The 60,948-nt window shown below is 47.2% G+C and overlaps 4 protein-coding genes across 4 annotated transcripts; all 4 read left to right on the top strand.

The window, feature by feature from the left end:
- Positions 1-949: 949 nt before the first annotated feature.
- HOXA4 (homeobox A4) lies at positions 950-3,688 on the top strand. The gene is made up of 2 exons (XM_009908708.2): positions 950-1,954; positions 2,492-3,688. The coding sequence occupies exons 1-2, from the start codon at positions 1,372-1,374 to the stop codon at positions 2,818-2,820; spliced, it is 912 nt and encodes a 303-aa protein (XP_009907010.2). The 5' UTR covers positions 950-1,371; the 3' UTR covers positions 2,821-3,688.
- A 1,544-nt stretch (positions 3,689-5,232) lies between these two features.
- On the top strand, positions 5,233-23,330 carry HOXA3 (homeobox A3). Its single transcript, XM_009908707.2, has 4 exons — positions 5,233-5,362; positions 8,962-9,039; positions 20,461-21,049; positions 22,482-23,330. Exons 3-4 carry the CDS (start codon positions 20,578-20,580, stop codon positions 23,249-23,251), a joined length of 1,242 nt encoding a protein of 413 aa, XP_009907009.1. The 5' UTR covers positions 5,233-5,362; positions 8,962-9,039; positions 20,461-20,577; the 3' UTR covers positions 23,252-23,330.
- Positions 23,331-27,952: 4,622 nt separating this feature from the next.
- HOXA2 (homeobox A2) lies at positions 27,953-30,823 on the top strand. Its single transcript, XM_009908706.2, has 2 exons — positions 27,953-29,068; positions 29,780-30,823. The coding sequence occupies exons 1-2, from the start codon at positions 28,687-28,689 to the stop codon at positions 30,523-30,525; spliced, it is 1,128 nt and encodes a 375-aa protein (XP_009907008.1). The 5' UTR covers positions 27,953-28,686; the 3' UTR covers positions 30,526-30,823.
- Positions 30,824-35,126: 4,303 nt separating this feature from the next.
- Positions 35,127-36,554, top strand: HOXA1 (homeobox A1). The gene is made up of 2 exons (XM_009908727.2): positions 35,127-35,781; positions 36,199-36,554. Exons 1-2 carry the CDS (start codon positions 35,169-35,171, stop codon positions 36,552-36,554), a joined length of 969 nt encoding a protein of 322 aa, XP_009907029.2. The 5' UTR covers positions 35,127-35,168.
- The last annotated feature ends 24,394 nt before the right edge of the window (positions 36,555-60,948 follow it).

The raw sequence follows: 60,948 nt of genomic DNA, 5'->3' as shown, positions 1-60,948 counted from the left end.
AAGAGTGTAATTAGTTTAGCCATCAAATTTCAATTACCTAAGGTCAGGGCGGTTGCCTCTTTTCCCTCTGAGCTGCAAATTATCGTTAACAGTCCCAGCTTTAGCAAGACAGAAGTGCCCGAGTGCCCTCTCCCTCCTACGCCAGGGTTTGCCAGTGACTTCTGCGAAGACTCTAATAATTTATCGTGGAACAGAAACATTAAGAAATAAGCCCAAGGCAAGGCACACCAATACCACGGACTTAAATTCGTAGTTTGGAAACCGTTCCCCACAGGGGAAGGATGCTCGCAGCGAGTCGGGCGAACGTCGATAGGAAGTATTTGATGCGGCTGTGTCCGCCTTTCCCTGGTTCCCTGTCTCCGCTCCTCCCCGTTATTCTCAGGCTCGCTAGAGCCTGAGCACCCCGCGCGCCACTCGAGGACCCTCCTCGGCCTCCCCACCACCTCCATACTAACTTTTCATCTATTCCTCCGGTCAGGACGGTTTCAAACGTGCCAAGGGCTAAGCCCAGAGCTGCCGGCCGCGGTCCGCAGCGGCGGGGCGCTGGGGGCCAGACCCCGAGGGCTGCCGGTGGCCTGTGCCCAGCAGCAGCCGCCGCCGCCCTCTGCCTGCGCGCAGCCCCGGCTCCAGGCACTTGGAGATGGACTTGTTTAACAGGATTGTGCAACGCCTTGTGCAATGCCTGCCTCCCTCTGGATCACGCAGCCAGGCTGCGCTCCGCTTCCTCGCCCCGCTTTCCGCTTCACCCCCTCCCCCGCGCTCAGCGGAGGAACGTAGGAACAAAAAGTGCTGGAGGTGGGGGCGGGGGGAGAAAGACTGTCAGAGCTGGATCACTTTTATCTCGCTTGACACCGCGACCGCCGGACGCGGCTCGGAGGAGCCGGGGATGCTGGTGAGAAGCGGACGTGGGCGTCCGGCATCTCCAGACAGGGCACGCCGTGGTCGAGAAGCCGCGTTTCGGGCAGGAGGCGCGGCGGCAGTTGTCCCTAGGAGCGGGCCCCACGGTGGGTCATCGGGCGCGGAGCTGCCCCGCGGCCGCTCGCCCGCCTTCCATTTCCTGATCCGGGGTCCGCGGCCCCGCGCGGTAATTGGCGCTGGCGGTCAGGTGGTGGCGGGGTGGCGGGGGGCGCGGGGGGGTGCGGGTGTGTGTTGTGTGTGTTGTAGGCGCTCCAGGGGTGGGAAGAGAGGAAGGGAGGGGAGTGCGGCGGGGAGGGGGAAGCTAGAGGCCCAAACTTTGGCAGCGGCGAGCACTTGACAGCAGCGGGAGGGGGAGAGGGAGGGAGGAGAGGGAGGGGGGAAGGGGAGGGGCCTCGCCGAGCCCAGAAAAACGACAACGCGAGAAAAATTAGTATTTTTGCACTTCACAAATTAATGACCATGAGTTCGTTTTTGATAAACTCCAACTACATCGAGCCCAAATTCCCTCCCTGCGAGGAGTACACGCAGCACAGCGGCAGCACCGGCAGCTCCGCCAGCTACCACCCGCACCACCCGCACCCGCACCCGCACGCCCCACCGCCGCCGCCGCACCTGCACGCCGCGCACCCGGGCCCGGCGCTGCCCGAGTACTTCCCGCGGCCGCGCCGGGAACCGGGCTACCAGGCTCCCGCGGCGCCCCCGGGGCCGCCGGGACCTCCTCCCGAGACGCTTTACCAGGCGCAGGCACCCTCCTACCCCCAGGCGCCCTACAGCTACAGCAGCGCCGGCAGCGCCGCCCCGGGCCCCGAGCAGCCGCCCCCGGGCGCCTCGCCGCCGCCGCCCGCCAAGGGCCACCCCGGCCCGCCCCAGCCCCTGCTACCAGGCCATGCCCTGCAGCGCCGCTGCGAAGCGGCCCCCGCCGCCGGGGCCGGCACCGGGCCCGGCTGCCCGCTGCTGCCTGACAAGACCCTGCCCGGGATGAAGGGGAAGGAGCCGGTGGTCTACCCCTGGATGAAGAAGATCCATGTGAGCACGGGTGAGTTGCCCTTGCCAGGGGGAGGTGGGGATGTGCCTGCAGAGGACGGAAGTGGGGAGGGTGCTCTCGGGGCCGGGATGTGTCTTTGCATGTGTGGCTTTTTTATTTTTTTTCCCCTCTCCTTCTTGCTCCACGTTTCCTAATAAATAAATATTTATTTATTTTAAAGGGAAAAAAATTAAAAAGAGAAAAAGTGAGAAACCTTTTGTATCCGGGGTCCTTTATCAAAAGATTTACGAGACGCCAAACTGTTAGGGCAGTAATTATAGCCCCCATAAATTTAATTGCCCTGCAGTGGCTCTGGGCCATGTGTCTTTGAAGCTTTTCTTCTAACCCAAATGCCCATCACCATTTTTTATTGCTCCTCGATTGTCCCCACTTTCGATAGGCTGTTAAACAATTTTTCTTGCCGTCTAAGTATCTTATGTGAACCTGGTGTCAAGTTATTATATAATGATTATGTTCCATCGCTTCCCCCCACTCCCTCCCTTTCTTTCCCCTCCGCGTGTGTTTGTGTGCCTGTGTGTGCACGTTCAGTCAATCCCAATTACAACGGAGGGGAGCCCAAGAGGTCTCGCACTGCCTACACCAGACAGCAGGTCCTGGAGCTGGAGAAAGAGTTCCACTTCAACCGCTACCTGACCAGAAGGCGACGCATCGAGATCGCACACACCCTCTGCCTCTCCGAGCGCCAGGTCAAGATCTGGTTCCAGAACAGGCGCATGAAGTGGAAGAAAGACCATAAACTGCCTAACACAAAGATGCGCTCCTCAAACCAGTCCACATTGAGCCAGCAGTCCAAAGCACAGACACAGGGCCACCCCCATCCTCTCGATGGGGCTACACCCAACGCGGCCGCTCTATAAATACGGGTTTGTTGTTTGTTTCTTTGTTTATATATATATATATATATATATTTACCTATCTATTGGGGTTTTCCAGCTGCCCCGTGGTGGAGGCTGGCCGTTTGGACCAAACAACTGTGTAAAACAAAACAGGAGCAGAAGACGAAGACGAGACGTGCCCAAGAACGGGCACATGTTTAAACCAAAAGCCGGACGATTGTCTACATTGTATATAGATAATGGTGTCATACCCATCATTTTTTTTCTATTTATGGAAACGCTTTCTTGCCCTCGATGTAAGAGAGAGCTGGATGTTGTTATGGACGAATTCTCTGTACCTAAGACGGACTTCTTTTTTTTTTTTTTTAATTATTTTTATTAGAACACTTTAAAAATAAAGGACGGTTAAAAACAAAGACCTCGTAAGACGCTTGTGTAAGGCATTGACTTGAACAGCGCTGTTGCGTGTTGCGTTCGTGGATTCCCGTGTGTGTATGTGAGGGTGCACATGCACATATGCACACACACCAACACGGGAGAGAGAACGTTCACGTCCAGGGGAGGTTAAAGACTTAGGAAAAATGTCCCCCTTTACGCCGTCTAAAGGAAAACATTTTATGTATCAAAGGTAACTTAACTGGTTTTAAGTGTAGACCCTGCGGTAGCTGTGTTCTTTTAGTTTTTCTCCACGTTCGCTATTGCATTTATTTAAAGAAATATTGCTATAAAGGCTGTTGCTGTCTTCATATTTGGCACCGTCTAAATCGTTTGGGACCATGTACAATTTGTGGATTTTTGGTGTAATGTATAACAGTGCCAAATGTTGGTAATAAAGGTTATTCTGTACAAAAGAATTAAATGTTTGAAACACAAGTCTACTTAGTGCTGTTTCATCCACCTTGTGCTTGGCTGGTGCTTGCACCAAGATTGGAAAACAATGGTTTAACGTATTGTTTTAACTTGGATTCGTTTCTTCAGTAAGGTAATGATTGCTTTAAGTATCTTGAAAAAGATCCTGATTCCTAATTGCCTGACTGGGGAAGGAAAAAAAAACACAAAACACCACCGCCACCAACAAAACAACCAAAAAAACCCCACCACTGTAGGACGAGGAAAGGTCTTGCTTCATTGTATAGGTGAATGGCATTCGCTTCAGTGGACTTATGGCAGAATCAGTCCAGCTCTCCATCGATGTCTGCAAGACTGTTTTCAGATACGTTACAGAGAAACTGTGCTTCTACTAGGAACCAATAAGCTCCCATGACGGGTTTTGCTGGAGGAGAAGTCACACATGCTTTGCGTGATAACACTTTAAATCTTTAGCCACTTGTGATTTATTTACTCATTTTCGCCATATTATGATTTCTCAATTGGCTAGCACTTCTGAAAGGGAATGCATGGGCGGTAACCTAAAGTTTCTTCAAGCTCCCTTTTCTGTTTCTGTTTTTCTCTTTAAGACTGTTTCGAAATGTGTTGAGAAAGCTTCTGCAGAAATACGAATTTGGGTACATGTCAAGAGGTTTATTTGACACAGATTGTCGAAAGGACTATAGCAAAATGGGGTTCAAGTGGTGCCAGCTCAAGGCTGCGAATCTTACTGCTTCGAGGCAGATAAGAAGCTCAGGCAAAATGGAGTTTCTAACTGGGAGCCTACACGAAAGAGTGGCACCGGGCAGGGTAGGGGAAGCCTTCGAAAGAAATTCGAGTGCCAGTAAATATTCCAGGGATAGCCTTAAGGCCAAATACATGCAGGAGTGATTTTTGGAATCAGTGCTTCTCTTTTCGAGAGTGAGGCCATCACGACCGGGCGCATCGTCAGCCCCTGAGTGAGGTAGTACCAGGCCCCAGCTGTCTTGTTGCCAGCATCCCTGCTTGCCCATGGAACATGGATTGTACTGGAGAAAAATGCAGAGTACATTCAGCATCAGAGAGGCGGCGGCCGTAAATGCCCTCAGCAAACGCTGCTGTGTCCAAGCCTGGTCAAGCAGCAGGCTTAAAAAAACCGCCTTCCACTCACATATTCCTGCTTACTAAATCCTGAATTACCAGCAGCCTCCCTACAGAGGGAGAAAAAATACAGCTAGAAGTGAGGCAACTACTCTCCACAAGGGTGCAACTCTTCGGTTTATTGCTTGAGATGCCCGCAATACATTTAGATCCAAAATTAGTACAACCGAGCAAAATTCCAGCTGAAACATATTAACTGGCGATGCAAGGTTTCTTTATGTGCAGCCTATGTGTATAAACCTGGTTTTCTCCCATTGTAAAGAGAAATGAAATCACGCTGCAAATAGCAATTTTAGGGAGAATCATTAATCACTTCTTACAATAAATACTTCTTTGTAATTCAACAGCGGTTCTGAAAGGCATTCTCTTGGAAAAGTCTGTGAAGACGCAAAGGATTTTCCTGGTTGGAAAAAAAAAATTAAAAAAGGAAAAAAAAAAAGGTGATCATGGGTAAAGACACAACATCTTGGCTGTCTGCTAAAAAAATGTACATTCTCTCGCTGGAGATTGAACGGCGGACTGCAAAATACCCCATGGCAGATTATCGTCATTTAAGGTAAATTTTCTTCCCCCCCCCTCCTTCCCCCTCTGCTTGTGCTGGGAGCTGGATGCTGCTCCCGGGTTGGGAGCCTTCTGCTCCCCGTCCAATACTGCCAGTCTTTACAATAACTTCAAAAATTACACCGTCCAGTTTAAATTCTCGCATTGTGCTCCCTTTGCTAAGGCAACCGGGAGTTCACCGAGAGGACAAATTTTCTATCCCATTAATTGTTTTTTTTAGAGGAGCAGACTGACCCTTCAAACCCTTGACCTTTAAAGACAGTATTCTTTTTAATCCGGCACTTGGACCTAAATGTTTCTTTCTCCCCTTCCCTCTCTCTCCCTCTCCTGGTGTCTCTCACACACGAATTTATCTGCTCCGGCCACAAAGGCGAGCGCGGCCCAAAACGCTGGATGTGGAAGTTTGTCAATATTTCAAAGAAAGGCTAAATCACCTCAGAGTCAATTTGCTGGCCGCAGGGAACGCCAAGGCGTTAACCCCGTTACCCACCACCGCCCCTCCACCCACCAAGAAAGATGCCCCTTTTCCAACACCCCCCCCCCCGCTCCTCTTTTCGCCTGTAAGCTTTTGCTATACCTGGTGTTTTATTACACGACGAATTGAGCTGTGACAAGCGTCTTGTGGTACTTAATAACCAAAGCCACCCTGCGTTGGAAGATTACCCAGTGCTGGGACTTTTTTTTTTCCCTTGAGGGCTCTTGCCATCCCGTGGCCTTCTCACCCAGTGTTTGTAAACTAGGAAGGGATGGGGGGAGCCCTCACACAGGCAGAGATCATGACAGGCTTGCCGTGAAACTCCAGCCCTTCCAGTTCTTCTCCAATTCCCCTCCCCGCCCCGCGATGAGGTCCGTACCCACACCTCCACGGTCCCGGGGGCCCCCGCACGTCGCGGCCCCAGAGAGGCGGAGGCTCTTTCTGTGACGGGAGCCTCACGGCCTGACCGGGACGCGACGTGCAGGGTAGGACCCCCGGGGGTCGCCCTGGGGCCGTCCCTTCTATCTCGCGGGGGCCCAAGCGGGTCCCGGTGGGGCCGGGGCTCCCCGCGTGGGCAGAGGAAGCTCTGTGGCCGCCTCCCCCAGGCTCCGGGCAGCCCTCCTAGCTCCGCCCGGGCCCGCAGGCAAGCAGTACTGACCCTTGGAGGGCAGCCCGGAGGATGCCGCCCCTGATGCTCCCCTATTCCCCTGCCAGAAGCGCCCAGAGCTGCAGACAATGGGGATCTGGATTCAACTGTCTACTTTGGGGGGGATGAGTGGTGGGTGTAAGCTGCCCCATCTCGCCGTAAAGAGCAAGTCACATAATTAATGCCCAAACGCTCTCTGCAGAAACTGAGGAGCTGTCAAAGCCAGCAAAGATTAGGCGACACAAGCACGAGGATCCCTGTTCTCGCAGATAAAGGTGTTGCGTCTGTTCTGGGGAGATATTGAAATTTTAATCTTTAGGGTCACGTGACTCATTAAATAATTAATGCAGATAGTCAGGAATGGATCTGTGGCCGTCAGTCCTCACTAGGAGTGATTCCCTCAGAAGTGAAACTCAACTCCTTATTACTGGAGTTTGGTTTTATTTTCATTTCATTTTTTTTTCCCTTTGAAAAAAAAAAGCCCACCTGACTTATCTTGAAAGATTCTAAACTCCTTAAGCAAGCAGTAGGGTCTGTGTTGGTAAGTAGGTAGTGTGTGTTTCTAGCTTGATGACTTTAATTGTTTGTGCTTGCTTTGTCTGATGAGCGTTTCCTTAACAAGTTTAATATTTAGAAATATTAAATCTTTGTTTTAGCTGCCTTGTGGTCACATTACTGCTTTTGGTGATTAAGTGTTACCGAGGCAAACACAGTTGATAATGTTCTAATTCACGCTGTGGAAGGCTGGGTGCCACAGTGCAGGAGGACCTGCTTTGTTCAATTTTCGTGGCGTTAATAAATCACCAGCTCCTAAAGCAGGGCCAAAAAAGCAATGGAAAGGCAGTGAGCATTGTAAAGGAAAAGTCATGGGCGAATTTCTCCATGACTCATTAGTCTGAACGATTTATGTACGAACTTAAAGTGCCGCAATGAATATTAGAGTTTGGGATAACAACAAATAATAATAATAATAATAACAATAATAAAAAGTCATAGCGTTTGTAAAGTGCTTTACTGCTACTTAGCAACTCTTTCAAGAAGCAGCATAGTTTAAAGGACTGTGTCAGTGTAAAATATGGTGACGTGACTTAATAGCTCCAAAATAAATAACTAAAAGTAGCTGGCACCGTTTTCAGATACACGCTCCATATTTAACACGAGTGGGGCAGTCCAGTCACCACGCGCTTGATCAATTATTATTGCCGTTTGTAACACGACTATTGATTAGGGATCAAAACGGCTGAGATACGACTTGAGCCTAAAATGCCAAGGGTTTCCCTCTGTGCTGAAGCCGAATGGAAGGAAAGGTAGAGTTAAGAATAACTCCAGGCAGCAGCTCTGAGACTGCAGATTGAACTTACATTTCTTTTGTGTTTGCCAGTCAGCGCTCTCAAATTTATGAGACGGCAATAAACAGCTTAGTGGGCTATTATTGCACGATTTTATGTAGAATGGAGTTCAACACCAAATTTAAAATTATTAGCGTAATTATAGAACTACTAAATTACCAAAGCAAAGTCTCTGCTAGAAAAGTTCTCCCAAGACAGACTTAATATTTCCAAGGCTCAGATGACACCCTTATGCAAGAACTGTGTTATTTAATTATTAGCATTTACATTTACTGACAAATTTAAGACGCGTTAGAAGGCTTTTATTAGCAAGAATGAATACGGGAGTTACATTATTATATCTGACAAATGCCTATAGTAAACGTGATTCAGTAAGTGGCATGCGAATAATCTATTGTCTTTTCGGATTGTGTAATATTGTTTATTTTAGGGGAATAGAAGTCGTCCATTTCTCCCTTCCCCCCCCCACCCCTTTCAACGGGCTACAGTGTAGAGGTTGATTGGATTTTTTTTTTGTTTGCTTGTTCATTTGTGTTTTAAAAGGGTTAAAAAAAAAAAAAAGGCTGCTTTGGGCCCGATCTCACATTAGTGAGGTCAGTTGTTAGTCTCTTATTGCGCTCGTGGTGGCAGGATCGGGCCCCGGCTAACCGTTTGAATAAAAGCCCAACCACAATACTCCCTGCTTTTAAACTGGAACCCTATCCGCGTTTTATTCAGCAGAGATGAACACCACGACTTGTGTTTAATGCCTGTTCTTGATTAAATGATCCTAAACAAAGGTTTCCCAGAGGAAAATAAAGCAGACATTCATGTAACAAGAGTTTGGAATGACAATATTTCCAAACACTTGGAGACAGAAGGCATAGCTGTCTAAGAGAGGGGGGAACAAAAAAAAGAAAGAAAGAAAAACACCGGCCCAACCACACACTTATTTCTCAGCTCCCCGTGCTCTTTACCCGAGTGGGAGCCCACGATCTGCGCCGGGAGTCCGCTCCCGCTCCATCCCCTCCCGCCCCGCTCAGGGGCTCTCCCAGAGCACCCGGCAAACCATGTGTTGCCTATGAAGAAGCAAAATACCTCCCCCTTCACTCCCCGGTAAGGCACTGTTTGTTGCTTGTTTACAGGGAGCCCCGAAAAAAAGCCGCTGGGCTGGGGCGGTGGAAGCTGGGAGCACTCAGCCCAACTCTGCGCTGCTGGAGGAGGTAAGATCCGGGAAGCTGCTTTTGTGCCGATCGCAGCTGTAGGAAAGCCATTTGTCTAGTACCTGCATGCAGAACAAGACTTCTGAAATGGTATTTTTGTTGTTGTGATAAATATTTAACCTAGCTGGATTTTTTTTTTCCCCCCGCTGAAGTGGCTCTATTCATCTTCCGTGGGTAGTGAATGCGCGTGTCTGGGCAGACAAAGAGTGTACGGGACCTAAGTGATCGCCATCTCTATAAAGGCATTGGGGACAGGAAGGATGCAAAGTCATCTGAAGAGCGAGAGAGGTTGAGAATTTCTTTGTCCATTCTTAGCTCCTTCCCAAACCAAAGGAGTCAGGCGAGGGAGAGCGGCTTGGAGCCATGTCGGTGTTGAATGGCTTATCGGGCTTGTTTGTTTGCCTCTTCATTTAGGAGTCCCCCAGCCAGTCCTGCAAACATGGAGTGCGTGTGGGGATGCTGCAAAACCTGATTTTTGTCCGGGTGCATGCACCAGAATGATTCGCGAATAAGTTTCGGGTATTTGTCTGTCCTGGTTTGCTTTCCACTGGGCGGAGGTCTGTGTTTGGTGGGTCAGAGTTGTTGGAGTTCCTTCATGCTCTTGGTTCTTTGGCAGCAGAAATGTAGTGCTTTTCATAGTGACCGTTTTCTTATGCTGACCATCGAGAGGGAAGGATTACAGAGAATTGTCTTAAGTTCCTACTAGATTTACCTGCTTATTTTTGGACGCTGATGTACAATTAGTGTATTTTACTACCTTTTAAAAGCGGCCATAAATTACTGGACTACAAGGGCTCTTTGTGTTGGCTTAATGAGCTGCTTAAATCTTAACTACAAAAAGGCGCTGCAAATGTCTATTCAAGCTTGTGTTAGGAAATTAAAAGCGAAAATACGGTACGAGTGAGCCTTCCTCCGGCGGCATGTACCCACACCACTGCGTGCGGAGATATTTGGGATTCCTAAACAGACCTAATACTGGAAACCTCAGCTGACTCTGAGCAGAACTTCTCCCACAAGGGCACAGCCTCTATTCTTTTATCTGTTTGGAAATTATCAAAACCAAACTTTATCTTAATCAATTGCACAGATGTAGGTAAACTGTTCTGTGTCCCAGCAGAATTCAGATCTTTTGAGGAAGCGAGGAAAGAGGAAGTAAATACTTATATCGTACAGTGATTTCCCATTTCGTCTCCACATGGGAGTGATAGGTTTACCTCTTAGTAACTGGCATAAAAGTAAGCTTGAAAGACAGTAAAAAATCTATATCTAGTTATATTGAAGGTAACTTTTAATAACATTAATTCTAAGAGTGGCTATTAGTGCCAGGCACAAAGGGTCTCTCTCTTAATGAAGGCACGTTATGAATTCAGATCTGTTTGTTGTTACTGATCCTGGAATTTCAGCTCAGCTCGAAGACACATGTATAAAACACAGGAAAATCAGTAGCAGACCTGCTGATAAATTCCACATTTTTCTGCTAGAAATCGTGTTTCAGGTCTCCAAATCATGGAGGTAATAAAACACAATGTTGAATATCCAGGAACAGGAACAAAGCAAGATATGGAGTGGTGGTGGAAATCTAGCTTCTGTGATTCCTAAGATCATTTGCATCTGTATTCGAAAACTCGTAATCACGATACTAAACCAAAGTAAGTTTTATTCAAAATCGGTGGAAGAGAATAATTTACAGCTGCGATCCCAGACAGCATAAAGTTAGGCGGACTCCCCCATCTGCCCTCCCAAAGCACACCCTGTGGAAGGTATTTACACGTCAAGAAGTTACTTTTCTTAAGAATTAATTAGTTTCCCCACTACATACATGAAGTTAATTGTTAAACAGTAGTTTTAGCATTAACTTGACCATTAATACTAATAAAGATGTTCATAGAAACACAGTTTTGAAGCCAATAGCCATAGCTAGCGTTAAGGCATTTAAGTTGACTTATGATTGTGATTTATTGCTTTTGTAGTTTCTATTTGCTCAGGACTGTAACTTCTAAAGCCATCTTTCTGCTTTTGACACAAAGCAGTCGATAACTTTTTACAACAGCCCCTAGAAGTCTTGCTCTGCTTTTTTCAGTATCTGCTTCATTCCCCATTAATTTCGGTTTCATTGTTGCAGAAGAACTTCTCTATGTGTTTCTTTCATGGGGTCTGTTTAAGAGTCGTGAATCCATCTCGAGTAAATATCAGTCTCAGTTTACGTTGAGTGCGAGGGCTGTGGAGCTACCAGTTGTGATGGTGGTTACAGACTTGGGCACGTTGCGTGTGGCTAATGCACTCTCTTTTTCAAAGCTTTATGGGGTTTATTCCAGTTCTTAGTGAGAGGGATAATTTATGTATGTCCCGCTACTAGCTTAGTGACTTCTACGTGAAATATTGCATAATCCTCCTCTTTTGTAATGTAATGCTGGCTTTGTTGCAATGTCCACCACTGTACATTGTTTCTGATGGGTTTAAATTCCACTGGCCTACTTCTGCAGTCCAAATGAGAGTATATAAGGTTTGTTCCTGACACTAAAGATCATCTTTAAAAAGAAATATCCTTCCATTCTGATCAATGAATTGCAGGTGAAACAGTAAATGGGCTATGCAGTTAGCTGAAAATTTTATTTGAGCTCATGAGGGGTGGTGAAAAATTTTAGGCAAAGCTGCGTATATATATTGCCCTGCAAAATGCTGGAGTCACAAAACTGGACCGTGAACACATTAGAAGCATGAACTACCTGATTTTCTTTGACTCCTTCCAGAAAAAGTTATGTGAGTTGAGGTTTTCTTTTGTTTGCTTAGCTTATTGTGTCAATAGGACAAGTTAAACAATCTTGAAGGGAAGATGTGGTCTGTTCGCACATAGCGAAGCTGCCTGGCTTGGGGGCCACATACAACTTTGCTCCTTTTTTTTTTTTTTTTTTCCTTCCCTCCATATTTTTTTTTTTCTTCTTAGGCAAAGAGCTCCCCCTCCTCATTTTTTTTTTTTTTTCCCCCTCTCATAGTTAGAAACCTATAATTTTGTGCATCACTCAAACTATCCGTATAGGAAATGCGTAAGCACAGGTTTAACAGCAAGGTCCCAGAAGATTTTGCGAAATTCAGAGACACGCCAGTGAAGGAAGGTGTATTCTTCAAAGTGTGTTACAAGGATAAAAATCAACTAGCTTCTTAGAAGAGACTCTTTTTTTGCCTTTGTCAGGTAATTATGGGTCTTTTTAGTTTCTACAGGAGCCCTGATGTAGCGTGTGGGAGTTGAGCAAGCCCTGTACAATGGTAGGGTAGAGGCATCTGGGGGTGGGGGGAAGGCTGGTAATTGTCCCATTTACAAGGGGACTGGAAATAATAGTATTAAGGTTTGGGCTTTCTTCGGGGGTTGCAGAGGACATGCGACGTGGAGCAGAGTGGCGGGCCTGGGGAGCAAATGCTGGTTAATTAGGCTAAGTATCAAAGTGCAGCGTAATCCCATATTATAAAAATTCCTCTTACCTTCTAATGGGCTTTGTCTAAAGAAATATTGGTGTGGGAGGAAAAAGAATCAAACCAATCTCCCCTCCTAGTCATCTGCATCTTTTGGATCCCCACCCCCCCCTTCACCTCTTCTTTAACGTATTGGGTTAAGGCTTTAAAAAGCAAAGGCTCGCACTAAGAAACCCTGTTTCTTCAGTGATTCCCTATTTCAAATAAAAGGATTTAAGTTGACGTATGACCACGTGAGCACATAATACAGCGCATTATTGTGGCATTTGGAGTGGAGACCCGGTCTGGCTCCGTCTGCGATTACGCTTTTCCAGTTTCTGTTCAGAGCAAGCACTGCTTTCTATTATTTATTTTTTTTTTCCTCCTACCCCCATCACCATCCCCTCAAGAGCTGGCCATTTCGCTGACAGCTTTCGTTCCTTATGGAAAGGTTATTGTCGAGCCGAGAGGACGAGATGCTTCGTTAGAAAGGATGGATTTTATTTTAAGGTATTTCCGTTGATTGTTCATTTCTGTGGTGAGTTATTGCTGTTCGAGGCAAAGGTCAGTAGCAGAGGCTGGAGTAAGTGCGTGTGTGTGTGTGTGCGGGTGTGTGCGCACCCGGAGCCAGGCTGCTTCCCCCTTTGTTTCAATTTGCTGCGGTAAATAGTCAACTCTCCCCTCTCAGCGAGCAGAGCAGGGAGAGTTTGCTTCTTTATTTATTTTTCTCCATAGAGATCCCATACCGCTGTTGATGGCCGGCTGCCTCCACCCCGGCCCCTCGATTACCATCTATATCATTATTTATGATCGGCTAGAGATGGGAAGCATCTTTTGTTGTCGTGTTTGGATTTCCCCCCACGATGTTATTGTTTTATTATATTTTATTTGTGTGTTTATTTATGTACGGCTTTGGGGAAGACGGAGAAAATTATGCGGGGGGCGGTGGGGGGAAGCTCTTTGGTCGGGGTCGTGCTCGAATGTGCGGTGGCGGCCGCGGTAGTTGTTTTATGGGTGTTTGCTCGGCCTCTGCTGCTCCGTAAATCGATGAGTGTGCGATTGTGCTGCCATTTTATTTATGAAGCTTTAGTGGTACTTTGTTTTCTGTTCGCTGAGGGCTTCATGAGCACTCAGCAATGTGGCAAAGCTTCCCCTTCCCAAATGAGCCAAGACCCTCCTCTATTTCTCCGAGATGAGAAGGAGCTCAACCAAGAGCCGGGTATGGCTTCTAACAATAAACCAGCCTTGGAATTGTGTGTTGTTTGGGGGTTTTTGTTTTTGTTTCTCTCTCTTTCTCTCTTTGAATGGGGATCTGGAAAGCGAGAGTGAAAAGGGGAGGAGTGGAAATTATCTGCTAGCAGAACATATACTATTCCAAAATCCATATCTATACCGTCGTTTACATAAATACAGATATATATAGGTACGTATACATATGTAAGTATTTGCATATACTTACAAATATGTGTGCATAGCTATATATAAAGAGAGCCCTTTACATGACAAAAATAAGTGATTATTTGGCCATCCAAGGACGGCAAAAGGCTGTGTAAAACGACATTTCTCTGGTGTGTCTCGGCTTTGGGAAAGGTCGTGTTGGTGTGGCTCTTTCCTCCTGTTCGCTCCGCGTCTCTCGCCTGTTCCTTCGATACCATTCTGTGTCCAGTTAGCGGGTGCTTGTAATGACTCGTCTTCTGAGTGGTCAGAAAGAGAGGGAGAGAGGAAGAAAAGCGAACGACGATCAAAAACTCCTCTGAAACCAACCACCAAAAAAAAAAATTCTTTTCACTCGGAGCTATTTGCGGCCGTTCTGCAGAGACCTACAGGGAGGAGATGTTGGATGTGGTTTCTCGCTTTCCTGCTCTTTAAGCTGCTCTCAGAGCAGAACTGACCCAAAGAAATGGTATTTCCCCTTCTCTCCATACTGAAGCACGTTGTCCTTTCCTAGACTCTCTCTTGGGCGAGGGGAGGAGAGCTGTTTCGCTCCTAGCTGTGTGTCTATAAGCCAAGACTGGCTTTGTTGTACTTCGAAATGGGCCAAAACACACCTCGAAAATAAAGTGCAAGCTTTAATTGCAGCTCAATTACTTGGCAGCGTTTTCTCTGATTTATGACCCAGTTCGGATGCATATTGACCCAGTTAAAAGACTCATAAATAATATAGTCCTGTTCCAGAGCAGAAGAAAGCAAGAAGAGTTTTGGAGGAGAGAGATAGATTTTGGTGAGTTGTGTTAAATAATCTCAGTCTTCTGAGCAAATAGCAAAGACTCCGTTGCCATTTTTCAGTGTTAGAGAACATAAACAGTGATTCACATTTACCACGGTTCTCTTCGATAGTCCAGCCCTTCTCTAAGGCAGCTATTATTGCCTCCTAACTCTCTAACGACTTGGACAGGCATCACTTTCAGAATTGGTCCCTTTCTCCAGCACTCCCCGCCTTGTTATATCGTCCCTAAGAGATTCCCCCAAATCAGCCTTGAATTATGGTGCTGCCTGCTTTAATTTCGGAGCATCCAAGGACAATGCACTTTACAGATATTATTTTATTCGAAAACTAATAATATTTCCAGGAAAGTGGAGGAGTCCGCAGGGCGGAACCCTTCGGGCAGAAAAGGCAGCTCAATTTTGACCTAGGTATCAGCCCCAAACGCTGACGGTCTCTCCCCGAGCTAAGTTCTATCACTCTCTGTGGAATGGAGCAGAAAGAAAATATTCGGCCTCTGGGAGGAAAAGACAGATAAAAGCAGCGGGGTTCTGTGTGTTGGGACACTTACCCCAATATCATAGGAGACATTAAAAAAAAAATCATCTCCTGTTTAAAATGACCTCTTTGGGGAGAGAGGGGGTGTGGGGAGACGGGACTAGCAGGCAAAAATTCGCAAAATCTCTTTGCAGGAGGTAAGACGAATAGAGGAAACACTTCAGTATTCCTATGTACCACTTCGGTTCTCATAATTAAAGTCCTTTGCAAATTTCTTCAGTTTTTAAAAGATCCTTTCCCCCCGACCCAATCCCTGCTCAGAAATACTGACATGTAGTCAGAATATCCCGCTGGACACTGCTTCAAAATTTAAAAGGCACTCATAGGAAAAGATTGCCCAGGATTTCGGCAGGGCTTCCCAAACCAGCAAGCTCCTCGGCGTCCGCAGGCTCCTGCAGTATCCATCTCTCTCTCTCTTGCCAAATCCTCTTCTCCGGTCCGGGGGGCTCCGTCGGGGCGCAGCGCTGCCTCTCGCTATTTGGTCGAACAAGAGGGGGAATTGGCAGATCAGCGGTTTCAGAAAAAAGTGTGGGGTTGATTATTGACTAAAAAGACTTTTTTTTTTTTTTTTTTTTTTTTCCCCCTTCCGATGCAACATTCAAGGGATTGTTTGAAGCAAAACGCATACGCGGGATTTTTGCCTCTCCTCTCCTCCTACGCTGCCCGCTTCCCCTTTCATGTGGTGCCTTCTCACTTATGCCATAAGGAGCAAGTGTTTTCTGTTTTAGTGCTCTGTTTACAGCTTTGGTGCATGAAGTCATAAATCTTGCATAGCCATAAATGACAAAAACCATTGGTATGCGTAAGAGGCCACCTCAGCCTTAGAGTGCTTTTTTATTTCTCTCTTTCGCCTTGCTTTGTTTGTGCTTTGAGATGACGCCGGGTTCCCTCATGCTTTAAACGGACTGGTTATATTTTTAATGCCTTAATTAACGAAGTAACGTCAAATTTACACCTAGGCATTATTCAGAGCCTCCACTTAATGCGCGGAACCCACAGTCCAGCTACTGTCTGCCACAGGGGCAGGAGATGCAACTTTATTTAAGTTCTTGTTTGCACGGTCGCAGATATGTTTCTGTTATAGGAAAAAGGGGAGACACCCCCCTCACCCCAGGAAAAAAAAAACTGGGGGGGGGGGGGGGGAGAAATGCCCGGGCCCCTGCAGAAAGAGGCGAGTGCTTTCGTCAGCGTTGCCGAGGAGCAAGAAGCGAAGGAGAGCTGTGGGAGCAGCGGGCCCGCGTCCACGCGGGGCTGTCGCCCACGGACCCCGGTCCCCGCGAGGGACTGCGGGTATCCCGACCCTCCTATGCAGCACACACATGTGTGTGAGAGCCCCTGTGCCCGACCCGGGCGCTGGGAATATCTGGGGGGTGGAGGGGTGCCTGTGTGTACATCTGTGTGTGTGTGTGCGCTCACGCATGCATGAGTTAATAATTAGTAACTCTAATGATTTCCAGCGTGTCTCTGAAAGCATTGCCCAGAGCGGGGATCCTGGTGGGCTTCGGTTGGCTCTCAGGACCCAGCCCCGGCTCTCAGGGCTTTGCTTCCCTTCCCGGGACTCAGCCGGGACTTTGAGGGGCTCCCGGCAGCGGGGAGCAGCAGAGGGGCTATTCCGCAGCTGCCCCCCAAGGCCACCGGTAAGAGGGACAAATCCAAGCCCCCCTCCAGCAGCACCCCCGGAGGCTGGTGAGAGCGACCCTTTGTGAGCGCCGTTTGTCTTCATTAGCATAATTTTCCTGGACTTTGGTGACGCCCGGGTGCGGGAGGGGGGGAGGAGGGAGGCTCACTCCTTCACTGCCACACTCCTCTGCTCCCTCCCCAGCCCCCACTCTGCCCCAGGCTTCCTCAGGAGGCCCCCTTTCTTTCTTTCTTTTTTTTTTTTTCCCTTTTTTTTTTCATCTTACTTTTTTTTTTTTTTTTTTTAATTCCCCTCCACCCCACCCCCACATCCCCCTTTCTCCTGTCGTTTCTTTCCTTTCCTTCCCAGAGCAGCCCTGGGAAACATCCCTGTCCTCCGTGCCCCGCGCAGGGGGAGCCAGGCACGCCGGGGACTGTTTCGGGGCAGGGTGGGTAGCCTGAAGCCGCGGGGGGAGCCAGGGAATTGAGTGTCCGGAGAACCCGTCTCCATCCCGCGCGGGACAGGGCTTGCCCCTCCCGGACGAGGGGTGCTGGGTGCGGAGGAGTTGAGCCAGTGCCCCCCCCGCGGGCACAGGGACTGGGCTGAGACAGACAGCCCCTGCGCCCTGGGTTGTGTCGCTTCAAAAAAAAAAAAAAAAAAAAAGAAAAGAAAAAAAAGAGAGAAAAAAAAAAAAAGGGGGAAAAAAAGAGAGAGAGAGCGCGAGAGCATGCTGGCTTCCGCCTCAGTCGTCAGAAGTTAAGGTAAGCAGGCCACAAATACGCTGCTATCAGTCGTGAATGGTGGAGTTTATGTCCCAGTGATTTATGACCGTAGACTTAAATGTCGGTTCAAGAAGAGTTCACAAGCTGGGGCTTCCTTCCAGGCAGTGAATGATACCCTTACACTTCGTGTTCAGGCAGCTCTCTCTCCTCTCTTTCCCCCCCCCTCCCCGCCTTCCCCCCTCCCCCCCTTTTATCTCAGCTTTGTCTTTATCTTTCAGGAAATCTTTCGGGGGGGTTGCCTGGATTTTCTTCCTAGAGTCAGAGTTTGGGGTTCGGGTGGGAGTTACAGGGCAAAGATCTGGTGTGCTTGGGAAAGGGTGCAGGGGGAAGGACAGGGTAGGGGAGAGCTGATGTGGAGTTGGGGTAAGCGGAGAGGAGGGGACTTGCCTCCTCAAGTACCTTTCATCTGCTGTCTCCGGGCTGTCTGGATTGGGGGAGAGAAATTGGTAAAGGGCATAGAGGTGTAGTGCACAAGTGGAAATGGAGTCGATTAAACGGGCACTGGGAAAATTGAGGGCTGATCCGTGTTTATGAGGCTTGGCTTTTTGTCTTCGAGGGGGAGAGGAAAGCTCTCCCCATCCCAGGCATCGGTTGAGGTGGGAAACTTTCTTCTTCGCCTCTCTCGTTAGGACACTGTTATTATCCTGATTGTGGTCCCTCTTAATCCCGCTATTCCTGCTTCCACCAGGAATGGACAGGCGCTCCTGAGGTTGTCCCTGCTTCTGCATAACTTTGTAGGAAGTGATTAACTTGGCGAAGCTAAAAGCGGGACTCGTTTGTTGTTTTTTTTCACTTGCTGGCAGTCGGCCGAAGCTTCAATGATATTTTGCCTTCCGAGCAAAGTTGCCTATTGTCTGCGGGCAGCCGGCTGCGTGTGCATCCCAGCTCCGCATCCCTGCACAACTCTGCCCATCCTAGCAAACTTCCAAGTGGCCAGGGGAAGGCAAAAATATTTGATGTCGCGATCATGAAAGGCGGATGCCTTTGTGAAATCACCATTGCCTCATTATCTCTTCTTTCTCCTCTGGTAGTGGTGTCTATGTTCTCTCTTTCAAAGGAATTGAGAAAAATCACACCAGGCCTCGACAGCTTCAGGAAGGGCAGGCGAGGAGCTGGAAATTGTGTGCGTGCCTCAGATCTCCATTGCCTTATTAGCTTAATAACATCCAAGCAGCTTGATTAGTGCAATAACAGGGCGGCCGCCTTGCTGTAGGTGTGTTACCTTCATTTTGTTACGATCTAACAAAAGTGATAGTGTTTTCTAAGAACTTGTGTAACTTGAAAGGCAATGAACGAGCTCGTTTGGTGCCTATGTTGTGTAAGGCTTTCCGCCCCTAAACATTTGTCCTCCTTAAACGTTTTGGAGGGAATACACAATTGCTTAAGTACAAGGAAAGTGGCAAAAGACACGGATGTTTGTCAGTAAGGGGGTAGGAAGATGTTGAGGAACATACTTTAATTTCCGAGGACAATGTGAGTGCGTGTGGAAATAGCTTCTAGATCGGAGATTGCACACGGGTCTCATTTGTCATTAATGCGGGCGATTCTTTAACTGCTTGTTTTTAGGCAAGTGATTAGTAGCTTTGGTCGGAAAACCAACCAACCAACCAACCAACCAAAACAACAACACAACAAATCCCAAACTCGGAAAGAAGTAAGGACGTTGGACAAAAAAGGAGGGGGAGGAAAAGGATTTGCCCTAGCAGGAGAAGCATTCTCTGGGTTTGTGTCCACCCTCTCCCCAGCCAAGTGACCCTCATACATCAAATTACATAGCAGTTTCCAAGACAGAACCTATTATCGCTAAGTTGGAAGGAAAGTTCAAGCCGTGGTCATGGAGATGAACGCTGGTTTTTCAGGTTCCTGGTGTGTTGGTTTTTTTTTTTTTTTTTCCCCAATCCATCATGTTTTAACAGGTAGGATCTGGCTGATTCCACGAAAAGTTAGTGTCTTGAAAAGAACTCCTGATAAAAACAAACGAACAACCGCCAAAGCACCTAGCTTGCCCCTGCTGGCCTCGCTGAAGGGGCTTTGGGGTCGCGGATGGGAAGCGGGTGCGAGGGTTGCGTGGCGTGGCCCCGGCCGCGCTGCGGGGCCGAGTGGGAGACTCTGAGGGCAGCGGCAGGGACTTGCAAGGGCAGAAACCGCTGCTTCAGGGGTGCGTGACCTGGGCGGCTCGGGGTGGTGTGAGAGTGCAGAGGGAAGAAGGCACTGGCTTTGCTTATTTTCCTATCGAGAATTTAGTAAACAAGCTAAAATCCATCACTTGAATGGATCGGGGAGTGTGAGCATCTATGGCTAGGAAATCTTTCCACCCTGCTCCTGCCCCTGCCACACGTAGACAGGAACAATCTCATGTATTCCTTTGAAGTTGTATGGAGAGCTGTAACCCGGAGAGAAAGGCTAAAAATAAAATGATGCCACTTACAGGAAAGGGTTTGATCCGAAGGAACAGCCCAATCCCTTCACATTCCCTGTCCCTCTATCAACCTTATTGCAGAGACTGGTATTAAAACAGCCTCTCAGTGATAAGCCATCAACCCCCTTGCTATGTGGTGCCCTGCTCTATTTCTTAAGAATAAATAAAGAAAAAAACCTGGAAAGCTCCTATCCCAGTGCAGCAAACTGTGTATTTGTAGCTGCCAGTAAGCCAGGGCAGCTCTTATATCGAAATGCTCTGTGCCTGAGGCCAAGTCATGCTGCTAAATATTGCTGACCACTTTTTCTTTTATGGCTTTCATGTCACTTAGCTATTGAAAGTAAGATGGATTTGTACCATTTCTTCACCCTGCTCTGCTCTCCCCACACCCCAGGTCTGCCCGGAGAGGCCATTGGAGGAAGAGTGCCACGTGACAGAGGGGTGCCAATGTTATTCTCCAAGGGTGTCAAGACCCTGTCAGTTTGCGAAATAAATATTGGGAAACAACGAAATGCAAAAAACGACCTACTACGACAGCTCTGCAATCTATGGTGCCTACCCCTACCAAGGAGCAAATGGTTTCACTTATAATGCAAGTCAGCAGCAATATCCTCCATCTTCATCACTTGTGGAAACTGAGTACCACCGCCCTGCGTGCTCCCTCCAGTCCCCTGGCAGCTCTGTGTCCCACCACAAGGCCAATGACATCAGTGAGAGTTGCATGAGGACCCTTCCCAGCCAGCCTCTCCAGACCCCTGGCCTCACTGACACACAGGCCCCACCGCAGCCACCTCCAGCCCAGCAGGCACAACCTCCACCTCCATCCTCTGCCTCACCATCTCAAAATGCCAGCAGCAACCCTGCCCCAGCCAACCCCACCAAGAGCCCGGCTCTTAACTCGCCCACTATGTCCAAACAGATATTCCCATGGATGAAAGAGTCTCGGCAAAACACAAAGCAGAAAAACAGCAGTTCCAGTTCAGGTATGAAACACAGTCCCCCTCTCCCTGGGTACCCCTGAGCTAGCCACACGTCTTGTGTGGACAAAGGCAACCCTACCCACCTTCACTTTGGGGAGGGAGGGGGCTTTTTCTCTTGAGCTTTCGGAAAGGGGTTGTCACCACTCACAAGGGGAACTCCATGAATGAATCAATCCCTACAGAACATTCCTGGTCTTGCAGGGCGGGTCCAAAGTGATTTTGTTTCCTCGTGGCTAAAGCACTTGGGCCCTCCTGCATCTATCACATTTCATAAGTAATTCCCCTTCCAGTGTATCATGACACTGCGGAGCAGCCCAGGCCTTAACCCAGAGGCCTGTCCCAAGTACTTTGTTGGTGCTGTTAGACTAATAAGACAGTGACCTATCTCTGCTGAAGTGTAACAGGAATAAAATAGCTCATAATCATGTGCAGGCAGGATCAATGACCTGCATTCAGTCAAAAGCTCTTCCTATTTTAACAATCTGATTGGCAAAGTTACAAGCCTAGTAAACAAAAATCATTCTGGAATACCATAAACTTTGGCCCATAAAACAGTATTTGAGAGATGGAAGTATTTATTAATGCTTTTATTACTCGAAGAAACCCAAATCAATAAGACCAGTGATAGCTCCAATGCCCAGGAGCTGGGCTTGTATTAAGTTTTTACTTTTTTTTCTCCTTAATGTGCCTTGGAAACAGAGTCCAAAATTTTAGCAAATGTTTTTGTCAGGCTGCTTTTTAAAGACCTGGTAACACTGCTGTTTACAACCTTCCATACCGTGTATTTGTTTTATTAAAAAGCAGTAACATTTAAATACATCTGTATGCTTATACACAAACCTAGGCACTGCATGTTCTTCTTATGTATACTACACTTCCCAATCACTACCATATGTTTGTATTATATGCTAAATGTGATAGAAGCGCAGTACTGCCAATTCTCCGCTTATGAGTTATGACGTTATATTGTAGATACCTAACTTTCAGGCATCTTGAACCGATGTGTATATATAAGGGTTTTCAGAAAAGGAGGGTTGCTGATCTTTACAACAATGGAAAACTGCTTGTTCTTTAAGACCCTGGTCTCAGTATGTTAGCAGAGCCATAGACAGATCTTCAGAATTTCGAAACTCCAGGGCGTTTCTCTGAACCTTGCTTATTGCTTTATGCAAAGTTCAGGATATGGTGCGCATTGTCATTCTTAAAGGAAGTAAGTATAGTCTTATAGTGACACTCATGATGTGAAATAAGTCTGTCGAGGCTCATATCTTAGCATGACTGAGTTTGGGCCAAGGGGGAGTACTCATTGCTTACATGAGCATCTATCTCACATTTGAGAGCTGAACTCTCCAGGTGCTGGTGTTGCTGGCTGTTGATTCTGGTTGCTGTGTCTGGGTTTGCCATGCTGATTGTGTTCTTTGTGTGATTTACATAGGTGAGAGTTGTGCTGGTGATAAAAGCCCTCCGGGGCAAGCCTCCTCTAAGCGAGCTCGTACAGCTTACACAAGTGCCCAGCTGGTAGAACTGGAAAAGGAGTTCCACTTCAATAGGTACCTTTGCAGACCACGAAGGGTAGAGATGGCTAATTTGCTCAATCTCACAGAAAGACAGATCAAAATCTGGTTTCAGAACCGCAGAATGAAATACAAAAAGGATCAAAAGGGCAAGGGCATGATGACCTCTTCAGGAGGACAGTCCCCAAGCAGAAGCCCTGTCCCACCAGCTGCTGGGGGATATCTAAACTCTATGCATTCTTTAGTAAACAGCGTTCCCTATGAGCCCCAGTCACCTCCACCGTTTAACAAGCCTCATCAAAACACCTATGGCATCCCTGCGTCGTATACCGCTCCTCTTAATAATTGCCCACCTCCTCAAAAAAGATACACGGGGACAGCAACTGTGACATCTGAATATGATACTCATCCTCTTCAAGGCAACGGTTATGGGAATCCACATATACAGGGAAGCCCCGTCTATGTAGGGGGCAACTACGTGGAGACCATGACCAATTCTGGGCCTTCCATCTTTGGTCTAACTCATCTCCCTCATCCTCCCTCTGCCAACATGGACTACAGTGGGGCTGGGCCAATGGCCAACAATCACCACCATGGACCTTGTGATCCACACCCAACATACACAGACCTTACCACTCACCATCCTTCTCAGGGAAGAATTCAGGAAGCACCCAAACTCACCCATCTGTAAAAGACAGTAGTCACTAAGTGGAACACCAAGCCCCCCCAACTTTTGGAAAGTACTCTCTCCTTCCCTTCTTTCTCTCCTTCTCCCTCTATGTGACACCCCCACCCCCCCTTCTTGTTTCTTTTGTTCGTTTTGGTTTGTTTTCTTTCCTTTGGTAAAAGCGTTTTCTAGTTTATGTGACGTAGCAATATTTGTTGCTTGAATTGCTCTATAGTTTCACTAGTGGATATTTATCTTCTCGAACTGCAGCCTTGTGTCTCACTTTGAGAGTATGCAGAGGCTTTATACTTTACCTTCTACGCTTTTAACAAAACAGGGTATATGAACAAATTTTCTATAAAGGGAATTCTTAAATGTGAATTTGTTCGTACATGATTGATCCCATGGGGAAGCAATTTTTTTTATTGCACTTCTTTTAAATAGCGAGAAAGACATCAAGAGCTCTTGGACAGGGACTCCCTGGACAACTATTAATACGTGTAAGTCTTTCAATGTGTGTATGCTGGTGAACATTCAGATTTATTTATATTTGTTGTTTGGTTTTTTGTTTGTTTTTTTTTTTTTGGCAAACATTGAATAATCTAAGTGTTTAAAATTTTATTTATCCCCATTTGTTCATATTTATATATATATATAAAATAAACCCTGTACCCTGAATATTCAGGAGGTATTTACCTGGCCATGTGTTAGATGGCATATCGGCACGCATAGGAAATCTCATTTGAAAGGAAGCTATAACTCCTTTTATTAAAAATGGTGATGATGATGATGATGATGATGATGCAATAAAATCTGGGAAAAAAGGTAATGGTTTGAATACTTTATGCTTGTAAGATCCAGCTTAGGTGGAAAGCGTGTGAAGCTGAAAAGGCTAGATTTGTTTTGAAAGTTATACATTCCTTGCTGCTCACATTCTGAAAAAAAAAAACAAACAAAAAAATAAAGTTTTTATTCTGAATAATAAGGAGTTAAGAACATGTTTTTTGCAGCTGAAGGGAAGGCAAGAGCCCCTCATGGTGTGAGGAGATAGGAAACTCACATGAGGATCCACTCACCCACCCGAGGGCCCCAGAACACCTTTTCAGCATTTTATAGGCAGGGAGAGGGATTTATTTATTTATTTATTTATTTATTTATTTATTTATTTATGTTATTTATTTATTTACCATCGGGGTTTCATGGTCCCCGCATCCTGCCTGCCCATCGAGGGGGTCATGCGCGCTCGAATCGCCCCCGCCTAAAGGCCCGGTGTGGCATCGGTCGCGAAGCAGCGCAGGGAGTGTTCCCTGGCTCCCGGTCAGGCCTCCCGGTCGGTATGTGAAGCACATGGGAGCAGCACATGGGATCTCAGGATCAAGCCCCGCGTGGGCGCAGAGGGACTGCCTCGTCCCAGGGCTGGAGGGCGGGCGACAGCCAGGCCGGCAGTAGGGAGCAAAGAGGGTAGAGAAGGCCCCCGACCAAAGCCCATATGCGGCTGGATTGAGGGGATGCCGAGCAGTGCTGCCTGTGAACACGGCTCTTTCCACACACCGCGCCCCCGCTGCACTTTTTTTCCTTTAAGAGGTAGATTTTACGTGGTTTGGTTTTTTTTTGCTTTGGTTTTGGTTTGCCTTCGTGTTGTCCCCTCCACTTTTTTTTTTTTTTTTTTTTTTAATTTGATTTTGGTTTTAATATAATTTTGTATTTTGTTTTGGGTCAGCTTTATTTTTCCTGATCCGCCTTCCCTCCGCACGACATCCTGAAGCTGTGGGGGAGGGGAGCCTTGTGTTCCTTCTCCTGCGGGGGTGTGGATGTATGTGCGTGTGTGGTGGTGGTGGGGAGAAAGACGACTGTTCCGACCCCAAATGGGCACCCGCGGGGGTCTTCGTTCTGAACCAGCTAGGGGTGGAAGGCAGAAACCCGCATGCGTGTGCTTAAATCCGATTTTTCTTACTTTCAGGCAAAATGTCCGTAATTTTTAGATTGAAACTTGAAAGATAAATCAAAATGGACCTTAATAGACTAGGTAAAATATACCCCTGCACGTTTATAAAGACATATTCCTATGCTGTGTAGATAATAACGCACGCTGTTCACCATCTGTATCTTTTAGAACACAGGGGAAAAAAAATGTCGCCATTTTGGTCTCATGCTGAAATATTATTAATCTCTGGTCTTTATCTTGTTCCCAGAACCATCCTTGCCTGATGCTGAAACATTGCCATGCATCCATGAATCTATATAGAGCTTTTCTGCATAAATAGATAAAGCATGCTCAAAGAAAGGGATTGCAAATATGTTTATACCGTGCTGTTTATTGTATATATAGATATGTAACTGTGGAAGGAATGTTATGTAGTCTGATATTTTACATTGAAACCTGATTATTCCTCAATACAGACCAAAACCGACTGATTATTATTTTGTAGGTGAAGGAAGCATTTTTTCAACATTGGAAGACATTGCTCGATTCAAATAATCCACCCTATAAAACTCAAGCCGCCCCCCCCCCCCCTTGCATCAGCTAGGTTAGATACAACAAAAGGTAACGGTACAGTCGGTGATTCTTACTGTGTGGCTCCTTTAGCACTACGAATTACATTCAGGAAATGTTCAAAGAGAAGGAATTTGGCGTTTCACACCCCTCCCACCCTTAATAAAGAAAAATACATGCGGTTTTCCCCAACTTTTTCCCGGAAACCGTATTCAACCCCTTATTTGGAGCCTGTATGTTGAAAATAAGAATTCGTATTTGTACATTTAACATTCACCCGATTAAAAGATCCCACTGAAAGCAGAAGTGATTGATTTGCCCAAGAATTTTGCCTCCTCTCTCCAAAGGTTTTGTTCCAGGTGGTTTTTGTATTAGACTGACCACAAGAAACAAATGTGCAGAATAGAGACACCCACACAGGTTTTACTCACAAAGCCTGGTTAAAGTCCAAAGCTCTCATTTTATTATTTGCCAGCCTGCTGTTAATCCCAATATTTTCCAGAGGGGAAAAGAAAAAAAAACAAGAAAAAATAAAAGAAAAAGGAGAAAAAAAAGGCAGCCCGACCCTAAGGTAGTCACTGAGAAACAAAATAAAACCGGACTTTTCCCACAGGCAGCCTAGTCCTCTGCCAGCATATTTTAAAAGCAGCTTTTTTCCTTGTTTACTTGCGTTTCTTGCTCTGCCTCTTTTCTCAGCCACATTTGATCTTGGAAAGAGCAAGAAGCTTTAAATGTGTTCTTAAGGGCCAGTAGCTGTCAAACCTTTTGGCGGCCAAGATTGATCGCGCCCAGACACCACCAGAGCTTTGTTTGGACTAAAAGCAAGAAAATTAAACCCCTCGCATTTTCCAGCAGCATCGATATTTGTAAGGCATCCCTTTTGAGGGATTAAATGACAACTCTCGTTCTATATTTTATTTAAACAAGCGACCACCAAAAAGCTCATTTAAAGCCTCCCGGCCCCTCCCCCTCTCTCCAATGCTTTCGCAGATATGTTACATCTTGTGGGTGCATTAAGTTAAACCCGATTTTAAAAATGCACTTCCTCCGGTCTGGAAGCAGAATGGTCTGCTCAGTGCTTGGGGTCTTGTTCTGTCCTTCTTTCCTTTCTCTCTCTTTCTTTCCCTCTCCCCCCCCCCCCCTTCCCCTCCCCCCCCCTTTTTTTTTTTTTCTTTTTCTTCTTCTTTTTTTTTTTTTTAATTACGGAGAAGCCTTTTTGGCAACTGGGAAAATAAAGAGAGACGGCATGGCATCACGCTGGAAATAGATGGTCCCGGACTCCTTGAGGACGCGGAGAGCAGCTCGAAGCGCCTTCCCACCCCGGCCCCAGGCGCAGCCCACCCCACCGGGCACCCCGGGCTCTGCGGGAAGGCAAGCCTCGTCCGGGCTGCTCTGGGCGGCTGTGACCATAGGATTTACCAGGCTGCTGATTGCGGCCACCATTGTCATCGCTCTCCCTCTCGTCTCAGTCTGTTTGGAAAATTGTGCTCAAAGCATCCAAATTCGGGACTTGCCTCGACCTATCCGGGGCGACTGGAGACGACGGCGGCGGCATGAGCCAAGCGTCGGAGGCGAGTGTCGTCTCTCAAGTCGTAGCCCCGCACCATTTTCGCTCTGCCTGGCCCCGTGAAAACAAACCCGCTACGAGCCCATATATTTCCTGGTAATCGAAAATACTCACCAGACCCAGTCTACTACGGTTATTAAGCAAATTATGCCAGCAGACAGGAGTATCGTTTGCAAGCTAAGGCACGGGATTTTTGGTGGTGGTGGTGGTGTGTTTGGGGTTTGTTGGTTTATTTAAAAAAAAAAAAAAAGAAAAAGGAAAAAGGAAAGAAAAAGGAAAAAAAAAAGGCAACAGCTAGACGCTTTTGCAGCTTCGCTGTTTGGCTCGGCCAGAGAGGTACTCCTAGGGTTATGTTTTATGGTCCAATCCCGGGAAGCCAACTGGAGAGGGAAGTCATGAAGCACAAGGGCTGCTGCCTATGTGACTCTTCCCCTAGAAGAAAGGTTGCTGAGGAAGATCCTGTTAAACAATGCCTCGGCACCGGCGGCCAATTGTTCTCCTTACTGTACACTCGATAGCCAGAAAAAAAAAATTTAAAAAAAAAAAGGGAAAAAAAAAAAAAAAAAGGAAAACAGCGGAAATAAAAGGGAAGGAAAGAAACCCACGAGGCTGAGTCGGGAAGGAGAAACTAGTTTTGGAGGAAGTGCTATTCCTAGGGAAAAAATCAAGACTCTGCTTCAGAATCCTGCCTGGGTGCAACTTCTTATGCGAGGGCCTGGCGATGTCAAAACTTTGAAGATTAATGGATTACTTTGTTAATGACTCAAGGCGTCAGATTGAGGTGCTTAAATGATTTGTGAGGTGCAAAGCGTTTTCCTGACAGTCCCAAACAATGAGAGAAGAGTGTGCGGGTGGAGGAGAGGGAGGCAGCAGCCTGCAGGACAAGCAGCCACACACACACTCACACACACACTCGCACACACACACTCGCAGCCTCTTTCACAAACATATCCACGCACACGCACCCTCCCCCCCCTAGCCCAGATCATTTCAGATTAGGACGCCGAGGGGATAGATACTCGAGATATCATTTCCCTCTTTAAAAAAGTGTAAATAAAGCCTTTCTGGCCCCCAATGAGGCGTTCCTTCCCGACTTTTTTGGATCAATCAAACAGACAGTGGCTTCTTTTGATTAAAGCCCAAATTGTCATTGGGCAGAGGCAATCATGTGACAGGCAATTCGGTCCAATTTCAACCTTGTCTCCATGAATTCAATAGTTTAATAGTAGCACGGTCCCCATACGGCTGTAATCAGTGAATTAGAAAAAAAACACCCCACCAGCGATCTTCTATGCTATATTTTTTTCTCCTCTCTCTCCTTTTTCCTGGGCCTTCCCCCCCCCGAGCCCCCTGAATCCGAGGGAACTTTTTCTCCGCGGGGGCTGCCAGTTGAAGGCCATGAATTTCGCATTTGAGCGAGAGATCGGTTTTATCAATAGCCAGCCATCGCTTGCTGAGTGCCTGACATCTTTTCCCCCTGTCGGTGATACATTTCAAAGTTCATCAATCAAGAACTCGACGCTTTCACACTCGACACTGATTCCACCTCCTTTCGAGCAGACCATCCCCAGCCTGAACCCCGGCAGCCACCCTCGCCACAGCGGCGGCGGTCGCCCCAAGGCGAGCCCCCGCGGTCGCAGCGGCAGCCCGGGCCCCGCCGGCGCCCCGCCGCCCCCGGAGTACCCCTGGATGAAAGAGAAAAAGGCGTCCAAGCGATCCGCGCTGCCGCCCGCTTCGGCCTCCGCCTCAGCCGCTGGACCTGCCTGCCTCAGCCACAAAGGTCAGTCCAAAGACTTGCCGACGGCCCCGCCGGGCCGCTTTTTTGGCTGCCCACATTCCCCCGGCTTCGCGGAGAGACGAGGCGGAGGGGCGGGCGGGCAGGGAGGACGGAGCTGGCGGGGCTCTCTGGAAACCCAAACTTTCCCCAAACTTGCTTAATGCGGGATGATTTATTTGAGTTGGAGCTGACCTCTCTTGTCTCGCCGTCCTAGAGTTGGGATATTTGACAGTAATGAAGAGTGATAGATTGCTCCCGCTCAGCTAAGCAGCTGATGCATTAATTATAAATTGCGGTATGGCTAATATAAAGTTTGCTCTGGTGTGGGGAGGTTGGGGAGCTGGAGGCGGTAATTTTGCGAGGGTGGCCGAGGGGCACGCAGCACCGGGCACTCAGCAGTGCAACACAATGGGTTTACTGCATCCAAAGGCGGCCATTTTGTTGCAGTTGCTATTTTATGCTATATGGACATATAGATATAGACACATACGCGCACAGAGAGCACTCCCCCCTACACCCACACCCCCACCCTCCCCACCCCGCGGGATGCGATGTGCTCGGTGCTGAAATTCAATCCGTGCATTTATCTGTTTTGTGTGTGCGTGTGTGTGTTTTTGCCTTTGCTGTTCTGGTGGTGGTGCTTTGGGGTATGTATGGTGGTGGTGTTTTTTCTTTTTCTTTTTCTTTTTTTTTTTTTTTTTTTCTTTTTAACAGATCCCCTTGAAATCCCTGATAGCAGTAGCGGTGGATCTAGGCGGCTGAGGACGGCTTACACCAACACCCAGCTTTTGGAGCTAGAGAAAGAATTTCATTTCAACAAGTATCTCTGTAGACCAAGAAGGGTTGAGATTGCAGCCTTGCTGGATCTGACTGAGAGACAAGTCAAAGTCTGGTTCCAAAACAGAAGGATGAAGCACAAGAGACAAACCCAGTGCAAGGAGAACCAAAACAGCGAGGGGAAATTTAAGAGCCTAGAGGACACCGAGAAATCGGTGGAGGAGGAAGAGGAGGAGAAATCCCTCTTCGAGCAAGCCCTCAACAACGTCTCCGGCGCTCTCTTGGAGCGGGAAGGCTACGCTTTCCAGCAGAATGCCCTCTCCCAGCAGCAGGCACAGAATACGCACAATGGCGAGTCTCAAACTTTCCCCGTTTCGCCTTTAACGAGCAATGAGAAAAATCTGAAACATTTTCAACACCAGTCACCCACTGTTCAAAACTGCCTCTCAACAATGGCCCAGAACTGTGCAGCTGGCCTGAACAATGACAGTCCTGAGGCCCTAGATGTCCCTTCTTTACAGGACTTTAGCGTCTTCTCTACAGATTCTTGCCTACAGCTTTCGGATGCAGTTTCCCCCAGTTTGCCAGGATCTCTGGACAGTCCCGTAGATATTTCTGCTGACAGTTTTGACTTTTTTACAGACACACTCACTACAATTGACTTGCAGCATCTGAATTACTGAGAAAGTAAAGACGTCCTCATCAAGGGTCCTGCTTTCTTCTCCTTATTCTTCTTTAATTTTCCTGTGAATTAATTTCCCCCCTCCCTTTTCCTGGTCAGTATTTTCTGTTTATTACCTCCCTCTGCTGTGCCATTTTGTCATTTCTTACGAAATTTTAGTTGTGTTCAATTTTAACCTAGCCACATCCTAGGTTCTTCTATGAAAGCAATATATGAGGTCTGTAAGAAAGTGATCATATAGGAATTGTATCTTCACTTTCTTTTTATTTTTGTATTGCATTAGGATGCGTTGTCATAAGTATTTTTGGTAGAATAAATTCTTGTTTGCTACAAGGAGCTTTCTCTTTTTTTCTGTTTCTCTCTCTCTTTTCCTCTCCTTCCAAGACTGATAACATGATGGGTATTTCTCCTCCTCTATTCTACTCTTAATGTACTAATAATCAAAATCCAGCATTCTGACTACGGGCTCTCCCCTTTTGGCATTTTAGGGCATTTATTACAGAGGAAAGCCACATTCCAGTGCTTTATTTTACGGGTTTTCACAAGTTAAAAACAAAACAAAACAAACCCCAAACCAACAACAAACCACAGAAACCAAAACCATTCACAGCTTTGATGGAGATCTCTTCCTTTAATGTATAAACGTAGCTTCTTTTCTCCGTGAGGATACAAAGCTTGGTAATGCTGAGCTGTAACAAAAGCACTTTCTCTGTTATAGGACAAACGAGAGAGAGTCAGTAGGATAAGGGTCTCCTGCAGAAGCTAGTCTGTTACGTACACGAAAGGCGCTTGATTTTTATTTTTTTTTGGTGGAGAAGGAAGACCAATCCTGTTTTTCTAGAAAGTAGTGCTTAGCAGCCAGCAAGCTGTCTCACAAAGCACATCTTAAAAATTACAAGAGCTCAGAGAGAATGCGTCTGGGTGACTTCTCACGTGCTGAGAGGTCCAAGAAATCAGCCCTAGAAGGAGAAGAAATGAAGAAGTTAGTGCCCGTAAAATCAAAAGGGTAGCAGAAACGCAGAGGGGGGAAAAGCATTTAGGAAGGAATCAGCCCTTCCACTCGGTCCTTCTGAGGGGTGGTGCGGGGGCACAGAGATATTTTTCTCTTTAAATCTTTTTACGGGGTGAAGGAACGATAATGAAAAGCAAAAACTATATTTAAAGTTATTATTTCCCCCCGGCTCGCTACTCTGCTGGTGGTAGCAAAGATGGGCTTCCAGAAATCTTCATCAAATTGCCTGTAACCCGGCTAGCAGGATTCCAGACCCCAAAGCGGAGGGCGAGCCCCGTTCTTCGGGTTAAAACCCAGCAACAGATGCCAGCGGGGCTCTGCCGCTTCGGGCCCGAGGAGTGCCGGGCCGGTGCGATCGCGGCTCCCAGTGAGCGTTAGTGCGTGTGAGCCTGTGGTTACACCGGGGAAGCGAGCGGAGCTTGTGCGAAGGTTTTGTGGATTGGGCTCTGCTGTCCGTCCGTGTGAGAATTGTGGTCTCTCAGCCTTGCAACACGTTGTGGATCTGGGATGCGTGGGTTATAGCTGGAAGGGCTGAACGCAATTCTTCCGAAAGCCATAAATCAAACTCTTTCTATGAATGAGAATGTCATCAAAGAGATCAATTGCAGGAACACATGCACAAATAAAAATCCTCTTACGTATTTGCCAGGGCTGGGGATCCCCGTCTAAAACCATTAAGTGAGAAGGCGTTTAGTCATAATTCATTTTTATTGCTCTTTTAAAACAACAGCTTGGCTGAGCTGCGGACGCGGGGAAATCTCGGCCCTGCTTCTTCTCTCCGCCCCAGCCTTGTCCCTGTGGAAAGTGAGCCGCCTTACTGGCATTTTAACTCCTCGGCCACCGGGTTAAATTGGACAGCAACGTGCACGTACGGGTTGAGATTTTGTTTGTTTGTTTTGTTTTGTGTGCCCAGATTTTTGGATGATGACAACGCGTAAAAAAAGGGGGAGAAAAAAAAAAGGGGGGGGGAGTTAGATTTAAACTTATCTTAAATTCCATTTAAATAAATGGGGGAATTTAGAGAACAGGAGCCGCTTCCAAGTCTCCCGGAGAGCCCTGGGGCCACAGCAGGGGCGCACTCCCATGGAAAAGTCCCGGAATCGCCATTAGGGCCAGGAAACGCGGAGCGGAGCCGCGGATGAGCGCGGAGGGGCCAGACCGGCCTGTGGACAGAAGGAAGGGGCGGTGTGTTCTCTTCTGCTCCGGCCCTTCTCATGGTGTTGCCCCCATGCACAGTACGGGAGGCAAACCCCAACGCCTCGCCAGAAAGACAATGCAACAAAGGAGACAATGGCACGAAAAAGGGAGAGAAAAAAGGTTTCCACGATGCTGCAGACTCTGTGAGAGGCGCTGTGATTCGGCGGATTTTACGGGTAAACTGGACCTATTTATAGGAAAAGATACATTATTTTCTTGGCTGGCTGACAAACCCAAAAACGTACGAGCCCTTTTATTATTAAACAGTCCCAGCGACCTGCCATTTTTTCCCTCTGCCTTTTGCAGTATTTATCACAACTGTGTTACAATAATGAAATAGATGTGTTTACAGCTGTATCCATGGCCAAAATTGGTGCAGCATAATGCCATAAATGCCTCTGGAGTGTTGCTCTTGTCCTCCACCCTGCCTCCCTGGAGTTTAAGAAACAACCTTTCAGGAGGGCTCATAACCAGCTGTGTCTATCTAGTAAATCAGAACAAATGAAAACACAGAGGACGTATGGACAGATGCGTGGTGGAGAGAGCAGCACTTCAGTTTTGGTTGGCAGTAGAAATGCTGTGGAGGTGACATGGAATGAGAGATGAATTAGCAGTAGGAGAGCTTTGCCCCAGGAGAGGATGTTGTAGTTCATGTGGGAGGGAGGAGCTTGAGAATTTGTGTGTGTTTGTTTGCTCGTGAGCAAGAAGAGGTGGTGGGGTAGAAGAACCTTTTGGATTTCAAAGCAAGCGAGAACCGAGTGTGAGAAGAGAATGACTTAGGCGAGCCTGGAATGCACCTGCAGAAATGGAGAAGGCAGCTCCTCCCGGGACTGGTGGCAGGGGATGTGCCTTTCCATCCACGTATCCCCGAGGTTAATGTTTTGCAGGAAGCCTCTTGGAAGTATGTTGGTGCTGTCCTCTCTCCCCGCAGACGGCTCGGTGGCCCGGGATGGACGGATACCGTCTTTACCCTCCCTTTGCTTTTCCACAGACGCAAACCTGCCATGAGCTCGCCGCCCACATCCCACTGCTCTCCCATCTTCACTGTCCACGGACTCTTTTTTTTTTCCGTTGGGGTAGGGAGGGGTAGGTTTGAGTCGATGCTCAGTTCTGCTCCCAAGGGTCCTGGGCCTCCTCTGTCACTGGCCATCTGCCACCTTCCGCCACTGCCAGCCCGGGTGGAGGAGTGCACGGACAAAGGGACTGTGGCAGCGGGCCCTTGTGCCTCCCGCTGCGCCCCTGCCCCGGGCCGCGTCGTCGGGCCGCTGGGCTGCAACCCGCGGCACCCTGGGCAGCCTTTCCCCCGTCTGGTCCCAGGACGGGCGGTTGGCCGCGACACGGCAGGGACCCAGCAGATGGGCTGCGAAGCTCGCGGGTCTCCGCCCAGTCATCCTTCCCCTTGTCTCCGGCTCCTCCCCCCCTACCCCAGCCCTGGTCTGGAGGGGGTGAGCCCGGTAGAGGTGCGGGGGGAGTAGGGATGCGGTCCAGGGCGAGGCCAGTGGACCTGGGAGAGCACAATGGCAGTCAGTCCCCAAAGCGACTCATTTCCATGTTAATGCCCGTGGCCGCCTGGTCATGCGCCTGGAAGAGCCCCTTTAACTCTTGGCGTCGCGCTGAGACTGTGGCTGGGTAGGAGCAACGGGATCCCTCGGCCCTATCCCAATCGCAATCCCAATCGCAGCTCCATCCGTTTCCCATCCCCAGCGCCATCCATGTCTTTTGTCCCATCCCTATTATCCGCCTTATCCTCATCCCTGTTCTTGTCTCCATCGCCGACTCTATAGCAGCCTGCAGCTGCAAACACGGTCCCACCCTCATCCCCGACCCCCAGGGCTGATGCTTTCAGCGCTGCTCCTGTCGTCCTCCCCCACACCCCCCATCCGTAACGCGGATCCAGCCGCCCCTTCGCTACCATGGCATGAGGATGAGGGGAGGGGACGGCGGAGATGCCCAGCACCGGCCTGGCAGTGCCGACAGCAGGGGAGGCGCCGGGGCACCCTGTCTGCAGCAGCACTCACCCTGAAGGGGAGGGCCAGCGGGCTCCGCAGGCCGGGAGCAGCCTCCGCGCGTCTCCTGCCTTTCCCTCTCAGCCGCCGGGCGGGACCTCGGCTGCAGCGCGACAGCCTGGCCCGTCCCCCCTCGCCCCCACGGGGGGCCGCCGCTGCCCTGCCCCACGGTACAGCGCCTTGCCGTGCCACGCCGTCGGAGCGCTCGGCGTTTAAATGCCCCCGACGCGACGATCTATCTATCATCGGCAGGAGCCGGGAAAGTCCCGCAGGCGCCACAGCCATTGGCTGCCGCCCCCCACGTGCCTGCCCGCTGCCTGCACCTTCGTGTCATTTTCCTGCCGGCCCCATGGAGGAAGTGGGAAAGTTGGCGCGGCCCCGCCGGACGCTGAAGACCCGGTGGCGGCGTGACAGAGGGACGCGGCGAGGATGAGCTCCTTCCTCGAGTACCCCGTTCTCGGCGGCGAGGCGGGGGGCTGCGCCGCCCGCGCCTACCACCCAGAGCACGGGATTACAACTTTTCAGCCCTGCGCCGTCAGCGCCGGCAGCTGCAGCGGAGAGGACCGCTTCCTCGGGGGCCGCGGGGTGCCTATTAGCCCCCACCGCCACCATCACCACCCCCCGGCCCAGCCTGCCACCTACCAGCACCACGGCGGCCTGGGGGTGTCCTACGCGCACCCTGGCTGCGGCCCGACCTACGGCTCGCAAGGCTTCGGACCGGCGTACAGTCCCTACCCACTCGGGCAGGACGCGGAGCTGGGCGGGGGCTTCCCCCCTTGCGCCCCCGCCGTGTACTCGGGAAGCATCTCTTCCTCCGCCGCCGCTCAGCACCCGCACCAGGGCTACGCAGGGGGTCCTGCTCAGTACGTGCCTCCCCACTACGGGCAGGAGCAGCAGAACCTGCCCCTGAGCACCTACAACCATGCCCTGTCTCCCCTTCACGCCAGCCACCGGGAAAATGCCCGCTCTCCCTCCGCTGAGACCTCGCCGGCGGCGCAAACCTTTGACTGGATGAAAGTGAAAAGAAACCCACCCAAAACAGGTCAGTGGCCGGCGCGGGGGCCAGAGCGGGGGCCGCTCCTCTCTCTCTCTGCAGCGGGTGCGGGGGCAGCGGCGCGGTGCCCCTCAGGGTGCTGGTCAGGTCGGGCGGCCCGCACCTCTGGCAGCGGCCGCAAGCCTTCTGCCCGCAGCACTTGAAACCAGCGCTGCGTATTCCGAACTCCCCCTCTTCGCCTCTCCCGCAGTCATATTTCTTGCAATTCATAAACCACTTATCAAGTTTCCTCTGACACTAGAGGCTGACTCCGGTTTAGCACCTCGCACTCCATCATTCACTCTGCTGGGTCTTCCCTCTTATCCTAAGAAGTTCTTGCTCACTATCGCTTCGCGGGTGTGAACATATTGATTACGTCGCCTATAAATCATTTGCGCTTACTTACCTCTGCATGCCCCCTTGCAGGCAAGGTTGGCGAGTACGGCTTCGTGGGACAGCCCAATACTGTCAGAACTAACTTCACCACCAAGCAGCTCACCGAACTAGAGAAGGAGTTTCATTTCAACAAGTACCTGACCAGAGCCAGGAGGGTGGAAATCGCTGCCTCCCTCCAGCTCAACGAGACACAGGTCAAAATCTGGTTCCAGAACCGGCGGATGAAGCAAAAGAAACGGGAGAAAGAGGGACTGCTGCCTATTTCCCCCTCCACCCCTACGAGTTGCGAGGAGAAGGCAGAGGACTCCTCGGAGAAGTCCTGCTCGTCGCCCTGCAGCGCCTCGCCCGCATCCTCCACCTCGGACACCCTCGCTGCCCCGAACTGAGCCCCGGACCTCCCTACGGCCGCCCATCGCGATGCTCCCGCCAGCACAGCTCGCATCCGTTCTCCGCGGTTATACTGGTCCCTGGGTCGGTCCCCGAGAGATCCCAGCACTCCGGCGTCCCGTCTCCCCACTTCTCGGGAGTTCCGGCTCTGCGCCCGCTAGCTTCTCAGCCCCTGGGTCTCAGCACCTTGCTGCCAGGGGACTCTTTTGCGCGCCCACACTCCCTCTCCCCCCCCAAAAATTTTGCTGGAGCAGCTGTGTTGGCACAAGTGTAAGGGTCTCCCTCCTCCGCTGCAAGGACGCTCCTCTGAGTATCCCTGAGTGAAACACAAGTCATCTAGGGTACATAACCTCACGAAGAGATGCACTATTGCCAGTGTTTACACGACCTATAGGACTTTCACCCCCTTAATTTAATGTATTCTTTGTTCCTGTCTATGAATTTGTTGCTTGTAAATACTTTGTCCGAGAGATTTATCTTTTTACAGATTTTTCTAGAAATGATGTTTCGATTATCTGGTTAAGCAGGGTGAGGGCAATTCGCCAAACTGGATCCAGTTTTATATTGGTAAAGCTGATGTATCAAGCAAATATCTTAAGATCAAGCAGATACCTCAAAGGTAAAAATAAATAACTGGCGTTATTTCTTTAAATGTGACAAACAAGGCTTCAATTGCACTAGGTTTTGTAAACCTTACCCGGTGTGCTCTACACCCCCTTTCCCTCCCCCTCCCGAAAGCTGTGCTGGACTATACTCAGCAGAAGGGTATAACCATCAAAAGACCTCATCTCTTCCTATTTTCATATTATTAAACTTCCTTTAGACTCGATGTCTTTTCAACTTACTCGCGAATGTGACGAATGGCCAAATGAATGTATAATTTCTGTGGTTGGTGTCCGGACCATTGCATGACACTCCGTGCTTTCTGTACTGCAGGTACACTGAGTTCTATCAGTTGTCGTGTGTGAGCGAAATGTCCTCCTGATTTTCTGTACAATCATGAAAGGCTCTGGGATTCCGCTGGTGATGGAAGCCAGGGCAGGATTTACGGGTCCTTACAATGTCTGTAATAAATATATCCCACATTCATGTAGCCCTCCTCTGCCTACTGCTGCGTGACGTCAGCGCTGAGTCACAGGTTGGGCTCAGCAGCTTGGTTTCCTTTAGTTTCTACTGCTGGTGCTTTTGCAGGGGGGAAAGGGAGGAAGAGTCTCCCAACATTACTCTTCATGCGTTGTTTGCTGGGGTCAGAGCTCTGGTTGCCCAGCCTGACTCATAACACAAAGCTTCTTCCTTTTCCTATGCTCAATTAATATTATTTTTAGAAGACATAAGGCACTTCTCTCAGTCCTCCATAACTGGGAGGAATTTATGATCCTGATCTATTTCTGAAGCACAAACACGAGAACTTCCTGGGTCAAGTGCTAACCTTTTCACCTCGGGATAGATACTGACACTTAAATAAACAGAGCACCCTCCAAAAGCAGAAACTGTCTTCAGCCAGTCTTTCCTCACATCCCAGGCCCCTCAACAAGCTCTGCACGTTTAATCAGCCCCGGCACTAAGATGGTCCAGCTTCTGTCCCTCAATCCACTCCAGGCTGCCATCTCCAGCGGCTGATGGGTGCCAGCAGCTGGGAGATGGCTCCCAGACTCTTGGTAGTGTGCTACTAGCATTAACCCCAGCCCATTCACCACTACCACCACCTTTGGTTTTATTTTTTTTCCCCTTCTTCTTCTTTCCCCCCCCCCCCCCTTTCTTCCCTCTTCTTTTTTTTTTTTTTTTTAAATTTTATTCCTTCCTTTCTTTCTTTCTTTCTTTCTTTCTTTCTTTCTTTCTTTCTTTCTTTCTTAATCGTGAAGAAGAGCACGTTGTGACAGGCAAATATATCAAGACTTAGAAGATGGATCAAACGAGCATGGCGTGTTTTTGTGTGTAGAAACCAGGTGGCAGGACGGGGCAGATACATGATCAGTTGGATGGAGGTGTCTTAAGTCACTGGTGCCTCTTAAATTTCAGAACAAACACGCGTAACATCTCCTTCACCCAGTCTAGCTCCGGGGGAGCACTCCTGGGCTTCTCCCGGGGCTGGGCTGCCCACGTCAGGCTTTACTTTGCGGGATCCGCGGAGAATCAACGAAATTTTCTTCACTTTGGTGTCAAAAGAGACAAGCCCTGATTTGCAAGGCTCGGCGGCCATATCAAGAGCCAAGCTATCTGCAAGGGAACAGGGCTGTCTCCAAAGGCTCCCGCCGATGCCTCTATTTCTTTCATTTTCCCGCCTGCCATATACTTTACCTTTTGTTTATTAGTGTAAAGCCACAAAGCAAAACAGATGGCCTTCTTCCAGAGACTTGGATGTGTTAAAGTGGCATTTGCATGCCAATGAGGGCATTTCAATATCGAAATCTGGATCTAAACATCGCTGAAATCCGGATCCGCAACCCGGCTCCCCCGGTGCTGACTTAATGTGTTAGAAAGAGTGGCCATAAATTATAGCCTAAATGCGAGAGACAAGACAACTTGTCAGTGCGTCAGTCTGCGGTGAGCGATTCATCGGCAAAGAATGCCGTCTCCTTCCAAATAAATTTTTTTTTTTTGTTTTCCTTTATTTTTTTTTCTTCCTTCCCTTCTCCCCCCGAAGCCGTGATCGATTTCTATCAAAGACACTAAAGATACTCCAAACCTCCCGATCCTGGGTCATTCTGTTGCCGTTGTTATTATTTCGACACGATCAGCCTTTCGGGTCAAGGGCTGTGGGGAAGATAAAAGAAAACCCCTAGCTTAGAGTTTCTACATTAAAAAGTGGCAAAAAACAAACAAACAAACAAAAAATCACAGACTGCTTTGGTCCGAATGAGACACTAATTTGGCCTTCATCTCGCAGAAATTCTGTTGTTTCTACACTTCGTAAAAGTTATTTTAATTTTTCTGTCTAGATTCTCAAGAGGAAAGCATGAAGAAACACCTCTTCCCCCCAAAAAACCCCACAACCCAAACGGCGTCCAAATGTCAAACCGAGTTCAGCATCTTCCTATCATACTTAAGGCCATTTCTGCTGTTCACCTTTAAAGTTTACTTTTGGAGGCTATTGAGATGCTTTGGTGTTTTCCTCTGGGGCAATCAGATTGAAACCGATCAATATTTACTCAGTCTGAAAGGGCTGTTGAAAAGGCAGCTAACAACAAACTGCTTAGCTGCTCTCCCCTCTTTAATCTCAGGTTCACCGAAAGTTCAAACAGAAATGAATTCGGTGATGGGTCGCTTTAGAATAAGTCCCAGTGGTTAATCTCACAGCCTTGGTAAAGGCAACAATTACAGAGTCATCCTTCTCCCTCTCTCCCTCTCGCTGTCTCCCTGGCATCGGCAACTTTACTCTCATTTTTGCCCATCAGTTTTTACTAAATCTTAATCGCTTTCCTCTGTTTCGCGGAGACATCAAAATCCAGGATCACCCCCTCACCCGCGCTACCATCTGAAGTCACTGTAAAGGCGGGTAGCCCCGGCGAGAGGTACCGGGAGTGAAGGGAACGAACCCTCCCGCAAGGGATCCGGCATTTTTAAGGGAGTGTGCGGGGGAAAGGGAAGGATGCTTGGGGCTTTCAGCGATGCGGGATGGCCGGGGGCGGCTGGAGACGCGCTCTGCAGCTGGAGGTGCTAGCGTAGCAGCAGGGCTGTACCCTCTGCTACATCCTTCATGGGAAAAGACTAGAGAGAAATCTGGGCAAGACGCGATGAACGTCGTTGCTAATTACAGGGACTCTTCAAAGGCCAGAGTTCACGCAATCAGTGAATAAATGCATGCTCAATAGGATTTATTAGCACCTCTTTCATGGCAGCTCACGTTTAGGCTATAGACTCGAGCGGCTCTGCAGCAGCGAATTGCTTCTCAGAGCTACCCTGCTCCCACTTCGGCATTGCCGGGACCCCAGGCCCGCAAGGCTATGAGCTACCGGCCGGGACCCGGGAAGGCTCTGGGCTGGGCTGGGTCTCGGAGCCGTCGCGGAACAACCTGGGGGGCGCTGGATAAGACGCCCAGGGGAGGCCGCTCCCTGACAACTGCACAGCGGGGCCCGGCGGAGAGCTGAGGGGCTGTAGCCTTTTTGGGGAAAATGATCGTATTGGAATGCATATCCGCGCAAGTTTGGGAGTGGCATCTCGTGTTTGTTTTCTTTTAGCAACTAGTTTTGTGAGATCGCAGTAAATTGGTGAACACACAAATAAATCAATAATATATTATTAAATAGCAGCATCATATCTTAAGCCAAACCAAAACATTTCCTTATTTTCTTCTTTCTTTTTCTCACTTGTCTCTCTTTCTTTCCCCTTTTCACCCTCTCTCTCTTATTTTTCACCCCCTCTCTTTCTCCCTTTCCAAGTCAAGCATTTTTTTTTCCCCAGGCATGTCACTTGGCCGACTTTCACTGTTAACAATCATTCTTTTATGGTTTATGTGCCATAAAATATTACAGGTTAACTCTGGCTGCAAGCTCAGAAAGACCATTGAAATAAATGTGAGCTCTGGGGAAACGAAGTGTTCCCTCATGCCTAAGAATCTAAGGGAAAACTTTGTTGATTTTGATCATGCGAAGAGCCCTCTTTGCCATAAAACTTCAAAAGATTTACACATTTCAATAACACGAGCAGAAATTCGCGCGGAAAAATGCTTCTGCACTATTTTTTTTACAGGGCAGTGACATATTTTAAGCATTTGTTCCACAAGGAGAGTGTTTCAGCTACTTTTGCAATTATTTTTGCTTTCTGATCGACTTTCCTTGAAAATGTGTATCTTGTAAAGTTAAATCGGGAGTATCGTTTAGCATTAAAATGTGGCCAAATAAAGATGAATTTCGATCACGGGGAAACCACTATCCAGCTCACGACTTTTCCACTGCTCAGTTTATAAATATGAACTCGACCTATCGCAAAAATTCTCCCTGTCCATGAAGGTACAAGTAACAAAAAAAATCAAAGAGAAGCTCAAAAGAGGGAAGGCGAGAGGACCCGAAACCCATCTCAGACATAACTCTTTTTTGCCTATGTTCACATCGGTCTGAGATGCGGCGTAGCCAGTGGAAAGCAGAGGGATTAGGAAAATGCAGGGACTCATGGAGCGTTTCGCTTGCAACAGTTGTAGGAATTATCCGAGCAGTGGGGATCAGGAGACCCTCACGCCCTGCTTCCCGGCGTTGAGCAGCGGTTGCTCTTTGCATTCTCTACACTTGGTTTTGCTCATAAGTATTGATACGTTTTCTAATTCTAATCTACGTCGTGCCGTACCTCGGCGGGGCCCCCCTCTGCCATGGAAGGAAAAAAAAAAAGAAAAAAGGAAAAAAAAAAAAAAAGAGAAAGAGCTCAAATGCAACAGTAATATGCTATCGATTATTTTAAAATAAAAAAGGGAAATAAATCCAAGGAAATATCTACTTTGATTGAGCGCTGCGCTAACGCATTTTATAGCAATCGATTGCATTCGCAGCTGTCTTCGTGTCTGATCATTGGGAAATGAGTAATACGAGGAAAATTCGTTGTGTGCACAGTAAAAACTGCAAAGTGGGGCTGCGGCCTCCGGGCTGCTCTGCACCTCTCCGCGCTGCTCCGCGCCCAGTCCGGTGAGGCGGGGGCGCGGTGCCCGGTGGCCGCACTCCTCTGAACCCAGTTCTGCGGGCTGCCCTGCAGGGCTCCGGCTGCAGGGAGGGCAAACACCGAGCTCAGCCGGGGCTGCCCCCCGAGGACCCCAAGCGCTGCAGGCTGGCTGCGAGATGAGGGGAGAGAGGCTGCGGGCCGGCTGGCCGCGTCTGAGGTGGCATTGCAGCCCTGAGCCAGGGCTATCGCTTCTGATCTTCTTTGTCTACTGATACAGCCATCATCAAATCCCGGATAACCTTCCTTTTCCTCTGTCAACACCCCTCCGCTCCAGCCGGTGCTGGGCAAGAGGGATGGGACCTGCCATCGGGGTTCTGTAGCAAGGGGGTGCCCCTTTTAGGGGTAATTCGGTGACAGATGTTGACGTTTCTAGGGAGCTCGGTAAACAGAAAGTTGGACTGGACTATTTCATAGCCCATGTGGTTTTCATCATTCCCCGTCAGGCTCAGACCAAAGGCAGAAGCTTCCCTCTTCACACTCCTTGTACCCTCTCATCTTCAGTAGCCACTCAGCCTCAGTGACATGGAATGAAGAGCAGAGAAAACACAGGAGAGCAGGTTCGTTAAGTAATGAAGAGATGGGTGTGAGGATGAGGCTGACAGTGGAATCCTGGGATAGGGGGTAGTAGGTACCTCTTCTTCACTGCACACCACTGAGCCTTCAGGTGCAAAGCACATCTGTGTAAACCACAGACTCCATCTGGGGACAGATCCGGGGTAGAACATTGGAGGAGCCTCGGAAAATAACCATTTGCCCAGACTTTTCACTGCCTTCATGAGAAAGTGAAGATTATGGAAGGAGCTAAGCCACAGTGGTGGGTATTTCTGCAGTTTTAATTGAAACTCCTCTCTACCAGCAAAGCAAAGCTTTTCCCAGACTTTTGATGTGGGTCTACTTCCTCCACTAACTCCTGTGCAAAGCATCAGTTGCAATGGAAATGCCCCAGTTTATTTTCCCCAGCAAAAGGGACGAACTAGCCTTCAGACTAGTCTATTCTTGCTAGTCCCAGACTAGTCTATTTTGTGAGAAATAGTATCCCTGCAGCACTGCTCTGTGGTATCAGTGGATTTAACACCCATGCATGGATCTGAGACAGATGGGTCAAACCAAAATGCATTGGTTGAAGTAGTGTTCTGTTTCTCATGCTGCCCTGGGAAAAAAGAAAGTGAAAAACCCAGTCAAACCAACCACTCTCCAGAAACTGAAAGGTGATCCCAGATGAGGTGAGCGATTGAAGAGCTGCACACACTTCACTATGTAAAAATGTTATCTTGGAGAAACACTTTCCAGCAATCAATATTGGCATGAACAATATGTTCAGATATAGAAGTGAGCATTGCAGACACGCAGGACCTGCAGAATTTTGCCTTCCTTTTATTGCCGCCGCCCTTCCCCCCCCCCCCCCCCCCCCCCGCCCCAGTCTTTCTGACAATGCAATGATCATGAAAATAAGAGGGTATGTGAAGACCTACCCCTGCTAACACATTTCAGCTTCCACTGAACGGCAAATATGCAATGCCTTTGATGTCTTCAGCCTTAGGAACATGTATGTTTCCCCAGAACTTAAATTCATGTAAAGAGACATCATCCACTTCTTTCACAACTGAAAGATCTGAGCATTAGCAGAGACTTGCACCTGACCTCACACATGCATTGGCTTTGAGAAGGACCTATTGTGACTCATTCCCTGAGAGATTCAGCTCACTATAGACCCACAGGTATTCAAATGAAAATATTAGGCTCATTAAACCTGGTAATCCACTAGTGAAAATATTTCACCCCCCCCCCTGCTGCAGATCATACCTTGCTCAGCTGAGGGTCTGAATGAGACAGTAAATCTTATAAAGAAAATAGACAAAAAATGCTGGAAATTCTGCTGAGGTTGCTCTACCAAACTGGTTTGGTTGCAAATCAGACAAGAGACACTAGAAATCCAGATAATCTCCATGTAATCTCCCCCCTTTTTTTTAGCACAATGATGCGTTTTGAGACTGGCCAGCCATCCAGGTTAACTCCCACTTTCACTGGAGCTTCAACAGAAGAAGACACACCCATTACCCTGGGCTCCGGATCAGGCCCTGACTGCAAAGTCTGTACTCAACAATGGGCAAAAATTTCCCCTCTGCTTTTCACTGAGATGACGGCATGGCAGCCTGCATGCTGAAAGAGGTGGAAATCTAACAAGAAATCCTCTGGTCAAACAGTAACAGTGGGGTTTTTTTTTGTGTGTGCAGCATATATAAGCAACCACAAAGAGATATGATGAATTCAAAATATTTACTGCTTTCAGAAAGAACAGTTCTGCTCACCCTATCGAGTAGGGGTGAATAAAAACTGATGCAAATAATTTCACTGAAACCTTAACTATGATTCTGTTCAAAACACTGGAGGGGAAGAGATCCTTTAGTAACCCTTCTTAACCAGGATTTAATACAGGGCACGAAATGGAACAATCTTTTGCAGGCATTTTTCATTAAAAACAGTGGAGTTTTGCCTTAGAAAATACTGCAGACAGGATTTTTAAAGCCACTAACCATTTTTCAATGTGACACTTTGCAATTTAAAATAATAAGTGAAAATTAGTTACCACAAATGCAGCATTTAAAGCAACAGTGAGCCCATGTTACCATTGATTTCTCTCTGTGCATCTCCTTCTCTCTTTCTTTATAAAACTTATGTACTCTGTCGATACCATACTACCCACTTGGATAATAAATCTGTTGTTTCAAGCTAGGATGCTGCTGTTTCCTTTTCCATATAATTTATAGTGATATTGATTCTAAAGCTGTGGTTCTCTATTCCCCCCCCCCCCCCCCCCCCCCCCCCCCCCCCCCCCCCCCATTGTATTAAAAATGAGTTCTAATTGCAAGGCAAATGATCTTTGGTCGAAGCACCTCACACGGTATTTTAACTGTGGCTAAGGAGATTTCATTTGATTAATAGAGAAATGAAAGCCTTGAACATCTAAAATGATAATTTTCAGTTTAGGGGAAAAAAAAAAAGAAGCCAACCCAGAGAAAAAGAAGGAAGGTTAATGGAGCCAGGGAAAGCATTCATAGATCAGCATGAGCAGATGTTCTTTTGCTTTTCTGTCAACATTTCTGGTTTGTTGTGCATACAGAAAAACAAGCTTTTCAACTCTCACCATGAATTCAGCCTGTTGCCAGCTTTGCTTGCCTGCAGGATATCTGCTTATCTAGCACGGGAGCAGGATCAGGTCTCCTCCCCTTTGGTCTAGAGGCAAAACAACCTCTCACATGGGCCATGAGGTTTGTCACACTCCCCCTTAGATCTTTATTTCATAAAATTCCATTCCTCTTAGAGCCAAAAAATCCCCACAAAACAGACAGGAGATGAATGGAAGATCTGAACAATATTAACTGCATTCAGGTGTGTGTTTGGCTGAGAGGAGAAAGGAACCTGGCCCCTTCCTCGAGGGCAGCAAGCATGTTCAGCCACGTGGGATGGTGGTCCCTGCACAGCTGTACAGGGTCTCCTGTACCTCTCAAGCTGCATTTAGCCTGTAACCTCAGTGTGAGAAGGATGTTGTTACCTCATATAGGAAATTCAAATAGCCATTCACCTTTGAGAGCTGCCTTCATGCTAATGAATCTGAGATGCCCATATTGAAGGCAGAAAGTGATCTATGGGTGCAGGGGTGTGTCCTTTAGGATTCATGAGGATGAGGCACACTTTTTCATGTTTTAAATCTTAAAGTAGGTCTTTTGTTCAGTGCAATTCTGTATCAGCTCAGAGCAGCGGTGCTGAAGGTGATGGAGTCCAGCCTGAGCCTTAAAATTAGCTTTGTTTGTCCCCAGATATTCTTCAGGTTCAGGAATATATTATCCTTTTAGGAAAAATAATAATAATAATAAAAACCACTCCCCATTGAAGTGAGGATTAAATAATCTAAGATTTATCATTCATATCTCAGAAGGCATGACTTTCTAAAATTTATTATTAACATAGTAAAAACATTTAAAGCAAGAAAAATGCCAGCAGACATCAAATAGAAAACCCTCTTTCATCACAAAATATATTAACTCATGCTGTATTTTTGCTATATGGAGTGTCCTAGTTGTTTCAAAGCGGAGTTTATCAGAAAGGAATGTTGAAGTAGCCCCAAAAGTCACTATCTGTGGGGTGAGAGATATTTGAGCTCAAAGAGAAAAGGGAGAAAGGAATTAAGTCTGTCAGCAGTCCTGTCTTGAGATATATCTGCTTGATGTGAATTTGTCCAAAGGCAGGCACCGTGCTCCGCACCAGAGATTCTGTCAGCTGTATCTGAAGGACATCACTTTAATTGTGAGTTAAGAGTATGTGCTTAGCCAGCATGTCACAAGTGAAAAAGTTCTTATTAGAATGAGGGTAAGGAATTCCTCCTTGCATAATGTTTACTCTCTCATTTAAAATAATTTAAAGAAATAAAGCTTTATTTAGATGTTTTCCAGATGCTTATCCACACTTACAAGACAATCTCTTCAGGATCTGCTCACTGGTGCTCCAAGCCTTTCCAGTTTTCCAGACCTCGTGATCTTAATTTCTCCAACCCTTGCTGCAGCCCTTCTGTTGTAATCCAGGGTAGCACGAGGGCGGTCAAAAGGGCAAGGCTGATGCATAGAAAGAAGAGGGACAACATTGCAGGGGCTCTGCTGACCATTGCTGCGATTGTCCCCGAAGATATTTGGCACAGGACAGTGGGGTAGCTGGAAGGAGAGACTGCTGCCCAGGCTGGGCAGGAGCATGGGACAACACAGAAATTTCAGTGATGATGTCTTCAGCTCCTGGGCACAATGTGGAATTGCTATAATGCATGGAGAGTTATTACAGGTCACAACTCACATGACTATCCAACAGGACTGCTGTTCCTTTATGTATTTCATAATTCCTCTAGGTTCTTTCTTCTAGGTTGCTGCACTGTTTACATTAGCTTGGATCCCATCACCCATTGTTCTATGCTTTTAGGTGGGTGTAGCACAAAAGCTTGCTTTTCTTTGAAAGGTATGTGGCTCACATGATAGAAAATGAATGACTTGAAGATATTAAAATCAATTTGTTTTGTATATTTTCTTACAAAAGCAATCCTTCCTCCCTTGCTTGCTTCCTTCCTGACAATCTGAGAATGTTAGCCTTGTCAGCCAGGTGTGACTGCAAGATGTATGTACCTCCACCTTCCTTCTGGAGTGCTCCACAAGATTTAAACTGGGATGTGTAGGAAGGAAAGGAGATGTATTGTTTCCCTAGATGTCTATCTGCCTTTTCGGAGTGAGGTTTTAAAATGAGGCTTTGATCTAAGCAACAATAACTCTGCTAAGGGTAAGGATAGTGTTTTACTCTCATTTGATAATTGTTTGTGGTTTGCTGTCGATTTCAAGTCTTCCCTCAACTTCTTCATTCAGGAATTCACAGACTCAGACTTCTGCTGCAGGGAAAACATGGAAATTGTTTTTTTTTCTCCTTTGTTGCAAAGTGTTTTCTAATAGTTGCCTCCTTCTCTGCTCTCTTTTCTTTGCTTTAATATCTTTAATAAGTGTTACCATCTGCTTGGGTGCCTGGTATCTCACACTGTGAACAAGGCTAAGAGTTTCTGAGGGTTTGGGACAGTGTTGTTTACTATTAAGCATAATGAAGGTTGTTGTCTTGGCCTGGGGCAGGTGGCCTGGGACTGGAGCACACACAGAAATGCAGAACATGTGCTCGGGTGGAGCTACTTACAGTTCTCTTAACAGGAGGTTTGGCTGCTGAGCTCGCAGCATTTAGCATGCAGGGACTCTTTTCCTCCTGCCATTCTCTGGCCTCCAACACACTTAACCTTAGAGACAAAGACACAGCATTGTGATGCTACTAACTGGCCGAAAAGCACTATCAATTTTAGACATGATAGGTACATGTCAGAATCAGCATAATTAACTGGAATGACAATCCTGTTAAATGTGTTCATGCCATTGCACTGGCAATAAAGCATGTGTAAATTTACAATTAAGGCCTGTCTTTCTTCTATACCTTGGAGACTAGTGCCAAACATTAAGAAGTTCCGTAGCATCAGGAGCTGAAGGGAGGTATTTATCACAATGAAAACATCAGGTGATGCATTTCCCAGATTATCTGTCCTCCTTCTGCAAATGCTGTTTTTTTCTGGGAATTCCAGGCTCAGTCATAATTGTATTTCTGATTTGAGAGGTGATATTTCACCCTCTGAATTTGTGTTTCATTTGCAAGATGGAGGAGAACCACGTTGTTTAGCCATCTTGCATAAAGGTGGTTGAAACAGTTCTCATTTCATGTTACATAAGCTGCACTATCTTTATATTTGGTACATTGCACATCTCATATCCACAGAGAAATTTTCAGAGGCGCTACAAGGCATTTCCCTGCCTTGTACATAGATGCTACAGCTCCCGCTACAGTGATGGCTGGAAAGCGTCAGCACAAGCAAGATAAAGGTGATTTAAAGTGCATCTGTGAGTCAGGCAGGGAACTGACAGCCATCTTTAACCAGCCTGACCCTGGGATGACCCTGAGCTCAGCTGGTTGCGAGATAGTCGGGTCTATTATGGGACAAAGGATCATATGTCTGACAGGATGCAGAGAACACATTATAGGATCACAGCTGAGTAACAGTGCAAGACATAATGTACATTTATTTGATGAACAACACAAGCAAATCTTGCCAAGAAAATTTAATTTCAACTATTTTGTTTATTTCAAGTCAATCTCTTTCTGCTGCCTATTTCAAGACATTCCTATTTGCTAGCTTTTTGTCTTCTAGGAATGAAATAGATGATCATGCTAGTGAAAATTATAAAGCATACAGAATGTACATTGAAAAATTCATATAATAGAGCTGCACATTTCTATTGCATTTCCTGCTTCCCATGTGGGCTCAATCTGCATCTATCCAACATTAAATTTTTAACATCTTTGTCCAACACCACATATAACTTGGTCAAGTGAGGCTGGAGATATCAGAATGAGTGGTTAGAGAGAATGCCATGGCAGGGAGAGCCTTTACCTTTTGGATTACAAATTGCAACTCAGAGTATCACTTCATCCAGCAAAGGTTTCAGTGATTAACAGCTCAGCATCATATACCTGTGGGAGATCTACCAAGCACCCAGCTGCATCAGCTTGGATGACTCCACCAGGATCCATCTGCCAAAGGTTGACATGAACAGGCCCCACCTGGTGATCCCCAAGCTTGCCATGGAAGTTAGGAACTATTGCTTCAACTTCATTGCCTCCTTTGCAGATACCTCATTGTCCAAATGCATCTTTGCCAACGTCACTGTGGTACCAAGCAGGCTGGCGCTAGTCCTTGATGGGGGCTCCCACTGGGTGTGGTCCAACACCCAGGACTGCATCCTGGATGGGGAGAAGTCCTATAACCCCAACTTGGACGATGGTGAACAGATTCCGCTGCTGTACAATTGCATCTACTCCTCCAAGCTCCTGCTCCACCACCATTCTTGCACCCGTCCTAGACCCTGAAACAAGACCCTCAACCAGCCAAGATACCACACAGAAGAGCTCAGCCCCAGTGAGAAGTCCCAGCCAGCACCCATGTAATATATTGGAGGATCTATCAACATTCTCCCTACCTAGCCGGGGGGCCACCAGGCCCCCCGGCCTTTGTTGTCACCACCACCATCACCCAGTGTGCACCACAGAGACTGGACTCACCAGTGATGAGAGGAGGATCCCTCAGCCCAGATGGGCTCAGCTTGGGGCTTCTGCCTTTCCTGGGGGGGATTAAAAAGGGGAGTGGGTGGGAGGGCCAAGTGGCCACACCTGGGGGGGGAGGAGACTGCAACAGAGCCCAGGTGCCCTGGGTTTTGAGGGGGGAAAAAGGGGGAAAATGGGGGTGGAAGGAAAAGGGGCAGATATGTTGGGAAGGGGGAGGTGGTGGTGAAAGAGGGGGATTTTAAAATAACTGTATTTTCCATCCATCTTCCATAATGCACAACTGCAGTTCATGGTTTGCTTTGCTTCCATGCAAAAAAGAACAAACTCATCAGTACTTCATAAAATAAAGCACCATGGTGGCTATTGCAATGAAACCTTTCCATAAGTATCCTTTTGCTTGGCAGGAAAATCTGTGCTTTTCAGATCAGAATAACAAGTTCATCAACAACCACAACAACAAAAGAAGTTCTCCAGGAGTGAATTTTCTCCCTGGATACCAGCAAAAAACACCAGGATGATGAAGGGACTGGAGCATGTGCTGTGTGAGGAGAGGCTGAAAGCCCAGGGGCTTTTTAGTCTGGAGAAGAGAAGGCTGAGAGGGGGTTTAATAAATGTTTATAAATATCTGAGGGCTGGGGGTCAAGAGGGAGGAGGCAGACTCTGCTCAGTTGCACCCTGAGATAGGACAAGGGGTAAGGGATATAAACTACAGCACAGGAAGTTCCACCTTGATATGAGTAGGAACTTCTTGACTGTGAGGGTCACAGAGCACTGGAACAGGCTGCCCAGAGAGGTTGTGGAGTCTCCCTCTCTGGAGACTTTCAAGACCCATCTGGATGCATTCCTGTACCAGATTCTATGGTCCTGCTCTGGCAGGGGAGTTAGAATCAATGACCTCTGGAGGTTCTCTTCCAACCCCTAACATCCTCTGATCCTATATGGCCTGTATGTGAGTAGGTGCACTCATGTGAACTGCTCTGGGAGACCAAAACCAGGGTGTGTATGTCTCTCTAGAAGGAAGAAAAAAGACAAGTACCTTTCCAGATTGAACTTCCTTCACATCTAGTCTTAGGGATAACACTGTGGCAAGGAACCTGATAGCTGCCATTTCAACAGAGGTGTGGCCATTTAGGCTGGGTGCCTTCAAAAAAAGAATCCACAGAGTCGAGACCTCCAGTGTTTAGGGTGTCCAGCCCAGAGGGTGGACACAGGCAACAGTGCATTGGTAGCCATAAATCCTGCATCCTTATAAATCTGGCTGCAAAGTTATTGTCTCTATCTTCCCTCTCTGCTCCCGTGGGAGAGAGACTCTCTCTCATCTGGTAATGATGGGGGAATATCCCAGGCCTCTTTGGCCTGAATAACATTTTTTCCCCCCTGTGCAATCTTGGCCTATTTAGGCCAAATGCCAGGGTAAAAGCAGGGGGCAGCTCAGGCCTGGCCAGCCTGAAACCAGCCTATCAATATGGGGTATGTTTGGGGTAAAAAAAGAGCCCTGGGGTTTTGGGTGAACCCCAGGTGGGGATAAGGGAAGGCTGATGGAGATTCTGCATAACCTTGTGCATCAAAAATTAGAGCAGCTCTAAACATCTCCTTCATTGAACTCATTGTATATCATGGAAAGGAATGGTTGCTGAGCTGGAGCCACAGAAGCTGAGCCTAAGAATGGAAAGGGTTTGCCTGAGCCACTTGGCTGGTCAGTCAGCAACCTTTGAACCCTGACCCTGCTGCTAATCACACCAGGTCTCTGATGTGGTGGAAAGGAAGGATGGGTGTCACATTGCCCCCGAGGCAGTGCTCTGCACTGAGAAGGAGTGCACTGCTTCATAGTCCCTGCCAAGCTGCTTGGTTGCACCCAGGAGCTCTGGAACAGGTGAGAAACACTTTGCAAGAAAGGGAATGTTCCTGCTTGCCTCAATGGACCGCACATCATGTTTTATCTCCTGAAAAAAACTCCAATCCCAAAACAGAGTAGTTAGTAACACATTTCCATGCCTCCAGCTGTTAAACTGCTGGTGTGGTGGGCAAAAGAGATGGAGAGATGGGGAAGGGAGGTAGTATGCCTGTCAGAGGACAAGTCTCTTGTCCCCCTGCACGGGAGACAGGACTACATCTGCCACAGCTCCTGGCAGTGCTGTGCCCTGAACTTTCTGCTTCCTTAGAGCTGCCATGGGGTTGACATCAGTGCGCAGGAGGCAAAAGCTTCAATCAGCAAAAGGAAAACTGAGAGTTAGCCTCCTGCCTTCCCTGCTGCCCCTACGCTGATGTGGCAGGGTGATGAGAGAGGTGGGATGAAGTACCATACCGCAGGCAAAGCTGAGAGCAGTGTTTTACCTCAGCCAGCTTTCAAGGGGACAGGGGGTTAATCTTCTTCCCAGGCCCTGTTGTCAGTAGCAGCATGTCCTGTTGCTCTGGGCAGGGCTGGATCTGGCTTCGAGTCCTATACAAATAGCTCACTCTTTACAGAGCTACTGCGCTGGGTGACCTCTTCTAATGTATTACTGGTTTATTTTTGGGCTGATTGCTTCCAAAGGGGAAATGACACGAAGTGAATCAGTGTGACCTCATTAGTGTGGCTCACACTGGTAAATGGATGACCACCATTAGAAAGGCTCTGTTGTGGCAGCGCTTCCATCGTGTTACCTGTGGATAGCATCATCATCTTGCTATAACCTGCTGCTAAGATTTATGCACTATCCTAACTTGCGTACTACAGCTGCTTTCTGTCTTATAAATATTGACTTCTGTGCCAAAAACAACAACTTGGTACAAGGGGAATTAATCTTCTGCTTGACTGATGCATCTTTACAGGCCAGTTTGTCTTTAGAAAATAGAGCTCAAGAGAGTTTCATGATTTAGAAAAATACTTTATAAGTTGATCTAAAATATAGACTGTGATAAGCAGAGGTGCCATTAAAGTGACATGGGGGCTATATTTTTGCCTTCTAGATTTTCTTAACTGTGCCATCTGTTTATCATCTCGACTTGTGTGAAATTCTAAAGAAATTGCCGGGGCCTGGGTCCTGAATCTTTTCTGTACGTTGCAATTACTTTGATAATTTATCTCTAATTCACACTTTTAATTAAAAAACCCCAAAAAATCTTTAGGTTATCAAAACACTTGTAGGTGTTACAGATTGTGTTCTCAGGCTATAGCATCACAATGCCAGGGGAACAAAGAGCTTCCCCCACCTGATATGATGAAGTCACAATATTGCTGAATTCTGGAACTGGCAAACAGCAACATACAGAGTCAAAGGGCTGAACCATTACAAGGTAGAACACCAGCTCCTCTTGACCTAGAGCCTTCCAGGAAGACTTGTACACTATAATAATAAAAAAGGATATTTCACAATATCACAGTACATTAGAGGTTGGAAGGGACCCGTGCAAAGGAACAATTTAAGATATTGGAGTAGATGATGAATTCACAATAATTTTTACAGTTGCTTTTTATTGAAGTTCAGGCATTCATGCCTCCAGTTACAGCTGGGTTTTGTTTGGTAAGCCTCTCCATACTATGTGTGAAAGAGAGTGAGTACTCCCTGCTGTGATGGAATTCTGACTTGACTATGCTCTTATGGGTCATGTAAAAATTAGGAAGGTGATGTAGTATAGGACAGTATAGACTCAGCTACTATGCTCTTATGCTCCATAGGGCAGACCTGATGGACTTGAAGCTGAATTTTTGTTAGGATAGAGACTTCAGAGTTGGGTCTCTAATGATTTTAATATAGGTCATTGCGATGCATCCCTGAAAAAGCTGGCTGCAGGTAGGACTTCTTCTAGGGGTGAAATTCTTGCCTCTGGAGTGAAGACAGTAGCTGGTTTTCTCTCAGTCCCTACCCAGAGAGCTGTTTGGTTTGTGCAATGCCACAATGATGCCTTTAGAGACACTAGCTCATAGCATCCCCACTGAAATTCTCCTTTAGGTCACTCAAATCTGTGGTAAAATAGCAATAACCACTCTGGGCTGGAATCATGGATAAACCTAGGTGATCTGGCTGAGGCAGTCATTGACATGAGGTTTGAGAAATCCTAGACCGTAACCCCTGCGAAGGCTGAGGTAGTCTGAATAGATCACATTAGTTGCTCCATATCACTGGTCAGCTTTGCTATATGGTTTATATATCTCAGGGAAAAAAGAAAGGAAGAAAGGAAAGAAGGAATAAAAAAAGGAAGGAAGAAAGAAAAAAAGAAAGGATGGAAGGAAGAAAGAAAGGAAGAAAGGAAGAAAGAAAAAAAGAAAGAAAGAAAGAAAGAAAAAGAAAGAAAGAAAAGAAAGAAAGAAAAGAAAGAAAGAAAGAAAGAAAGAAAGAAGGAAAGAAAGAAAGAAAGAAAGAAAGAAAAGAAAAGAAAAGAAAGAAAGAAAAGAAAAGAAAGAAAGAAAAGAAAAGAAAGAAAGAAAAGAAAAGAAAGAAAGAATGAAAGAAAGAAAGAGAAAGGGAGGAAGGAAGGAAGGAAGGAGGGAAGGAAGGAAGGAAGGAAAGAAAGAGAAAAGAAAGGAAGGAAGGAAAGAAGAAAGAAAGAAAGAGAAAGAAAGAAGGAAGAAAGAAAGAAATAGAGAAGGAAAGGAAGAAAGAATGAACAATGGAAAACATTACTCCCACACTTGCACAGAACCCCAGAAAGTAGATGTTTGACCTGGCTGAACTGTATGGAAGTATCAGATGTGGAATTTAAAAAGCTTTCTAATGCCTTATCCACAGGAGATGCATATGCCCATGCATTTAAAATCATGGTGCTGTGTGTCTTCAAACAAGAGTTGTTTTTGTCTTTCAGGGGAAACATCTAGGCAAAGGAAACCAACACTGAATTTTAAGCTTCATCCTTGTATGGGTCCTGGCAATGCAAATATTCTCAGATGGGAAAAGATTATTTGTATTGTAGTCAATCCTCTAAAAAAACAACTGAACTGATTAAAATCACTTTCAATCAATAGGAAGCCTAATCAGTAGGGATCTCCATCAACAGGACTTTGAAAATGTCAACTGAGAATTCAATTTCTGTTGTGATTATAAGCCCAACAGCTATATCATTATTTCAGGCGCAATGTTGTTCTTAGATAAAGGTTCATTCATAGTGTAATGCACATAATTGAGGTATTTTAATATATAGTTCCAAACATTATCAGTGATTAGTTGAAAATAAAATTTAAACCCCCACCCCCCCCCACCCCCCACCCCCTCCAAACATGTCTGGAATCTTTAAGCGAGCCACAGCAGATACACATCTTCTGTAACTTGCCTGATAAACTGTGCATCCAATTATAAACATGCCAAAACACAGATGTGATCCTGTGATCTTCACTAAATACAAGCACATACAGCACATTTAATGGATTCATCTTAAGCAAATGAACATATTTTGAGCTCTAGGAATGATTAGTCTATGGATGATAACATGAGCTGTGGATTAGATGTGTTAAGTTCCAGACTTAGGATTCCAAGTTAAAAAAACCTTATGATTGCTTAGTCTTCATTCTTTTTTTTTTTTCAGACCTGTGAAGCAGAGGATCTTTAGTTCTTCTTCTTCGAGCATGAGCCCTACGAGGAGAGGCTGAGGGAGCTGGGATTGTTTAGCCTGGCAAAGAGGAGGCTCAGGGGAGACCTTATTGCTGTCTACAACTACCTGAAGGGTGGTTGTAGCCAGGAGGGGGTTGGTCTCTTCTCCCAGCCAACCAGCACCAGAACAAGAGGGCACAGTCTCAAGCTGCACCAGGGGAAGTTTAGTCTTGAGGTGAGGAGAAAGTTCTTCACTGAGAGAGCCGTTCGTCATTGGAATGAGCTGCCCAGGGAGGTGGTGGAGTCACCATCCCTGGAGGTGTTCAAGAGGGGATTGGACGTGGCATGAGGTCTGTGGTGACAGGTTGGACTTGATGATCTTTGAGGTCTCTTCCAACCTTGGTGATTCTGTGATTCTGGGAAATGTGATGCTGATCATCAGGGCTGTGGTAATTAGTATTGTTTTTCATATACAAAAAGCAAAACCAGACACCAGCACTTAAGTAGTAGTCCTGCTCTGTAGAACAGGGGTCATTAGCAGGAGCTGTGACTGAAGACTCAGAGCTGTCCAGATTCATGTAAAACCTTACCTCAGCTACAAAAGCTGATGCTCTCTCAGTGTAGCTGTCTGTGCACCTGCAGGGTGGGTTGCCCTGATGTGATGTTGTTTCAGGAAATTGTGATTCCATTAGATATTGGGCAGAATACTGTCTTTGTTTCTGAGAAAATTAGAGGTTTTGTGGAAAGGATTTTCTGCCTTATCCAACTTTAATTTTGAGATCTTGATCAAAGAAGCAGATCTGTCAGTGATATATGGACAATGCTTTGGGTTTTCATGGCTCTCCTGAGACATAGCCCACTAGTATTTCAAGCCCTGACAGCACTGGGAAACAGATATTGGTGTGCTACCCAGTATTACTGACTTGCCCAGGCTCTCATATAACATGCATGTGTGATTCTGTTTCAGATATAGAAAGCTAAGCAGAGGCATTACTCTGGATTTCTAGGATCAGAGCAAAGCTATGAACAATCTTCTTGCTGCTTCAATGACAGCTGACTCAGGTGGGAAGCTGAGCTCAGGTCTGGGCCAGAATGACTGCAAGAGAAAAGGACTTCAGAGAGAAGCAGGGTGCTGTGGGCACCTCAAATTTATTGAAGAGTTCCCTTGGACTATGAATTGTCTATCAGAGTGGATAAGGTGGCCATTTGTGGGTGGGAGGTTCAGCACCGTCATTCACTCACATTTAGGAGGGGAAGGAAAGATCACAGGCTCACATGATGTCAGGGGTTGGAAGAGGAACCTCCAGAGATCATCGAGTTCAACTCCCCTGCCAGAGCAGGACTATAGAATCTGGTACAGGAATGCATCCAGATGGGTCTTGAAAGTCTCCAGAGAGGGAGACTCCACAACCTCTCTGGGCAGCCTGTTCCAGTGCTCTGTGACCCTCACAGTGAAGTTCCTCCTCATATCAAGGTGGAACTTCCTGTGCTGTAGTCTATACCCCTTACTCCTTGTTCTATCCCAGGGTGCAACTGAGCAGAGTCTGCCTCCTCCCTCTTGACTCCCAGCCCTCAGATATTTATAAACATTTATTAAATCCCCTCTCAGCCTTCTCTTCTCCAGACTAAAAAGCCCCTGGGCTTTCAGCCTCTCCTCACACAGCACATGCTCCAGTCCCTTCATCATCCTGGTGTTTTTTGCTGGTATCCAGGGAGAAAATTCACTCCTGGAGAACTTCTTTTGTTGTTGTGGTTGTTGATGAACTTGTTATTCTGATCTGAAAAGCACAGATTTTCCTGCCAAGCAAAAGGATACTTATGGAAAGGTTTCATTGCAATAGCCACCATGGTGCTTTATTTTATGAAGTACTGATGAGTTTGTTCTTTTTGCATGGAAGCAAAGCAAACCATGAACTGCAGTTGTGCATTATGGAAGATGGATGGAAAATACAGTTATTTTAAAATCCCCCCCTTTCACCACCACCTCCCCCTTCCCAACATATCTGCCCCTTTTCCCTCCACCCCCATTTTCCCCCTTTTTCCCCCCTCAAATCCCAGGGCACCTGGGCTCTGTTGCAGTCTCCTCCCCCCCCAGGTGTGGCCACTTGACCCTCCCCACCCACTCCCCTTTTTAATCCCCCCCAGGAAAGGCAGAAGCCCCAAGCTGAGCCCATCTGGGCTGAGGGATCCTCCTCTCATCACTGGTGAGTCCAGTCTCTGTGGTGCACACTGGGTGATGGTGGTGGTGACAACAAAGGCCGGGGGGCCTGGTGGCCCCCCGGCTAGGTAGGGAGAATGTTGATAGATCCTCCAATATATTACATGGGTGCTGGCTGGGACTTCTCACTGGGGCTGAGCTCTTCTGTGTGGTATCTTGGCTGGTTGAGGGTCTTGTTTCAGGCTCTAGGATGGGTGCAAGAATGGTGGTGGAGCAGGAGCTTGGAGGAGTAGATGCAATTGTACAGCAGCGGAATCTGTTCACCATCGTCCAAGCTGGGGTTATAGGACTTCTCCCCATCCAGGATGCAGTCCTGGGTGTTGGACCACACCCAGTGGGAGCCCCCATCAAGGACTAGCGCCAGCCTGCTTGGTACCACAGTGACGTTGGCAAAGATGCATTTGGACAATGAGGTATCTGCAAAGGAGGCAATGAAGTTGAAGCAATAGTTCCTAACTTCCATGGCAAGCTTGGGGATCACCAGGTGGGGCCTGTTCATGTCAACCTTTGGCAGATGGATCCTGGTGGAGTCATCCAAGCTGATGCAGCTGGGTGCTTGGTAGATCTCCCACAGGTATATGGTGCTGAGCTGTTACTGAAACCTTTGCTGGATGAAGTGATACTCTGTGTTGCTGTGATATTTGTCCTATCACAGTGTGCCACTGAGCAGAGCCTGTCCCCTCCCTCTTGACACCCAGCCCTCTGATATTTATAAACATTTATTAAATCTCCTCTCAGTCTTCTCTTCTCCAGACTGAACAGCTCCAGCTCTTTCAGACTTTCCTCATAGGGCAGTGCTCCAGTCCCTTCCTCATCCTGGTAGCCCTCCCTTGGACCCTCTCCAGCAGATCCCTGTCCCTCCTGAACTAGGGAGACCAGAACTGGATGCAACCTTTGCTAGATTCATCAATCTACTCTGGCAGAGTGGTTGGTCCCTACCAACCCCTAACATCCTGTGATCCTGTGACTTGCCCATCCCATTTTTCTACAAGCATTTTTGAAAAACATACCAAACACTGAATTCTGGTAACTGGCTTGTGCACTCAAAATACATTGCTCGTGGCCTTAAAATCAGTTTAAATCTTTTGGCAAGCTAAAGAGATGGCTGAGTGAAGAATATCTCTCAATTGCCGGTATGGATCCTCAGGCACAGATGGATTTGGGCTTTGGTTTTGGGGTAATCACTCCTCCCTGATCCAGTAGTGAGTGGAGCATGACTGCTTAATCAGCTAAAAGGATGCCTGAGGACACAGATGTGCACTTAGCCACAACAATCCATTGTGTGCTATTTATTGTAGAAACTTGGTGTGCTTTAACTTTTTCCACCTGATGGGCCGTGTAGACTTGGGCAGATATTGATAGGGATAGACAGATTTTACATGAAGGATCAGTATTTGTATTTCAAATATCAGCCAGCTGACTTTGTTTTTCTAAGCTGCAAAGTGCTAATCTGTTGGCCTGATTTTTGTGTGATGACAAGTAAAAGCCTGTGAAATAGCTGATGCCATGAAGGAAGGAATACCAGCATGCATATGTAATGAAAGCAAAGTAATAGTGTTTACAAAATCAAGGCTTATCATGCTGTGTAAAGGCTCTTATTTCAGCTGCATCCAAATCTGGGCTCTTCTCACTGGTTTTGTTTTAATCATGAGCATACATCTCATACTGGCAAATAGAGCAATCCCCGTTGAGAATAATATGCCTGTTGTTGTCATAATGGATCTCCACTGATACATTTAACAGCTTGAAGGTATACACTTCAGACACTATAACTTACACTAATTAATCTTTATTACTTCATTAGTGACATGTAAAACAACCAAAAAAAAAAATCAGAACCCCTGTAAAGATGTGTCATGGATGTTAATGAATAAGCCTGGAATTAGCAAAGTTAAAGAAACTGTATTTTGAAACAGAGGCACCCTAAGAACTGTGTGCAATGAGTGTGTGGATAAACTCAGCCAGCTGAAACTCCACTCTCCATTACTGCAGAATGTGACTGCAACATCATCTTAACTGATGATGACTTGCGGGGTTTTGGTGTTTAGAATTCAGAGCATTAGGGAAAAGATTATCCAATCTGCCAATCAAAGTGATATCTTGATGGCTTGGAATACTGCTGCAGATTTAGCAAAATGTCTTTGCTCCAATGCTCATTCTGGATGCTGTGGTTAACTAATGTCTTAATTACATACAGTGAATAATATCTCAAATGGATTATTGTAATACAAGTCTCAGTAGTGACATATAAGCAGAGTCCGTAGCTGGGTATCACTTAATGCTTCAGGGTCTCACTGAAGGACTACTATAACAAAGAATTCAGTAAGCCTTCCCCATGCTGAGTTGAATGAATTTGGTTGTGGCCTGCTTTGGAAGCTAACCAGCAGCAGAATCAGAGGACACAGTCTCAAGCTGCATGGGGGGAAGTTTATGCTTGATCTTAGGAAGAAACTCTTTAGAGAAAGAGACTGCCCTTTGGAATGGGCTGCCCAAAGAGGTGATGGGCTTGATGTCCCTGGAGGTCTTTAAGAAAAGACTGGATGAGGCACTTAGTGCCATGGTATAGTTGATTAGATAGGGTTGGGTGATCAGTTTGACTTGATGTTCTTGGAGGTCTCTTCCAGCATGGCTGATTCTGTGATTCCACCTGTCCAGGGAGCTCGTGTGACCATATAGAAAGCTGGGTACAGAAAACACAAGGTTCATCATGGCCAAACACCTGGCCACAGAAACTAAATAAGTGATATTATTCTATTCTATATTGAAATAATCTACTCATAACCACTGCTGCTACTATACTGGTGTTTATGGTGAAGAGAAGAAGACACAGTGCAGTCATCTGAAAACAACTTTTCTCGCTAAGTAGTGACCTATGCCCAGGTGTCTAGAAGGATCTGGAGGCTTTTCAACGCTGTATTGGCCTCTGGGCTAATAGATCAATGCATTAGCAAGTTAATCTGTCTTCTTTACCTCACCCTCTCTGCTTTCATAGGTCAACTTCTTGTTCTCATCCCTCCATCTGTCTGTTTATCTTATACAAATGTAGAGACATTTTGAATGAGGAAGAGAGGGTGATGGATATATGGTTGCATGCCACCTGAGCACTTGTGGTGTGGAATAAATGGCACTGACAGCTATGTAAGATTGCTTGGAGATAAAGGCTGGGGCAGAGGGGTAAGGATGTGGGATTGGGCAGTTAACAAGGAAACAATGCCATGCACCAGAGGATGGACTCACAGATACTTTTCAAAATCCCGTTCAAAAAACCACCACCTGATAAGCAGGAACACTTTCAGCACTGAGCTTCTTAATTTACCTGCCTTAGATTTCTCCAGCATGTTC

Source organism: Dryobates pubescens, chromosome 4 (genome assembly GCF_014839835.1).
Source record: "Dryobates pubescens isolate bDryPub1 chromosome 4, bDryPub1.pri, whole genome shotgun sequence".
Taxonomy (NCBI): domain Eukaryota; kingdom Metazoa; phylum Chordata; class Aves; order Piciformes; family Picidae; genus Dryobates; species Dryobates pubescens.
This window is presented reverse-complemented; position numbering and strand designations above follow the sequence as displayed.

Bases quoted from the DNA above. Each gene is read 5' to 3' on its own strand.
- HOXA4 (XM_009908708.2), top strand. From the start codon at position 1,372: ATGACCATGAGTTCGTTTTTGATAAACTCCAACTACATCGAGCCCAAA. The intron at 1,955-2,491 runs GTGAGTTGCCCT...GTGCACGTTCAG, and splicing joins GAAGATCCATGTGAGCACGG to TCAATCCCAATTACAACGGA.
- HOXA3 (XM_009908707.2), top strand. From the start codon at position 20,578: ATGCAAAAAACGACCTACTACGACAGCTCTGCAATCTATGGTGCCTAC. The intron at 21,050-22,481 runs GTATGAAACACA...TGATTTACATAG, and splicing joins AAACAGCAGTTCCAGTTCAG to GTGAGAGTTGTGCTGGTGAT.
- HOXA2 (XM_009908706.2), top strand. From the start codon at position 28,687: ATGAATTTCGCATTTGAGCGAGAGATCGGTTTTATCAATAGCCAGCCA. The intron at 29,069-29,779 runs GTCAGTCCAAAG...TCTTTTTAACAG, and splicing joins TGCCTGCCTCAGCCACAAAG to ATCCCCTTGAAATCCCTGAT.
- HOXA1 (XM_009908727.2), top strand. From the start codon at position 35,169: ATGAGCTCCTTCCTCGAGTACCCCGTTCTCGGCGGCGAGGCGGGGGGC. The intron at 35,782-36,198 runs GTCAGTGGCCGG...GCCCCCTTGCAG, and splicing joins AAGAAACCCACCCAAAACAG to GCAAGGTTGGCGAGTACGGC.